This window comes from Dipteris shenzhenensis, chromosome 30 (assembly GCF_047967505.1).
Source record: "Dipteris shenzhenensis isolate YYH24624 ecotype China chromosome 30, Dip_SZ_1.0, whole genome shotgun sequence".
NCBI lineage: Eukaryota > Viridiplantae > Streptophyta > Polypodiopsida > Gleicheniales > Dipteridaceae > Dipteris > Dipteris shenzhenensis.
In genome coordinates this window covers 11,804,598-11,876,686 of record NC_141625.1, presented here as the reverse complement: position 1 = coordinate 11,876,686, position 72,089 = coordinate 11,804,598, and the positions used below count along the sequence as shown (strand labels likewise).

General features: G+C 42.4%; 1 protein-coding gene across 5 annotated transcripts; it reads left to right on the top strand.

Moving 5' to 3' along the window:
* Positions 1–14,879: 14,879 nt before the first annotated feature.
* Positions 14,880–58,370, top strand: LOC147881728 (transcription initiation factor TFIID subunit 4b-like). 5 transcript variants are annotated; one of them, XM_087401697.1, is made up of 12 exons: positions 14,880–15,024; positions 32,496–33,391; positions 33,550–33,779; positions 47,348–47,435; positions 47,585–47,720; positions 47,832–47,887; positions 48,046–48,102; positions 48,194–48,346; positions 56,818–56,871; positions 56,953–57,088; positions 57,362–57,535; positions 57,803–58,370. In XM_087401697.1, the coding sequence occupies exons 2-12, from the start codon at positions 32,576–32,578 to the stop codon at positions 57,955–57,957; spliced, it is 2,055 nt and encodes a 684-aa protein (XP_087257823.1). In that variant the 5' UTR covers positions 14,880–15,024; positions 32,496–32,575; the 3' UTR covers positions 57,958–58,370. The 5 variants fall into 5 exon arrangements, with proteins under 5 accessions (XP_087257823.1, XP_087257824.1, XP_087257825.1 ...); XM_087401698.1 differs by lacking the exon at positions 14,880–15,024 and adding an exon at positions 15,092–15,130; XM_087401699.1 differs by lacking the exon at positions 14,880–15,024 and adding an exon at positions 15,371–15,392.
* The last annotated feature ends 13,719 nt before the right edge of the window (positions 58,371–72,089 follow it).

The window sequence follows — 72,089 nt, the reverse complement described above, 5'->3', positions numbered from 1 at the left end:
ATTTACTATTGTACATGGAACCTGATTCTTTTTTTCAAAGGTATCTTTTAGTTGTGCTTTGGACCTAGGCGTATTTATACCCACTCTATGAAGGGTGGGGTGTAGGGTGGCAATGCCACCCCTACTACTATCGCCAAGGGCTTCCAAGGGGGTAGACGATAGCTATTTAGGCCCCCTTGGTGGGGGTTCACAAGCAACATCCTCGAAGCCAAAAATACATAAAAATTGGTGCATGAATTGTGTGGTAAAAAATTTAAACGGCAAGTGTTGCTCACATAGCATGAGAGTAGTGTAGTGGATATATTGCTTCTATATTATATCTTCTTACTGCTTCTATATTATATCTTCTTACTATCTGTTGATTTTGTCTAAGGTGAAGCCACCAATTCCCATCATGGATTCAGGGGTTTGGCACACTTATGTAAGCTCACTTTATGATGTCCCGATGTAGATGCCCACCTGACATGTCCTCCATGTCCAGGCTCACCACATGTTGCATGTCCATGACAAATAATGTACGGGGCACACTACATCTACTTCATGATACTTCATAACTAGAGAGCTCAAGATCACAAGGGACTATGGATTGAGTATTTTGCACATGGGCAAGAGGTCCTAGCTCTGATTCTAGCAGAGATATCTAACCAAGTTGTATGCCGCAGCTTCCCATATACTTGGAGCACCACCACCATTGTGCCCATACACAATGTAAGGGACCCCATGGACGTTGGGAACCACGACATTCTTATGATTGGCCACACCTTGGCCAAGATATGGGTCGATACTAGAGACTGCAGCGGGCTCTAAGATAGGCAGGTTTCCAATCACAACACTCCACCCTTGACCACATCTTCAATCTGAAGGCCATCATTGAGGAAGTAAGATCAAGGTGCCCAAAAGTCTATGCTTGCTTTATAGACATTCGAAAGGCCTTCGACACTATCCCATGCTCTTGTATGATCAAGATGCTTGAGGAGATGCAGATTCTAGAGATTCTAATGTGAGGAGCAATGAGCCTATGTAAGTGTGTCAAAGGGAGAGTTTGGGCACGGGAGGTCTATTAGACTAGGTTGAGGGCACCATTAGAGTGAAGTAGGGATGCCCTCTTTCACCGACCCTCTTCAGGTTCTACATTGACGAGATCACATCCTTCATTGACCACCTTAGGGGCAAGGGCATTACTAGTTGACTTGATCATATAGATATTGCTAGGATGAGATAGTCCTTATGTCATCTTCAATAGAGTGGTTGCAAAAGCATCTGGAGGCATAAGAGGTGTTTTGCAATGAGAGAGACTTGATAGTCAGCCAAGGTCATGATCATCAACACCTCATGTGTTGTACTACACTAACATAGCTTCAATTACCTAGGTGAACAAGTAGAGATAGAGCAAGACTACACATACTTGGGGCAATTTTCATAAGGCCAATTGAAAGGATAATCCATGCCACTAAAGCATGAGTCTTACGTGGATCATCCTTTCAAGTCCACATAAGACTCATGCTTTGGTGGCATGGATCATCCTTGGTCACCTTGGTCGCGCTGCTTCTTGCAGCAATCTCTTTCATAGTGCCCAAACTTATAACAGTAGTTACATTGGATATTTGACATGTTGGTGGATGCATTCCCTTGTCCTTGGAATCTTCCTCAATTGGATAATTTCCTCTTTGTTGATTCTAACGTTGCTGATGCTGATGCTGACCTTGCTCTGCTGCTAATGATGACCACTTCTCTAGAATGATCTACCTCTACCTCTTCTTCTATCTGAAGTTGTGAAAGCCTGATCATTAGAATGAGCGTTGTGTGCATGAATGGCCTGTGTCCTGAGCTCTTCACCAAGTAAGACTGACTGAAGTTCTTCCAGTGTTGGAATATGCCATTGGATGGCGATACTCTTGACTAGATTCTTGTATCCCTCTCCTAGTCCATTCAAGATGACTTGAACCATTTCTGTGGGATTCATAGTCTCTCTTACTGCTACGAGTTGATTGTTATAGTCTTTGATTCTGAGTATGTAAGCATGACCGATTTTGCTAGTGCTGTTGTTGCGGAAACTCTGGTTAATTTGGTTTCTCGGTGTGAGAATCTTGGAAGTGTTCTTGGACTCGTAGAGAGTTGGCGAACATATCCCATGCTTCAATTGATGTCTTGACGGTGTTGAGCTATCCTAGCATGACATCTTGCACATTCTGCTTGATCAAATGATATGCATACTTATCTTTCTTATCCCATTCTTCCTATGCTCGGGCAATGGCAAGATCTGCTACAAGTGCGAAAACTATTTGTGTAGTTGGAGATCCTGCTACTAGTGCTGTGAGACAATAGGTGGAGTAGAGCTATTACTGGTTGGATCATCCAATGGTCTAGGTGTAGATCCATCGACATACTACCATTTGTCCTAAAGTACAAGAAGGGTCTCCATTTGGTATTTCCACGTGCTATAATTGGAGTTGTCTAACTTAGCAAATGCCTCCAGATTGAGGTTGCTAGTTGTAGAAATGATGCAAGAAATGTACTCAAAGTGTCATGAAAATCACTGTCTGAATCAATTGCTGCAAAACACTAACTGTGGCAAGTGAAATCTGAATTGTCGGTGAAGGTAGAACTACAATATATAATCCGATATGAATTACAAGGCTTGTGGCAAATGATGCTGGGAATAGCCAAGAGGCTTTACAAGGCTGAAATGATGTGGAATGCCGTGAAATAACTAAATAAGCTTTACAATGATGGAGCAATGATGGCATATGTATGTGAAATCACATCATATGCTATCTGCCCACTGATCAATCGGCAATGCCTTTGAACACTCTGAAATCTACTCGTTGAACTGATGAACATCAGGTTTTAAGTAATGTGATGATGTGAAATCATATGTGAGTGTAGGGACTGTTCGACTAGGAACTAGTCGGGAATTTTGGGCATCGCTTAGATTGGCAATTTGGGGAAATTCAAAGGGTCCCCTCTATGGCGATCTAGTCTACTATTGATTTAGATCTATACTAACCGTCAGTCGATCAAAGAACATCAAATAATTTCTTTTCTTTGGTTCTTTTTGTGTGCTTGATCAGATGTGTCAATGTAGAGGCTGATGTGCATGTAGAAAGTGGATTTGCCAATGAGGTTTAAAAGTGAGTGATACTTGCACCGAAATATTGTGTGATGTGATGAGCATGTAGAGAACAAAAAATCAAGCGATATTCCTTTTTGGAGCGCCCTCAAATTTTGCCTAGATCAAGAGATACGACTTGATCTAGGTGGAGGGGCAAAAGGAGTGCAAATGTGCTCAATGATGATGTGGCAGTCAGAGGGTCACATGCAGTGACTATGCCTAGCAGGGACTATGCCTATAAAGCCTTATGCTGAGGTGGTAGGAGTGGTCACATGCAAAATGCCAAGTGTGCCAAGTAGGGGGTCAGAGTGCCACATCGCTTGATGATGTGTCACTACTACTGACTAGGATGTTGATGTGGCAGTGTTGATTGAACCTGCTACTGATGATGTGGCATTGATGACATGGATTACTCACTTGGCAGTGTTGACGTGTTGCCTACATGGCCACTGCTGATCTAGCAAGGCGGGGTGTCAGATGATGTGGACCTCCCACATGTCAGCTGATGACGTGTTTGATGGGTGCCTTGGTTGCTGACGTGGCAGATTGGGTTGCCATGTGGCCAAAAGCTGACCACCGACCAAACCTAGGGTTAAAGCCAACCCTATCTACCCGTGGCTTTTCCATGTGTCAGAGGAGCTTGGCTATGGTTGTAGAGGTAGGCTCTGTGATAGCGACGGAACGATGGTGGAGCGCGAAAGAAGCAATTGGTCGTGGGCAACTATGGCGAGGCTTAGATGAAGGTGAGAATTGCAGAGATGGTCTTGTGGAGTGTAGCAGCCCATGGAAACTCAGCAATCCTGTTCCACTTGGTTGACTTAATAGCTGTAATCCTCTTTGGGATTGAAATTAGTGTCTAGGTACACTGTATCAGTTTAATGCATTTCCTCGCTTGCAAGAAACATATTTCCACGTTCATTTGCAAAATGATTGTGACTAGAATGTCCATCACGATGATTTCCTATGCCTCAAAAATTCCCTTGATTATTTTGACTGCCTTGGTCATACTGCTTCTTGCGGCGATCTCTTTCATAGTGTCCAAACTTGCGACAGTAGTTGCACTGAATGTTTGACTTGTTGGTGGATGCATTCCCTTGTCCTTGAAATCTTCCTCGTTTGGAATGATTTCCTCTTTGTTGATTCTGATGCTGCTGAGAGGATGATGCTGATGCTGATGTTGATGTTGATTTTGCTGATGACTCTATTGCTGATGATGACCACTTCTCTAGTATAATCTACCTCTACCTCTACCTCTGCCTCTGCCTCTCCTTCTATCTGAAGCTATGAATGCCTGATCATTTTTTAAAATGACCTTTACGTGCTTGAATTGCCTGAGTCCTGAGTTCTTCACCAGGTAGAACTGACTGAAGTTCTTCCAGTGTTGAAATTTGCCATTGGATGGAAATACTCTGGACTAGATTCTCATATCCCTCTCCTAGTCCCATTCAAGATTACTTAAACCATTTTTGCGGGGTTCATAGTCTTTCTTGTTGCTACTGCAAGTTGATTGTTGTAGTCTTTTATGCGTAGTACATAAGCATGACTGGTTTCACTGCTATTGCAGAAACTCTAGTTGATTTGGTTTCTCAGTGTGAGAATCCTACATGTGTTCTTGGACTCGTGGAGAGCTGCGAACATATCCCGCTCTTTGAAAGGTTCTTTCCAAGAAGTTGCGGAAGAGGCATGTGCTTAAAGTATATTTTTGTGTTTTGATTTGTTGTTCGTTACTTTGAAGTTCATAATTTGAATTGTATTTTGTTTTGTTTTTGTCAGTGAGAGGAAACTCATACTGAAGAACTCGAAGTATGTTAGTATTAGGTCCACAATCACATCATCCATGAAACGTTTCTCTAAAGTCAAACATGAGAAAGATGTGAAAGAGAAGAATGCATCACCTAAATTAGAGGGCAACAATGTTATCATTATTGATTCAGATTGATTTTAAGTTGATTTTGTGAACACTTTTGCTCCAAAAAAATAGCATATAATTTAAGAGTAAGTCCTTTCCTTCTAATCTCATTCAATGTAATGTGATGGTAGAATAAATTGATTTTATGAGCACTATTGATTGACAAAAAAAACATATATAAATGAGGATTTTATCATTTCCTTAAAAATTCTATGCTATTTCATATAATGGTAGAAAGATGAAATATTACTAGCTTTTTATAGTAGACAAATGCATGCTTTTTGATTTCGATGTTTAGCACAATTTCCTGTAGTGATACTTTCATTTTAGAGGTGCATGTTTTTCGTTATAATGAGTTCATTATCGATTTAGTGCTTTAGCACGATTTCCTACAATGACACTTTCATTTTAGAGTTAAATGTTCTTTGTTATAAAGAGTTCCACCCTTGGTCATAGTCGAGAGTCTTACTTTCTTGCATATTTGTATTTCAGCCAGCAAGCAACTTATATGCAAAGAAGAGAATGATGAAGTGAATTCTTATAAAGGATGTGAAGATGTTAATAAATGCATGCCCTCACCACACAATGCTGCTATTGCTAAAGCAATCATTCCATCAAAAGAAAATTTCGTAGGAGGAGGGAAAGCATTGGTCTCATTAAGCATCACTCATTTGTTTGATTGTGTACCTCAAAGATTTGTGTTTGAGGGTAAATTACTTTGCAAGTATGGTCCTTACAAAGTAATAAACCCAAAATACCCTGTCTTCTTGAAGGGAGATCTTACCAATAGATTCTATTCCCACACAATTACATTATTGATACCATCTTCTTACATTCACCAATTTGCAAATTTTTTGCAAGTTGGTGAGTTCTATAAGATAGAGGATGCAAGTGTTGTGCCAAGAGGCATAATAGAAGGTGGGACCTCCAAGCTTTGCTTGCTTCTTCATGCCACAACATGCATCATTAGAGAGGAGAACCTTTTGATGGAAACCTTCGCTTGTTTCGGATCAATCATTATGTACATATGTTCCTGGCACAGCTGAATGATCAACCTTAACAAATGGAATGTTTCTAATGTCATGGGCACAATTGGAATTGTGATCATCAAAGTTGCATGTGACGAGAATATGGGTGATCAAATCATTGTTGCGGACAGGCCACGAGATGAAGATAAGTTAGGATTCCCTTGGTTCATCTAACTTCTAAATTGCTTTTGCTCTCGAAACGTATAGCTTAAATTGATGTTAAACTTGCATTGCAACTAATCTTTGTGACCGAAAGAAAACCCACTCTCAACTTATCCAAGAGTTCAATGTACATATTGAAGAATGTATCGTCCTTGAAGGCAAATAACACAATTTGTGTTTTCAACTTTACCATATTGGCAGAGGTTCCTGATGGCCCTACAAAAGATGACTTGAAAGCAGCTTTCATGAGTCAAGTTTCATAATTGGAATATGGAACTAAGGTGATTTTTTAAAGATCTTTTATCTTTTTGCTCCATTTACCAATCATTCTTGTACTAATTCCCTTTGCAAGTGTAGGTTGTTGGTGTCTTGCATTGCACAAACGTGAATGCTGATTTGATCGAGCACATTTGTAAAGCGTGCAAAGGTGGGCGTGTCAGTCGGGACCCTATACGACCATGTGCTACACTTGCAAAAGCTCCCAAACCATTGAGTAAGTTCCTTCCCTTACTGGTGACATTGTGCAATGTGGAGGTGGACAAGTACCTATGCACATTAGAGGACCATATGTTGACATGTGCTTCACTTTCCTTCTGCATTCTTGCAAATATATGAGGAAGACTTGATGGTTGCAAGGAGCAAGCTAAAGACTACCAAGCCTAGGAGAAGCTTCACTATTAATAGTTTTGGATTTGTCATTGCATTTGATGCAGATGCATGATGTACTTTTTCTTTTATTCTAAGATATTTTCCACCATGTTCTTTCTAAGATATTTTCAACCATGTTCTCTTTAATAAAATATGCCCTTTCTATTTATTTGTTTAGTACAAGGTCTTGAATTTTGCAACTTAGTAATTTTATTCTTACATTTCACCCATTCAAAATGAATTTTGAGAATGCTCTTGCAGAAAGACAATTAGCTCTAAACTCAAGCTTTGTTGAACAAAACCCAATGAACTTAAACATCTTTCCTTGTCTTCTACATTTCTTCCCTACTCTTACATATTTACACATCCTTCAAATTCTTTGTGACAACATTTTTTTGAATTGGCAAACATCAAATACTCCATGGCATGCATTTTGTTCTATGGAAAATAACAGCATATTGAGTATTGAAAGAATACAAAGTCTAGCTCCAAACTCAGCAACATCTCGTGCCTTGCTTTGACATTCTTCAACGTTTCAACTCAATTTTTGGTGCAAGTTTTATACTTCTCTATTATGATGAAATTAAGCTTTCAAAAAAGAATTTCATTGGAAAGAATGAGAGAAGTCATACATACTTTTTGATTTTAGATGAGTCAACTAGTGTTTATACAATTAATCCATTGATTTATTTAAATGTAAAACAAACCTATAATATTTGGTCGAATGAAAGTAACTTGCTCTTGACAAAAATAGCAAGACAAAACCCCAACTTATCAGCAAAAGACATAGCAACCTTATTCCAACAAACTTCTTCTAAACAACATCACACAACACAAGCAATCATTAACAAAGTATACAGAATCCATAAAACTTTATGCATCCAACATCATTGACTGTAGAATCAACCCCAACATTAATAAAATCAACTATCCACAATAACATTAATTCTCACAAGAGAGTACGACCTCTTTCTTATGAAGAAAAATGCTTCAAAAAAATAATGGACATTCCAAGATTTCCATGCATATGTTGTGGATCATTGAAATTCCAAAGCAAAATGAAGAAACTAAATATTGATGCAATAATTTTCATGCAATCCAATGGAATAAATATTGCAATTGATCAAACATGCAATAGGCCTATGTTTACTTTGCTTCAAAGACGTTAGCAAACAAAAATGAATGCCTTTGCTATCGTAAAAAAACATGCTTATGGTTGACAAAACAAAGTTTATAAGTGCACTCAATGACATGGAAGCTCGCTTAGTGTCAATTAGAATTCCATTCACACAAATTTGAGAGTTGACATGTGAAGGTCAATATGGGTTGCATGGGAGTGTTGTCAAGGCACAACAAGTTCTTCTTGGGTTCTTGAATGACCATGACAAAGTTCTTGTGGCCTTGAAGCGTAAAATCTCATTCAAACATAATTACATGAGTGGAGTCATGCACCCTACATTTACAATGCTTGCACTAAAAGAATTATTATCAAGTCCCTTATATAAGGACAACAATGTTTACGTAAACAAACTTTGGGAGGAGCATATAAAAATAATAGAACAAAATGCAAAGCTCATGAGAATGAAGAATTACACTTGCAACATAGGGTCAATGTTTGCTTGGGTGTAGCCAATCACAGAACTATTTTTGGGGCCATTTTGGGGCCGTGATGTGATGTGCTTCTGGGTGAATATTTGAATTTTACGTGGACCCGCGCTCTCGTTGGAAATTTTTTTAACGTCATGAACATGCACTGGTGTAATAATGAGATGCAATATTATCATGGTCAATAGCATAGAGCTTGACACATGGCACTATATGCATTTACTCATGAGCACAGAGACTCTTGCTCTTGACTACATCACGTAGCCTCTACCTTGCCATGTTTGCTTGCGTAGCTTCGCCATCTGTCACTATGTAACACAATCTTTTATTGCGCTAACCACCGTGCTGGTTTGAGCACAACCATGTTGGCCTGACAATAGCACAAAACTTTTGCCTTGCCACCTGTCATTATGCAATTTCACCATCTATCGCTGCGCAACACAATCTTTTGCTGCACTGACCACCGTGCTAGTTCAAGCAATGATGTTGGCATGGAGAGACCACCACGTTAACATGAAGACCACCGTGGCATGTCAATCTCTAAGGGAACCCCTTAAGGTCCATATCCACAACCACCATGCTAGATGTTGGAGCTATTTTAGTTCTAAACCGAGGAAAATAGTGTTATTTTAGAGATAAATTAGTCATATTACTCCTTGTGCAATAATTTCTCAACCACCGCACATGTTCTTAGAGCTATTTTAGTTCCAAGCTAAGGAAAATATAGACATTTACAATTTAGTATAGTTTCCTTGCAGCCACCGCGCTGGTTATTAGAGTTATCATAGTTCTAAAGCACCGCTTTTGTAATTGAAACCATTTTCACTACAGTAAGAACCATTTTTTCAACAATTTCTTGTGCAATGATCCCTATGGTTGCACTAAAATGTAAACGAGGGTAGAAATATGCCATTTGTTCTTCATTAGAGCCACTTTCACTACCGAAATAACAACCAATAATAGTTGTGCCGATAATGGTACTACATTGAAATTGAAATAAAAGAAATTACATTAAGAAATTATGTTCGATAGTTTTTGCGATAATAGTAATTGAAACAAAATAAATTACATCTGAAGCAAACATTTAACAAAACAGATTACATACAAAGATGCTAGCACTTTGTTTTTGTGACACTTCTTTAAGCACTTGTTAACACCACCACTGTGGCAGGACTAGGTGTCACTTTTTGCCCTTGTTAGCACTTTCTTACACTTTTAACCTGGTGCCTTGTATGCAGGGGACAATATGAGCACTTCATAGATACTCAAAATAGTTTTGATTGAAGTCATTTTAACAACAAGAAAGAATATCTCATCAAAGTCTATACCTTTCTTCTGTGCAAACCTCTTTACAATAAGCCTTGCCTTGTACCTCCTTTTTCCTTCATCTTCTTAGAACCTGCTTCAAACCTGGCAATAGCTTTCTCGAGTGAAGAACCTTCATCCCCTTCTCACTTATGTATCTAGGCCTATGATTCCACAAAGCTATATCTGCTCTTGTAGCAGCTAAAGCAATAGACTAGTAAGCATTACTAGTACATAAATACAATGTACCTATCTTGTCTCCTTTTATTGTTACCATTGATCCTTTAGTGACCTTCCACAAATTTCCTACACATGTGGTTGTGCAACCTTCATCATCCAAGTGTCCTACTGAAATTAAGTTTCTTCTTAAATCAAGAACATGTCTTACCTCCTTTAACAACCATTTGTTTCCATTCGGTAATTTTATCAGCACCTTTCCCTTTCCAACAATCTTACATACTTCATCATCACCTAAATGAACTTCTCCAAAATCACCTTGAACATAGTCTTGAAAATATTTTCTATGAGGTGTAGCATGAAATGAAGCCCTTGAGTCTACTACCCATGCATCAATAATATTATCCAATGAAAGAATTAAGGCATCTTGCAAAACAATACCTACTACATTTGCTTCCTATGTATTCTCTTGCTGTCCATCTCCTTCCTTTTTCTTTCACAACCAATAGTATTTCTTCAGGTGTCCTTTCTTTCCACAATGCCAGCACTCCAAGTTTCCTTTAGAATTGGATTTGATTCTTCTTGACTTATCGTGATTTCTTAGGCTCTTTCCTCTCTGCCTTTGTCTTCCCCTATTCTCAAGAGTCAAAGAATTCCCTAATTTTCACATGTGCTCTTCCATTGCATTTCCTCTCTGCCTTTATCTTTCCCTATTCTCAAGAGTTAAAGAATTCCCTAATTTTTCACATGTGCTCTTCCATTGCATTTCCTCACTAAGGAGAACACCACCAACATCATCAAACTTTAAAGTATTTGACCCAGAAACAAAGTTACTCACAACCATGACCAAGCCATGCCAACTTTTTGGTAATGAGCACAAAATTAGGAGAGCTCAAACCTCATCACCAAAGTTTACTCCTAGAGAGCTTAAGTGGCTTGTATTTGTATTGCATTAATTCAAATGATAAGCTACAAACCCACCTTCTAAAAGTCCTTTGTTGTCATCTAATCAAGGATGTTGAAAGCCACCGACACTACCAAACACATTTGTATTGTTCCTAATGCTTTTCTATAAAGAACCTCCCAGTCTTCAGCTGACATACTCACAAGCTTCTTTGCTATTTCACCTAATGGCAAGAAAAGGTCCTTTTGATACATATAATTCTAATCTACATCTTCCAATACTGGTAGTTCTTTCCATTGAACTTCTGGATTTTGAACTTGTCTTCTTCTATTATTGCTCCCACTCGAACAGGAACCTCCTTCAAACTAAGTCAAATGGGCATTGCTCAAATAAACACTCTGATACTAGTTGCTAGGAGCAATAATGCGAGAAGCAAAATGCTTAAATACACAATACAAAAGCGCACAGAATGGAAGAGAAAGAGAGTCACCGCCAATATACATGGTTCACCCTGTGTGGGCTATGTCCATGGAGAAACAGTAACAGTCTTGCATTTTTCTTATCTAGCTAGTGAGAAGATATAAGATACAAGCCATATATCCACTAGTCTCATGCTATGTGAGCCACACCCTTATTTTAAAAATTTGACAGACAAATTCATGCACCAATTTTCATGTATTTTTGGCTTTGGGGGTGCTACCCTTGACCCCCACCAAGGGGGGCCTAAATACATTTGCTGCCCCCCTACTAGTTGGGCACCCTTGGAACCCCTCAATGATAGTAGTAGGGGGGGCGTTTCCCCCCCTATAACCCCCATTTTCATAAAGTGGTTATAAACACGCCTAGGTCCAAAGCATGACTAAAAGCAACCTCTAAAAACAGGATTAGGCTCCACATACAACACAAACACAAACATAGTGCAAGAATAGGAAACCTTGTGCCATAACATAGAGCCAACTCTTTTTCTGTAGGTGTGCACAAAAGCTCACAATAACACTTGAAAATCAGTTGGGCAAAATTGGCTCAATATCTCTCAACCAACTGCCAGTCCTACAAAAGTGATAACTTTCTCTACAGAAGTCAGATTGATACACTCTAAATATAAAAAATGTAGCCATTAAACTACTCAATACCTTTCTATTGTAGGTTAAAATTTGGTGCATAACTTTAGATACAGTCACTGCAGTCCATGTTAGTCTCTAAAAATGGCATGTAGATACTACCTTGGCTCTCTCGGATCTCTTGCACAATGTACCTCTCAAAAACAAGCCCCCAGATCTCCCCATCAATCACCTTTCCCTCCATTTTTTAGCACCATAGTCCTACAAAATTAGCCCTCATGCAAAAAACAAATACCACCTCTATTTTTAGCTAAAAAGTACCCATGCAAACTCAAGACCTCCGATTTTGCAAAAGTTCTCATAGTAATCCACACCCCTAGTCTCCAGCATATGCATCACATGCACTCTTCTACCAATTTCTCAAGATCCACCATTAGAGGTCTATGGGTATGCAAGTTATTTGCTGATAGTGGTCATGAGCACTTCATCATCACTTCTTGTAATCATGGTCTCTCTGAAAATCGTTACTATTTACAAAGGCAAAAGAAAAAACTCTTATAGGCTCTCTATTACTACTTCCTAGCTTCTATGCCTAGAGCTAATCCATGCCAGCCTAGATGTGTGCTTAGCAATGCTAATCCCACCCACCTATTGGTGCTCCTACATGTGATATATATAGCTTGTACCATATTTACAGTGATTTCCTGGGCTCCAAAAATAAGTCCATCATACTTTGCCCTCCCTCCAGCTGCTAGGACGTTCATGTCCAGCAGCACTTTGCTTCCCTATTGGATACTTTGCCTCAAGCAAATAGACAATCATTGATTTTTCAAATGGCTAAATCTGCATCCTCCCCTATTGGTCAAAGGGCCAATTATGCAACCAATCGTGCACATCCTCATGCAAAAGAAGACCTTGGATCCTTGTATCACAGCTACCTCATCTTGAATAGATTCATACCTCTCTATCTTTAAACCACAGCCAACCTGGATCTACCCTTGGCTTGGAGCATGCAAAATAAGGGTCTAAGATGCTGGCTGAACATCTGGGACCAATGCTTAGATTTGTGGATGAATTCCACCTCAATGAAATGACGATGAATGGGTAGACTATGTTGGAGGCCATCAGTGAGGGGATTGGCCCTCTAACCCAATTCCTGCCTTAGATTGGGGGGTGAATCAATGTGTAGTGGGTAGGGTGGGATTGAAGAGGGTCTCTGCCAAGGTGGTGTATAGGAATCTTGTTGAGAACATCTTGATGGTTAGTCACCTGAATGCCAAATGGAAAGTTTGGAGAACCCCTAAATGGTGGAAAGAAAGGTTCAAGGAAATTTGGGGGGATATAAAGCAAGCTTCCTTTTTTGCAAGATCCTACATAATCGGCTACTTCTAAGCCTAATGCATGGCAAAGTGGAAAAGTGTAAACTCCTTTTGCCCTCTTTGCGGTTGTGCTATGGAGGATGCCTCACATTTGTTTTGGTCATGTCCGTGTTGTAGCCAAGAGAGTGTGGAGTAAGGCGGCTGACCTCATCAGGTTGGTGGGCTTGATGGGGAAGTTCAATTTGTGTGCAAAGTGGTAGTTGGTGCTCTTGGGAGAGACAATGAATCTCCCCTCAACTTTGTTTGTGTGTTGGCCATATATCAGGACCGCAGTCTTTTGGGGCATATGGTGTATTAGGAACAAGTTAGTATTTGGTTCATCTGCAAATGTTGGTCTAAGGGTGGAGGTGATTTGGAATCTTATCAAGGTGGTGCTGGCAGATATAGCGGTGACCTCAGGTGATGAGGTGATTAGTGAATACTTAGTGGATTTGAGTCGGGGCTGAGTGTTAAATTTACGGAGAGAGAGAGAGAGAGAGAGAGAGAGAGAGAGAGAGAGAGAGAGAGAGAGAGAGAGAGAGAGAGAGAGAGAGAGAGAGAGAGAGAGAGAGAGAGAGAGAGAGAGAGAGAGAGAGAGAGAGTTTTCTTCTAAATGGGGATGCTAGAAAATTAGGCACTCATTGGGACAAAAATCTAGGTGATCATGGCATTTAGATTTGTCTTTGAAAAATTTATGTCAAAATTCGAGAGCCTATATCTTTTGATTGACAAATCCCACTCGAGTCATGTAGCATATCAAATCAAATGGCAAGATGATTTAGATGTTTATCATGCTTTTTTCAAGATTTAGTAAAGATACATGAATCAAAATAAGCATTTAAGGAAGTTATGGCTAGTTTTGTTCACCAACTTTAGAGCATGATTGCCCATTTTAGGCTATCATTTCTCAAGGGTGAGGATGGCAGGATAGCCCAATTAGGCTATCCTATTTCAGCAAAAGGGAGGGGGTTTTAGTGAAGGTAGAGAGAGAGAGAGAGAGAGAGAGAGAGAGAGAGAGAGAGAGAGAGTAGGCCCATGAAAATCGGCCAAGTTTTGTACTTTTTACTTTTCCCTCCTTGCCATCATGTTCTTTAAAAAAAAAAAAACCAAGGCTTAAACCTAGTATGGCCTATTTTGCATTTGTCTTCCCACATCCTTTGATACGACATACGCTATCTAAGCATATTGTTTTATGAGGATTTTGGCTTTTTAATCATAGATACTTAGTATATAGTAAATATGGCATTGCCTAATCCCTCCTCCCCACTCTAGCAACCTGCCCCACGCACCCACCCCAACACATGCACGCACGCACAAGTCCTCTCTCCCCTTGGCCCACAAAAGAGCCCACCTCGCTTGGCTGCACCCTTGCATCCTTAGGGCCTGTTCCCACGAGAGGGTTGGTTTTGAAAACCACCCTGTCCTTTTCAAAAACTGGGTTTTTTTCGTGGCCCCTACTCGAGAGCAGGGGCTCGAGTAGCGACCACACATTTAATTTTGGGATCTCACCTGGTTTCAAACCACCGCGCTTCGAGTGAAGAGGCTCTTAGTTGCTTCCTAGGCATCTCACTTGCACTTGCATTCCTCCTCCATGTCACTTTTTAGTTGCATTCCTCCTCTTCCTAGGCATGTCACTTAAGTTTCACTCAAAAAAACTCCCAAACTTGCTTGCAATTTTAGGCAAGTTTTTTCATACATTTATTCCTTCGAGAAGCCTTTTGAACTTCAAGAGCAAGGCAGCTGCAACGTTACCAGGTAAGGTCGTCTTCTCTGAGTAGAATACCATCGTTCATGATTGTTGGTTTGCATAGGCGTGTTTTTCTATCTTCTCAAGAACCCAGGATTTGTCATTGATATTCGAGTAAGTTTAGCAAAGCGTATTCTCCCTGTGATTTTGGGCGATTAAGTATCTTTAGCAAAGAGTATTACCTGTCATTTTTGGCGATATGGGTTCTTTTTTTTCGTAAACCTCCACTCGTTTCCTCACCCTTGCCTCTTCATTCGAAGATTTTGATGTCCGTAGTGAAGCTGTTGGTAATGCTAATATACAGGGCGGAGTTTAGCCGACAAGAAAGTGCTTTAGACATTGGAGATGCGCAGCTGAAGACTCGATGCATTGCACGGTAAGCCCCCTGCTGAGAGCGCAGGTATGAGTTGTTTGTAGATCAAAGGTGTGGTCACCATTGGGGCTGTCCAGTGCACCGGAGAGTCAAAGTCCTGCAAGGCAGGAACGTGCACGTGGGATACAGTATCTTGGGATCATGTGGAGAACTAACAGGGAAAGGATGCCACGCAGTGACTGCGGGACATACTTTCTTTCGTGAGAGCAAATGAGGACATCCTTCTTGTTTACGTGTTGATTGGTACCGTAAAGGGCTTTGTGCCAAGAGGCTATTGAGCTTCTCAGATTCTCGTGGCGTGCAGAAGGTGGTACGAAAGTTTAGTATTTCTCCTTACAAAATACACAAGATGGCGTCAATAGGGGAGGCTTCTTTACATCCAAAGTGGATTCTATACAAGAAACTATTACTGAACATGGAGTCTTCAGTGTCAGAGTAATGCTGTTGATACAATTCTTTTCGCAAATATTTCCCAGCATTACATTGGATGTGGAGAACGTGGAGCTGCTTTTGCTAATTATGTAATGGAATGTGAGCAAGTTTTATCCCCAAAATGATTTAACTAGTCTGAGAAGAGATAGGGACAGTGTTCCAATTTAGGTCCAAAGGTTGGTGTCCTTAGCACTCTCTTATTTTGAACACGGAGTAGTGGCTTCAAGTCAAGCAAGAGTGAAATACAATTTTGATGGTAATCATCTTGCTTCATGCAAAGGCGTAGGCAACCTTTGGACCTAGCTAAAGACAAAGCCAAGACAACAGTTTCAAATCCCATGCACTGACTCATCATGCATACAAAGAAAGTGATATAAAGAGACTGATCAGATGCATGAGAGCTATCCCATAGTGGGAGCTGCTTGATTGGCCGGTTATGATCATGTGTTCTGATGATGTTTACATTGGAAAGACAGTGTACAGAGGTACCATGTGTCATGCCATATCAGCTTGCACACGGTGTTTGTGGATGCAAATGCTAATCTGTTTTTTACACCCTTCCCCAAAGAAAGGCAAATGCCAATCTATAGACAGGCTACATGCCCATGGGCTTTTTGGTTTGGTCATTTGTAATAATGTCTCTCATGTGAGATCCTTTCACCAACCAGTACATTCGAGTTCTTTGCATAATTTTGTATCCCTGCCCATCACTGTTTCTTTCTCGGAGCTCCTTGGAGAGCCTGTACCTTGCAATTTTTAACTGTGGTGAAAGTATTAGAGAGGAGAGAGACACAATGTCCATGAAAAGCGGGGCTGTATGTGTGGCAAATCCTAGAGGGGAAGCTAACTCTAGCTTGTTGCATGGTTTTCTTGGCCTGTTTGCCTACCGTAGGTCAATTTCGGCCCTGCTTCTTTGCACATAAGTTTTATCAAGCATGTTGATAAGAGGGGAACCCCTCCCACAGATATTCTGCAGCTGGCTGAAGAGAAAACTGTAGGTGATCCAAGCAGTGCGACAATTCTGTGGAATACCCTAGGTATAGCAATGCTCAGCTTTGGGCACAGTATTTGAACCAGAAGTTTTTACAGAGATCATGTGAAACAATCAAAGATGTCCTCATATTAAACCCGAGGCATCAAGTAGAAGAAATCAGCACAGCTCCAAATGAGAGGACATTCTGCAGTGAAATTCCAGAAGGTAGGGCTCGAATTTGAAGAAATAGCCAGCAAACCTAAAAGGTGGGTTGAAGGTGGAAAATCAGAGTTTTCTGTGTATGCTCCAGTAGCTGGGGCATCATTGCAGGTTATCAAAATTTTGAAGAATGAAGAGGGAGGAAGCAGAAATTCAATTCATGCTTGCATTCAATCCAAAGGAGTGAGTAGTTTTGTCACAAATCTCATGGCAGCACTTGCAAATCGTGGCCATAACTCAAGCTAGGGCTACAAACAATTGAACAAACTGATATTGCAACATGCAGACATGGATTGGAATAAGAATCTCCTTGGGAGATCCAACAAAACCTATGCAACAATGTTCAAACTCTTACATACAAGTCAACTAAACGTTTTAAAACTGCTGTGACTAAGAATAACAATTTTGCTAACTCTTTGTTTTCAAGCTTTCAAATTTCCAATAATTCCTTGCTGTGTGAAAAACCACACTTTTCGAGAATGCAAATGTGTGCAATGCATGCAGAATTTGAATGCCGATTGGCCCTCCAATGGGGAAGAGCGCCCTCGTGAGAGTACTGTTAGAGAATAGGAGGAAATGAATCACTCAAACCTCCACCCAAGATCTCTCCAACTCTCACAGACTTATAAAAAAAAAAAAGGGAAATCTTTATATTTCCGTGTGGGAAACCTCAAAAGAGGTAAAAACCCACCAATAAGTACAAGGAAAAAGTTTTTACAAGTAAAACCTCAGAGCAAAAGTCATGAGGTAGCCAAGTAAAAAGTTACATATCAAGCTGGAGGAGAATCAAATACAGCATCCTCCAGCTTCAAATTGTTGCTCTGTAAAAACTGATGCAGTGATGAAACCACACCATCAATAAAAACAAGCTGTCTTTTGCCCTTGTGATTCTTCTTGATATAGGCTGGTACCCGAAATTTTTGAATCAGAGGGTCAAAAACCTGTTGTAACATGGGATGAAAAGATTCCAGTAAAAAAGGTACTTCTGCATCCCTGACAGAAGAAAACTCTGGCACAGGCATCAAAGGTAGAGAAGCTAAATCAACATCCGTATCTTCCGATGAAAAAACTGCATCTGATGAAGTAGGTTTCAGCATTTGAGCTTCATTCGGAGGATCAATCTGAGTAAGAGCAGGGACAGTGTCCTGAGAGAGAGCATGCATATTATCCTATAAATTGCCCTCTACAAGGGGTACATCCATATCCTGAGTAGAAGGAAACTGATGGTGCTCAACAAGGGTGCAATCCAGGCACGTGCAAAATGACCAACCTTTCGGCACCGATAACATGCTATGGGAAAAGATGCAAAATGGAGCTTGATGCGCATCGGATGAGCAAATCCCAAGTCAAGATCCAGAGTAGATGGTAGGGGCTGCGTCATATCCCACAGAATGCAAAGACGAACATCACGGGAGGCTTGCAAGAACTCCTGTCTCGGAACATGAAGAGGCCTTCCCAAAAAAGCTGCAAGAGTTGGAAGATGCTGAAGAAGAGGCACAGGCACCGCTTTGAGAGTAATCCAAACCGGACAATGAGTCAGAAGTGTTGCAGAAGGATCGAAAAGTGGATCCTAGGGCACAACATATGCGAAGAAACCAGCTCCAGGAACACCAGCATCATTGACAAGGCGCTCTACCACCTCAGTTGAAGAGCAGTGGGCATAGTAAAATCCAACTCTTACACACACTCAACTCATATAGATGAACACAGATGCAATAAACACTCACTCAGAAATAACTTGGACGGAGAGAGAGAGAGAGTATATTCATCCATTGGATGGTGGGCAGAAAAAAACAGCTCACAGGGAGTAATACAAAATACAGCAAAGTGCTGGAGAATATTGAAGGACTCTCTCTCTCACAAACTGCTCCAGAACTGAGTGCACAGCACAGCCTTGGAAGGAGGCTTTCAGTCTTGCACTGGATGCTGGAAACAATGAAGGAGTGGGCCTTTTATAGGCACTGTCCAGGCCCCTTGGGTTGAACGACCAGCAGGGTTGGTACCCTGTCTGGTGGCCGACCAGATGGCCCTAGAAAACCGACCAAGGTTGGCCGGTGGCCTTGGTTGGGCCGTCTTGGCTCCAGAACTGAGTGCACAGCACAGCGTTGGAAGGAGGCTTTCAGTCTTGCACTGGATGCTGGAAACAATGAAGGAGTGGGCCTTTTATAGGCACTGCCCAGGCCCCTTGGGTTGAACGACCAACAGGGTCGGTACCCTGTCTGGTGGCCGACTAGATGGCCCTAGAAAACCGACCAGGGTTGGCCCTGGTCGGTGGCCTTGGTTGGGCCGTCTTGGCCTGCCACAGGCTCCTATTTAAGGGTGCCCTGTGCAGCCAGTCTGTGCAGCTGCAGGCGCCTCCAAGTGAGGCCTAAGGCCCCTGTTTCCCTGCTGTTGCAGGCAGCAACCAGCCCGTGTGCTGGTTGCCTATGATGCTAGCCTGAGTCTCTCTCTTTCCCAGCCCTCCTACCTCTCACTGCCCCTTGTCCCCTCAAATCGGGGGCTCACAGGTGGGCACAGTGAGTTTCTAACAAGTACTTGTTTCTTTTTCGACCTACATGCCAGGTGGGAGAGAGATGACGGATGAATGCAATGTGGTAGAGAGAATGCAACGTGAGATTCACAATGAAAGGGTGATACCCTTTCATTAATGTCCCTTGAGATCACTCAAGTTCCATCTTCCCATTTACACCTACCCTTAGCCTATGACCCATGCATCTACCATTCAATGCACCTTAGCCTATGACCCATGCATCTACCATTCAATGCACCTTAATGCACCCTTCCCTTCCTATTGCCCCTAGGACCTAGACACGTGTGTACACATTTTTATTAATAGAATAAGTATCACATGTCCAAATTCGATGCCGTCTGAAGCAGTGGCTCCAGCTCGACTAGTCCTATCTATTCAAATGATCCACCGCCATAACAAATCGGACGGTGTCCATCATAAATACAAATACATGTTACACCATTGGCGTATAACATAATAATAATGTTTTAATGTCTACTAATCACAGATTAGTGATTTCTCTTGTCATGACACTCGCTCCTGCTTGAATGGACAGAAGTCCTCTTCTAGATCCTCTTTTGTCTCTTTCTCTTGCGTACGCTTCTCTTTTACTTCTGCATTTGCATCTCCTCTTCATAATCTGCAAATAATTTTCTCCTGGTAGTACACGATCTCTTCTGAATCCGAACTTAAATCTCATCTTCAAGTTCTGGTTCCTCTTGATGCTGAATATTCAAAATGCAGAAGTACCACTGCAGTGCCTCTTCATTATCTCTTCATGCTCAGAATCCTCTTATGAATACTTAGCTGCTGAAATCTCTTTACAGTAACCTGCTCAATAAGCTTAAACACATTCTCAATAAATTGGTCAGTATTAAAACGATTCTCTCACCCAAATGTTTTCATTGAACTAGGTAGACGTTGGCTATGGATGATTTTGCGATGGAGAGCTACTTAGTCTATAGAAACTATAGACCTTCAATCTCTTTTTCCAACTCTTCTATTTCAGCCCTATTTATCTTATTAGACGCTCTACACGGAGGAGAAAAATATTCATTCTCTGTCCATACTCTACAATGAATATGCCTAACCTCTATTCAGTTCACACATCCATATCACCAGTGTTGGCTGAATGGATAGCATTTACTCTTGGTTCTATGTTCATCGTAGAGTCTTGGGATGAGGAGGTAGAAGCCTCACCCTCCTGCTTGGATGCTTTGCCTTTCCCTTTTACAGAACTGGTTTTGACAATTTTGGCTAATAGAGTAGGACATTTATGCCATGGATGCCCTGGCTTATGTTTCTTACATCCGAAACATTTTCCCTCCTTAATTAGCTTTTTCTTCTCATCGTCAGTCATGGAAGGAAATGGTGTCCATCCAGGACGTGATTGGTTGTTAACATTTTGTACAATAGCTTTCTCATTTCCTTTGTTGAAGGGTTTACGTGGATTCAATTTCCTCTCGGCTATTTCAGCCAGCTTAGCGTGGTCGGGTTAAACATTTCAACCTTGTACCTTACTTTTGGGCTGAGTTTGGGCTTAAGGCTGCTAAATACTTCTTTCTCCTATCTTCCTCACTCTTTTCGGGTAACTCTAGAGAGAGTTTCCAAAATCTGGCTGTAAAATCTGCATTACTCTCATTATCGAACTGCCTAAACCTCTCCCAACGAAAGGTTAGGTTCTCTTCATGCCTCAGTGGCATGAAAGTGGCTTTCAGTTGCTCCACAAACTTAGCCCATTCATGAATAGGCTCTTTTCCTCTTTGTGACAAGGACCACCACATTAGAGCATCCTTCTGCAGATGCAATGTGGCAAGAGCAAGCTTCTCTTGCTCGGTCTTGTCTTGATGGGCAAAGTATAGCTCAAAATGACAAATCCAATTGAGGATTTTGTCAGCCTCCCTTGCCCCATCATATTTGGAGAACTCAATTCTCTCTCGTGGTTGGAATTTGGACCTCTTAGAAGGGGTACTCAACTCTTCATCCCCGAAGTTTAAAGTCCTCTTAGTCTCTAATCTTGTCATAATGGACTGCTCAATCATATTGCTAAGCTAGAAAATCAGCTTATCAACAGGAGTCTCCTCTCTTCCTCTTGCACTTGGATTATAATCCATGTGTATTGGGTTTTGAGTTGAAGGCGTGAACTCATTACCTTGTTCTTGGCCGGTCTCATTTCTTCTTTCATTACGAAAGGAGAACTCCCTATCAAGAGGTTCTTGAAGAAGAGACTGCTGTAAATCTATTTGTGGGTTATCATACTTAAGATGTGTATAACTCTCACCTAATCCATTCTCTTCAAGAGGGGGTGAAGGTGTTCTTTCTCTCTCTCCTTGGGGTAATGGAGGAAAAGGAATAAGTTCATTGTTATATGTCCCTTCCCCTTCAATTCTTTCCTTTTAGTAATATAAGAGACAAAATGTCTTGCTGTAATTTAAAAAAAAAAGAGGTTTATTTTACAGCAAAAGTCAAGTGTTGTAGAGTTGGTGGTACTTATCCGGCTCCTGCTTCGTTAATGACCTCCTTTCCCTTCTCTTTCAAGCTTTTCTTCTTGTATTTCTGTTGTAAACTGGTACGCTCCGTTTGGGCTACTTGTTTTGAGCGGATTGGAGCTCTAGATACCGTTATAGGGGGTACTTGATGGGTGGATCACCCCCTTAAAATCTTATTCCGATCCGACTTCCCGTTGGGGAGAACGGGGGATCCCTTTTCCTCACGGTTCAAGGATTTTAAGGGTACATTCACATGGGTGGGGGGGGGCAATTCACCTCGTGAGGACACCCCGTTCACCGTTCAAGACCAGAAATTTTCAGAAAAATCCCTTGTCTCAGAACCTCGGAGATCGGTTGGTTGTGATCCTCTTCTGCAACTTCTCTTTCGACTTCCGTCGTCGGCAACTGTCGCCCTCTTCTCATCCCGCTCGTGGATCGTCACCGCTCTGATACCAAATGTGAAAAATCACACTTCTCGAGAATGCAAATGTGTGCAGTGCATGCAGAATTTGAATGCCGATTGGCCCTCCAATGGGGAAGAGCGCCCTCGGGAGAGTACTTGTTTCTTTTTCGACCTACATGCCAGGTGGGAGAGAGATGATGGATGAATGCAATGTGGTAGAGAGAATGCAACGTGAGATTCACAATGAAAGGGTGATACCCTTTCATTAATGTCCCTTGAGATCACTCAAGTTCCATCTTCCCATTTACACCTATCCTTAGCCTATGACCCATGCATCTACCATTCAATGCACCTCTTCCTATTGCCCCTAGGACCTAGACACGTGTGTGCACATTTTTATTAATAGAATAAGTATCACATGTCCAAATTCGATGCCGTTTGAAGCAGTGGCTCCAACTCGACTAGTCCTATCTACTCAAATGATCCACCGCCATAACAAATCGGTCGATGTCCATCATAAATACAAATACATGTTACACCATTGGCGTATAACATAATGATAATGTTTAAATGTCTACTAATCACAGATCAGTGATTTCTCTTGTCATGACATGCTGTGCCTCCAGATCTTCAATATAGAGCTGCAATGTATTTTGGGAGGTAATTCAGTTGGTTATAGAGGGTAGGAGATTGTTCGGCCTTTTTGTGACGTTTTGGTGGTGCTGCATTATATCAACAAGAGGGCCTCATCCTCTACCATTTTTATTCTGCATGGCGTGCAACTTCTTTCTTCAGGGCTGATGTTGCTTTAAGCATATCATTTGTCTCTTTTGTGTGAAAATTCAAGTAAGGGATACAAACAATTGAACAACTGATATTGTAAGAAGCAGACAGGATTGGAAGATGAACCTCCCTGGGAGATCCAAGCAAACTTATTGAACAAACTGATACATACATACAAGTCAACTAAACTTTCTAAAACGGCCGTGTGATTTTTGAGACCGAGAATAACAATTTTGCTAACTATTTGCTTTCAAGCTTAAAATTTTCCAATGATTCCTTTCTGTGCTTCCAAATCTGTAATATATAGCACTCTGTGTTTAGGGAGGTAATTCAATTGGTTATAGAGGGTAGGAGGTTGTAGACTTATTTCTAATGTTTGGCGGTTGCTGCAGTACATCAACAAGTGGGCCTCGTCCTCTATCATTGACCTTGTGCATGGCCTGCAGCTTCTAAGCATATCCATAGATTTTGCCGCCTTTGTACAACTAATGACTCTTTTATCACTCATTGTAGTAATTTGATCACTTTACTTTTACACACGAGGTATAGTCCAAGGAAAATAATGAAAAAAGTACGCACAATCTTAAATATGAAGTCTTTTATCTATGGTGTATGGGCCTTAGGTATGTTTAGAATCATTGAACATAAGCTGAAAACAAAAAGCGGGGAGCTGAATAGCCTATTTTTCTTTTAGTTTCAAAAGAGAGTTTGATTGAGTATGCTTGTGCTTTCTAAGTTAGGATTGTAATTTTGCCTCTTTGTAGGAAGCGATACATCAGTGTAAAGGGTCCATTTAGCCTTTTATTTTATGTTTTAAAAGAGGGAGAGAGAGAGAGAGAGAGAGAGAGAGAGAGAGATTTTATTCCTGTTTTTTTGGAAGATTTTGTTTCTTGACTTGCTTGTTTATTTTTGCTTAGTCATCTTCTTCCTTTCTTCTTCCTTTCTTGTTTTCTTTCTCTTTTGTTTATTTGACGTATTTTAGTAAGCACTGTAGGATCGAATGAAAGAGAGAGAGAGTGCAGGTAGCAAAGAGTCGCACGATAGTTCAGCTGTCACGTCAAACTTTAGATAATGAAAAATACAATTACAAGGTACTTGTACCTAGACCTAGGACTAAGTGTCCTAGGTGTCACATAGGACTAAGTGTCCTATGTGGCCTAAAAGGCACTAACACTACAAGTGCCTACATTTATGCCTACAAGGCACATACCATGGCCTATAGGGCATCACTAGAACTACCAGAAGATGGCCTACAAACCCCCCTCCATGGGATGGGCTGAAGTACTCTGGAAACGTCTCAGAATACTTGGTATTTTTTGGTCATGGTGGCACATGTTCATCCAAAAGGATATAGCCACCTATGAATGTACAAGGGATGTCAGATCATTTAACAAAGGGAACCAAGTGTAAAGCCTGTCGGAAGACTTCGAACTTGGGATGAGGAAGTGCCTTTGTAAACATATATGCTATGTTGTCCTTTGTGGGAAGATAGGACAACTCTATGTCTCCTGCTGACAACCGCTCCCGAACATAATGATAGTGAACTTCAATATGCTTGGTACGCGCATGAAACACTGGGTTACGCGCAATGGCCAAAGCACTCTGGTTGTCAGTGTAGACAATAGTGGAGGATGTCTGGCAAATTCCAAGATCTGTAAGTAACTGTCGAAGCCAAACACACTCTACTGTAGCGGTGAAAGCTGCCCTATACTCAGCCTCACAGCTAGATGTGGCAACTGTTGGTTGCTTCTTGCTGAGCCAAGAGATACATGAATTGCCAAGCAAAAACAATTGCAAGTATGTGACACTCTGGTGTCGGAACATCCTGCCCGGTCACTATCCGTGTAAGCATGCATGGTAAGTGAACCCTGATCACCATAGAAGAGGGCTAAATCCTGAGTGCCTCTGAGATATCTGAAGACTCTCTTCACTGCCTGCCAATGCTGTGAACTAGGCATGTGCATGAATCTGCTGAGCTGAGATATTGCATACTGCAAGTCAGGTCTGGTGTGACATGAATAAATAAGGCATCCAACAGCCTGCTGATAAACAATGATATCGCATGGTGGGCTCCCATCATGAGCTGAGAATTTGAAGCCAAGGTCCACTGGAGTAGAGATTGGCTTGCAATCCTCAAACTGAAAACGATCAAGGAGCTGTCATGTCAAAAATCTGCTGCAAATCAGCCTTGAAAGCTGCAATTTGCTGAGTATCTGGGCCCGTGATGAGCATATCATCCACATATAAAATCAGCACTAAAAAATCAGATCCACTCCCACGGACATAAAGAGTGGGTTCTGTGGGCTATTCTGAAAACCAAGGGATAGTAAGTGTGCATGAATTTTGGCATACCATGCCCTGGGTGCTTGCTTCAAACCATAAAGGGCTTTTCTAAGCTGGCATACCTTATTTTCAGAATTAACAACCTCAAAGCCAGGAGGTTGTGTGACATGGACTTCTTCCTGCATATCCCCATGAAGAAAAGCAGTCTTGATGTCAAGTTGGTGCACTTGCCAATGATGATGGGCTGCAATGGCAATGACACATCTAATGGTAGTGATCCTGGATGTGGGAGCAAATGTTTCCTCAAAGTTAATGCCTTGTTGTTGGGCATACCCTTTTGCAACAAGACGGGCTTTGTATCGATCTATGCTGCCATCAGATTTCCTTTTTAATTTGTAGACCCACCACGTTCCAATGGCATGCTTGCCGGGAGGGAGATCTACTAATTCCCATGTGTCATTTTTGGCAATAGATTGTAACTCAGCTCTCATTGCATCCATCCACTCTTTGCTGTCAAAGGCATCTTTATGGCACAAAGGCTCTTCATTGCAAGCTGTAGCAAGGAGTGCAAACTCAAGAAAGTGACTATGCTGTCTATTCCCTGATCTTGTCCGGGCAGCAAAAGGCTGATCTTGTTTGCTGTCCCTCAATGTATCAAGAAGCCATCTGGGAACTTGCCTTTGCTGTCTATTGACAGCTCTTTCTTCAATGACTGCATCATGAGTAGTGGGATCATTTTGTGCCGGAAGAGAAACCTGCAAATCAGCATGAGGTTGTGGCTGATTATTGCTTAGTGGAGGGCCTGTAGGAGGCTCATGTTGCTGGTCAAAGTCCTCTTCTGATGATGGCAGAGGTAACCAAGATTCAAAGGCATAAAAAATGTCAACATCTGGCTTTGCTTTGCAGTCCACAAGAGGAGAAGCTGAATGTTCAGCAAAGATTACATCTCTATTGACAATATTCTTCCTAGTATTTGGTTGATATAACCGATACCCTCTGCTTTCCTCGCTGTAACCAATAAATATGCATTTGATTGCCTTGCCATCAAGCTTATGTCTCAGCTGAGATGGTACATGAACATATGCAAGAGACCCAAAAACTCTCATGTGTGAAAGTGAAGGCTTCCTGCCTTTCCATGCTTCATAAGGTGTAATAGTCTTCAATGCCCGTGTAGGTGATCTATTCAGCACATAGTTGGCACACAATACTGCATCAAGCCAAAATTGATTGGGCAAAGACTTGGCCTTAAGCATGCATCTGGCCATCTCCATTGTGGACCTGTTTTTCCTTTCAGAAACAGGATTTTGCTAAGGAGTGTAAGGAGTAGTGTATGAGTGAATATGTATGAGTGAATAATGGCCCGTGAAGACAGAAATGCATCAAACTCCGTTGACATATACTCTCCCCCCCTATCTGTGTTGAGGGTGACAAGCTTGCATCCTGATTCATTCTCAACCATATTCAGCCATCTCTGAAAGCATAAGAAAACTTCAGATTTGGCCTTTAAAGGATATACCTAGCAATATCTTGTGAAATCATCAATGAGAGTCATGAAATACTTATACCCCCCAATGGCATTTGTCCTCATTGGGCCACAGACATCACTGTGTACTAGCTGCAATTTCCTTTGTGAGAGTTTTGGATAATTCTTTTGAAAAGGAAATCGATGCATCTTACCCAAAAGACAACCCTCACACACATGTTTGGAAACTGTGTGAGTCTGAGGTACATCATTTGCCATATGCTGTGAATGTAGCTTTGCAAGAGCTCTATAATTGAGATGGCCCATTCTCTCATGCCAAAGATGAGTTTCAGCAAGCTGTGAATCTGAAATAGCCAATGCTTCAATAGAAAGTGCAGCTGAATGATGATCAAGGTGATAAAGCCCTTTTTGCAAAGTTGGCATTGTCATAACGAAGATCATAAACTAGACATGTGTAGCCTCTGAAACCTGAAGTAGCAATTGCTGAAATTGAAATCAAGTTGACTTCAATGCGAGGCACAAAAAGAACATTTGTCAGAGTGACAGGATGGCTTGAAATGGATGTGAGCTGCACATCTCCAACTCCTTTTACAGCATATGAAGCATTATTAGCACATGTAACAGTCCCCCCTCGAGGTGCATCAGCTAAAGAATGAAACAACTGTCTGCAAGATGTGACATGCTTGGAAGCACCACTATCAAAGTACCAGGACTGAGCGTCATTAGCAGTAAAGAATGCATCAGCTTTGGAGGGATCAAATGAGCAATGGACAGCCCATGCCCAATCATCCTGAAGAGCATGTGCATGTGAAGCATCTTCTGGCTCATGGGATTCAATAGCATGTGAGGCATTAACTGTCAATCCTGCTTTCTTTTTCTCCGAAGCAATGCGCTTCTTGCATTTTGAAATGTCATGTCCAGGCTTGCGACAATAGTTGCATCTTTTCTTCTTTGATTTATCTGCTGTATTTTTAGATGCATGGGAGGAATTGCAGCTGCTATGCACAGATTTTGGCTTGCCCATAGGCTTGGAAGCCTTGCCTCTTCTTGTCTGTTGTGAAGCAAATGCATGATCAGGAATAATGGCTTGTCTATTAGCTCTACTTTGCTCTTCCTGCAAAAGCAAAGTAACTAGCTGATCAAAAGAATAGTGGTCTGGATTACCCATGGCCACTAATCGAAGGGTTGTAGCAAACCCTTGATATGTATCTGGCAGTCCATTCAATGTGGTACTGACAAGCTGTGAATTTGGCACCACCTCATCAATGTTGGCAAGCTGTTCCATGAGGTCCTTGATCTTTGTTAGGTATGCATCCATAGAGTCACCTTCATTCATACTGACTTCCTGTAATTGCCTTCTCAAATATGCAACACGAACTTCATTGCGAATCTGATAGAGAGAAGCCAATTTATCCCAAGCATCCTTTGCTGTCTTGCAAGACCGGATGTGTGTAATAATGATTCTCTTGCATGATAAAGTAATGCATGAATGTGCATTTGCATCTCTTGCATCCCATCTTGACTGTTCTTGAGTTGGAAGAGCAGCAATAGGAGTGCTAGAGGAAGAGGCATCAGGAGGAGTACCCCTTGCAGAAGGACCAGCAGTAGAGGCAACCATTGTAGCATTGGCTGGCCTCAGATTAGCCCCAGAAACAATATTCCACAAATGCTTTGCAACAAGAATATGTTTCATGAGATAAGACCACATCAGATAGTTGGTGCCATCCAACTTATCATCTTCACAAAGAACTACAAAAAAATCTTGATTGTTCCCAGCCATAGCAAATGTGATACCCTGAAAAAGACCTGAAAACCCAAAAGCCTCAATGCTATCAGTGCAAAAAGCTGGCTGTCCAAAAATGACAGCAAATATCTGCAAATTTCTGACCCAAATCAAAGGGCAAATGCAGATCTGACCCAAATGTGACTGTGACAGGCAATGTTCACTGCAAAAAGTAGCAAATATGGCAAAAGCCCCAAATTTATTGAGGGCAAATAGGCCAAAAAGAGGGCAAATGCAGAAAAGCCCCAGATTTTGCTGAAATTTTTGCAAATGTGACCCAATGTATGCAAATCTGACTCAATGTCTTGCAAAAGTGACTCAATGTCCTGTAAAATGACTTAGTGTCCTACAAATGTGACTCAATATACTGCAATAAAAAAGAAATTGCAGACCAAATCTCGAATCTCTAGTGTTCTTGCAAGAAGTTGCAACTAGAGGAGATGAAAGGTATTGAAAGCCCCAAATTTGCCAATGTCCGGCAAGAGACTTCACACGTGCCAAACCTGTACGGAACTCTTGGGACAAGTACGAGTTGTACGGAACATGTACGGTGTAGTTGTACGGAGCAAGTCCAGTGACGGTGTACGTACAATCGTACGGATCTGGTACAATGTACGGATGCAAGTACAATGCACGGATGCAGGTACGGATGTACGGATGCAGAGTACAGTGTACGGTTGTACGTACGGTTGTACGGCGGCGCATGTACGGAATGGAGTACGGCGAAGTACAAAACGCAGGTACGTAGATGTATGGTAGTTCACGTACGCAGCTGAGTGTATGTCTGTACGTCGGTGCAGGTACGGATGCAGTACGGCGAAGTACGGAACACAACGTATGGCTGTGCGGACAGTGCAGCACAGTACGATGCAGTACGGACGTAGGTACGTAACAGGTACTTTGTATGGGGATCCAATGTACGGTGGCGCAGATATGTATGGAGGTACGGCTGTACGACTGGTACAAATTCGATGAGCAGGAGACGAGTCTACCTCAGCTCTAATACCACTGTAGGATCGAATGAAAGAGAGAGAGAGTGCAGGTAGCAAAGAGCCGCACGATAGTTCAGCCGTCACGTCAAACTTTAGATAATGAAAAATACAAGGTATTTGTACCTAGACCTAGGACTAAGTGTCCTAGGTGTGACATAGGACTAAGTGTCCTATGTGGCCTAAAAGGCACTAACACTACAAGTGCCTACATTTATGCCTACAAGGCACATACCATGGCCTATAGGGCATCACTAGAACCACCAGAAGATGGCCTACAAGCACTGGGTTTGCCCAAGAGACTTGGTGGGTCTTTAGAAACTCAGTATAGCTGCTTATGCTTGGGCATTGATGACGACGTAAGTGTTGCTTTGCTTGCTAAGTATGTCTGCCTTTTGTTTAACTCTTTTCTCTTTTATTTTCTGTGTAGATTTAGAACAACCAAAAATCTAAATTTGTATGATTGGACATATTCTAGTCTTACAAAGGTATATCATTTGTCTCTTCTGTGCTCAGATTCTGTTTCCTGAAATTTCTGGTTTCCATAGGTGAGTAAGCCGCCTTGTAAAAAGCCATTTTCCCCTTCAAATTTTGTCCACCTGTTTTAAATGACTTATTTTAGGACCTTTATTTTCATTACATTCTTTGGGTTGTCCTTTATTTTGGACTTCTTTCCACCATGCTGTTTCCTGGGTTTTCTTTTGGAGCTTTTTGGGTAGGTTATTGGAATCAATTCTTCTCGGTTTGCTGAATCGAAAGAAATCGGTGTGTGCTTCAAGGGGGATGAAGTCTAACCTTGTCCCATAGCTCCTTAACAACAGATTCGTTTTTTGATATTCAATCATTTCCTTTGCCAGTTGTAGTCCTACTTGACAACCACATGAAAATGCTTGACGACTGTACAAAACAACTCGCTGTACTTTGCAGAGATTAGAATTTTCTCATTTAATTTAATTTGTAAGATTGGATCTTTTTTGATCTTTTGAAGATATTTTATTTGTGTCTTTTTGCTTTATTCTACGTAATGCCCTATTTCTTAAAAACTCCTCTCCATACATTAATTTACAGGTGTCTGTGACCTGTAGTCCTAAATATATTTACGAGGAGATGATTCTAGCTGCCTTCCATCAAGAGATTTGTCTGCCTCCTTTTGGCTTTCTGTGATCATTATCTTGACCTTGTTCAGATATTTGCCTCCTTTTTGAGAACTTGTAGAATTCACAGAGTGATTCTTACATTTTTGGAAATTATTCTAAACTCTTCACTTTTGCAAGTAAGCTACAGCGTTTGCATACATGGGTAAGGACTAAAACATATCTATTTCTGTACTCAAGAAAAGGTGGAACAAACTTTAAATCAGCTGTGGTAGGTTTCAGATTTCACAACTTGATGTGTTTGTAGACTCTTCATTTTTGCAAGTAAGCTACAGCATTTGCATACATCAGTAAGGCCTAAAACATATCTATCTCTGTACTGAAGAAAAAGTGGTACAAACTTTAAATCAGCTGTGGTAGATTTCAGATTTCACATCTTGATGTGTTTGTAGGAAGATGTTATAGAAGCTTCCAGCGTGGGTTAATCACTGCTACCATCCATCTTTACCTTACTTGGAGATGAGTGAGAGTTTCTGGAATGATGTCTAAGACCTATCCTGGGGTCACAGTCACGGTACAAAGTTGGTCTCGATGACTTGATGTGGATACGACCCTATCACTTGAATAAATATGTAATAAAAGGCTCTACAAGCCATAGAGTGGCCTTATAGACAGAGTCCTCAGTCCAGCGTGAAGAATATTTGGGGTGCGTAAAGAACCGCTCTCGAGGTGGAGTCGAGTTTGCTAGTTAGGTGTGATTGTTAGATGACTTATGGGAATGCCTAATACATGGACACCTTCCATGTGAAAGATTGCATTGCTTTTAGCAATTTTTGAATGTGATTCCTTCACAGTGTGTCTCTCTCTCTTCGATTTTGTTTTGCTCCTTACTCCATCTTGAAAGGCCCCTCGAGGCTTATCATTGGTATTAGAGCTTCTACAGGCCTCTTGTAGGCTCGAGCCTAATGCCATACGTTAGCAGTCACCTACAATATAGCCCTCCTGCTAGTCTTGTGCTGCCGTGCTAGTGCTGAGGCTCTCAACAGCGAATTCTCGCAAGCTCACTGGTTCAGTTGGGGTTGTGCCTACAAAGAAGACTGCAACATGATTACTTCTTGTTGTCTGGGAAGTTTCAGCCAACAACTATGGTTTTTCCTTGATCATATCAACGGCAGACTAAAAAGTGTTGACTGTTTCCACAGCTTGGTATTTGGTAACTCAACTGAAAGTCTACGGCAGCCCATTCATTGCAATAATTGCTGCCAAGTTATTTCCTTTGTCAGTAATGGTTGTCTAGATTACCTTTGCTGTCATTGTGAACTACTTTGTTGCAATATAGATTTTAAATCTTGGTATTGTGCTCCTCAGCTGTCCTCACACGAGTCTGTGGCCTGGGATCAGATGCTCAGATGTAGTTCTGATTTGGATATTACATATTAATGCCTGATTCATGTAGTTATTGGCATCAATGAAATGGAAAGTCCTGTTTCATCATTAGCCTGGATTGCAGTGCTAATGAATGTTGGGAGTCCTTGTTTGGAATTGTCCATTCGGTTTTGATTAGCTTACCTTATAATATGCTATTGGCAATAGCTGTCTATTTGTTTACCAACATGCTTCAAAGTTGACTTCATCACTTTCTGATGCCAGACTATTGTAACTGCAGAAATGAATGGCAGCCATATGAATATACCTGTTCTTTAGCATGGACTGAAAAACTTGGGAAAGCCTTTTCAGGAAGCATTGATGTTGCAGGCACAGCAGTCCTCTTTGCATCAAAAGCAGACACAAATGCCTGCCAAGTCACTTGCAAGTGCCCAGCCAGACACATCCACTGTTAAGGCAAATACTAACCAGACAGAAGCACAGCTTTGCAATGAACAAGACATCTTTGGTTCAGAGACAGCTCCATCTGTGGTGCTTCCATGTCCTACAAACTGGCACCAGATACCTTTAGAACAAGCTCAACCTGAAGAGCTACATAGTTCTCCAGACATTTATCGATCACCTGTTCCTTTTAATAAATGCATCGATCAGCATAGGCAGCAGGAAGAAGGAAGCAGCGAGCCTTGGGCAGATGAGAAGAGAATTACTAAAGCAGAGAATGGATTAATACACCACACCCCAAACCAGCTGGGATCACATGGTGATCCTCCGAATCCACCACAAAATAATTCTTATGTTGCACAAACACTGCAAACATACCCATCACAAATCAAATGTTCTGTCAATCAGGAGTCTTATGAGCATCAAATTGGTCAAGTACGCCAGTCAACTGTATCACAATTCTCAAAGGTAATGGGTAGTTTAATGGGGCCAAACAAGATGGATGGTGTTGTTCTGCCTTCAAATGCTGCTGGCCACTCCTCATCCAGCTCCAAAGCTTTTCCTGCTCAAGGTTCACAACCTCTGCAGTCAAAAATACCCTCGTCTTATGCATCTATGCAGATAAAAAATGGGGTCAATACTAGTTTGCCTCCAACAACTTCCTATCAAGCCACAGGACCCACATTGCAGACGAACTTGGAGGCCCACAGACATGGTACACATGTCCTGACACAGGTTTGTGACTGTAGTTTATGTACCTGTTGTTGTGGTCTGTGTAGCAAAAGTCCTTTGTTGAGCATGTGCAGGCTGTTTCAGTACCATTTGACTTAGTGTGCTCGGTCGAATTCTCATGTTATGGCTGTTCTTTGCTCTTTTTTAATGTGGTTGAGCAGGTTGCAATGCCAACACAAGTAGCAGTAACAAGCCCTCTGACTAAAGGTACTATGCATCATGGTGAGGCTTCAAGTCTTCAAATAAGACCTACCTCGACATCCAATGCATTTGCCACTCCAAATTTGTCAAGACAGGTCCAAGCTCAGATGCCCAAAAATGCACCTGAAGTTCCAGGAGTGGCAGCACAGAAAAAATTTGGCGAGTCCATTCTTTCATCACAGCCCCCAAGGTATTCCTTTCCACGTATTGTGAATCACAGACTCTGATTTAGAGCATGACTTGCAGCTTTGTGCTGAACAGAAGTACTTCAAGGTAAATTTGTCAACTAATAGCTGCAATGCTGCATTTAAACACTTCATGTGCTCATTGGGTTGTCTCTGGTTGGGAGAGCTATTCAGTTCTTGATTTTTATTACTGAACAAGTGTTCATGAGTACTAGGGGAGCATATTGGAGTGACCTGGAGATGAGAGAGCTTTTGGAAGAGTTGTTTTCATCTTGTAGTACTCCCAGTTAGCATTTATGGAATCTGCAGTGGGGATTTGAAAATGAGATTTGATTTCATTCACATTCCAAAGCACAGCACCTTATTTGTAAGAGGTCCTTCCTTTCCGGCAGTGCTTCATTAATCTTCTAGTACTGCCATTTGCGGTGATAGAATGTCTTCTCAGATTTTCATATAAGGGGCATTCCTTTCAAAAGAGCTGTTTACTTGAAAACAACTATAGCAATATATGGTACTCTTGGTTATTAGAATTACATGCGAATTGCTCCTTAAATTACAAGCAAACCCATAGACAAAAGTAAAGTTTCTTCCTATTGCTGGGAGTATTCCCAATGCTTTAAAACATTTCTGATTAATCTTATGTCGATTGTGGACTAGCTATTCTTATTATCTGGCTTAAAGAAATGCTGGTAGGATAAAAGACTGCTTTGACACACCTTTTATTTTGGGGTTGTCTTTGGGTGGCAACTTTGTGCCTTAGGGTCAATCCTCAGTCACTGCAGCCAGGCCGTTGTGCTTCCTCATGATGCTCATAGCAGCCGTTTGCTCACCCTAAACGTCCATCCGTTACATCTACAATAGTTTGCTCTCCAAAGCATGTTTCAGACTACCCCCCCTTTCTCTTTGCTCTTTTTTAATGTGGTTGAGCAGGTTGCAATGCCAACACAAGTAGCAGTAACAAGTGTAGGAATATAAAAGGAAGAACTAGAAACTAGAAAACTAGAAGTAAAATAAGAACAAGATTGAAAGACAGACAAAGAGTTACCTTGTAGATGAGTGTAGACAAGACACAAGCTAGATAGATTGCAATGATGTGACCCATGAATATATGGGCCAAAGTACAAGACAGAAAGCAAGAGTGCTTATGGGATAATTGTAGAGGTGCCGCATGGCACATACTCAAGACACAAAGACTAGACTAGACTTGTGACAAATGTAGACTAGGGAAATAGTACACTTAGTGTGCACTTATCTCCAACACCCTCCTTAAGTGGACACTAGGAGTAAGACAGAAAGACAAGACTAGAAGACAGACATGAAGACTGATAGACTGAGAGACAAGATAGAAGACATGACAGACAAAGATCCTGAGACACCCCTCCTCAAGTGATATCCTTATATGGGTCCACAAGGGTAGGGACAAGATGGATCTAAAACAAAACACAGTCAGATTGATAGACAAATAGACAGACAGACAAGACTAGATAGACAGAAGACTGACTGTAGAAAAACAGAAAGACCAAGACACTAGAACCCCTTGACCTACATTATCGGTGGTCAAAGTGGTAGACAAGAAATAGAAGTAATCAGAAAGCCCACTTCTCATCATATGAGGAAGGAACAGCAGGATCTGTTGATGGAGATGTTGCAGCAACATGGGCTGCGGTAGATGCAGGGGCTGATGTAGAGGGTTTGGAGTAGCAGTCCTTCTCCCGGTGATTGTCATGGCCACAAATGGTGCATGGACGAGCCTTGAAACAGTCCTTCTCCATATGATTAGTTTTGCCACAATGGGTGCAAGGCTTTCTTACCTTAGAACTTCCTTTCTTTGCTAAAAATGCAGTGTCAGTTACCTTTCGTTGTTGAGTTCTTTCTTCCTCTTGGAGAGCATTGATGATAACTTCAAGAGAAGGATTATTGTGATACTTGAAGGTAGTGACAAGAGTAGCATAGGTGTCAGGTAAGCTTTTGAGAAGCACAGCAATAGCAATATCTTCGGAGATGGGGGACTTCACTGATGCAAGCTGAACCATAAGACTGCGAAGATAATTGACATGAGAGGCTATAGTAGCTCCCTCTTGCATATTTAGATCAAAGAATGAAGTCATAAGTGCAATCTTAGAGTTTTTAGATCGGGGTCCAAAGAGGGTATCCAAAGTGATCCATGCTTGAGAAGCAGACTGTATGTCGGAGATGTGATGAATGTAATCATCTCCAAGACCGAGCAAGATGATAGGATAGGCTTTGTCGTTCTTGGCAGTGGGAACATTAGTGACAACTTGCTCAATGTCGGAATCTTCGGGAGCAGCACGGTGAACAATGTCCCAAAGACTTTCTTTCATAAGATGGCACTTGATTTTGATTTGCCAAGTATGAAAGTTGGACCCATTGAATTTGTCGATAGACATGAGAGAATGAGAGGAAGATGCCATGTGGGAAGGTCTTACCTTTTGCTAAGATGCAAGGGCAGTGTCTATTCCCTTACAATATTGCAGAAATAAATGAAAGGAGAGATCCAAGAAGCCGGTTCTCTCACCACTTTGTCAAGGCCATAGCATGTGACAGCCCATCGAAGCAGGAGGAACCAGCAAAAAGGGACTGTTCAGCAAATTGAAAGAGACAAAGCACAGTACCTTAATCGCAGGCAGAGGCAGAGGCGCAAAAAGGGGCGCAGTCCAGGAGGTCGAACAGATGGCGCAGATCTTCGTGAAGATGGCACAGATCACGAACAGCAGCTGGAGAGGTGCGGCCTGTGCAAGTACAAACGTGCAGGTACGGATTTCGTACAGTCGTACGGACTGTACGGACAGTCTTCGTTCGTTGATGCAGGTGCAGGAGCGGGAGCTACAGCAGGGACAAGAGCAGATCTGGTGCGCAGATCTGGCAGCGCAATGGCGTGCAGATTTGGCGCGCAGATCTGGCAAAGAGAAGCGGTGGCGTGATGTGGTGGCGCAGATTTGGCAGAGAGATGGCGGGGCAGAAAGAGGTGGGCAGATCTGCAGCGGCAACCTGAATAGGAACAGCAGCTGCGTGGAGAAGACGGGCAGAAGATGAAGATGGCGACCAGCTGAGCGGGGCAGAAATCTGAGAAGAGGCAGCTATGGCTACAGCAGACTGAGGGGAGAGAAGAGGCGGCTATGGCTCTGATACCATGTAGGAATATAAAAGGAAGAACTATAAACTAGAAAACTAGAAGTAAAATAAGAACAAGATTGAAAGACAGACAAAGAGTTACCTTGTAGATGAGTGTAGACAAGACACAAGCTAGATAGATTGCAATGATGTGACCCATGAATATATGGGCCAAAGTACAAGACATAAAGCAAGAGTGCTTATGGGATAATTGTAGAGGTGCCACATGGCACACACTCAAGACACAAAGACTAGACTAGACTTGGACAAATGTAGACTAGGGAAATCGTACACTTAGTGTGCACTTATCTCCAACAACAAGCCCTCTGACTAAAGGTACTATGCCTCATCGTGAGGCGCAAGTCTTCAAATAAGACCTACCTCAACATCCAATGCATTGGCCACTTCAAATTTATCAAGACAGGGTCCAAGCTCAGATGCCCAAAAATGTACCTGAAGTTCCAGGAGTGGCACCAAGGTAGATCCTTTCCGAGTATTGTGAATCACAGACTCTGATTTAGAGCATGACTTGCAGCTTTGTGTCGAAAGAAGTACTTGAAGCCATGGAAGCTTGTTGCTTGAAAGGGGGGCTGAAACTGCAAAGAGAGCCAAGGGTTGAAAGAGAGGGCTGAAACTTGAAAGTGGGGCCTGAAAGAAGAGGGAACAGAAGGCTGAAAGAGAGGGCTGAAAGAGGGGGCTGAAGGAGGGCTGAAGGAGGGCTGGAGGGGAGTAGATGATGATGGAGGGCTGAAGCAGGCTGCAGGAGAGAAAGGAGAGGAAAGGAGTGAATGGGGCTGAAGGAGGGCTGGAAAACCTTGAGGATGGAGAGAGTATGTACTATGAGGCTGAAGGAGTGGAAGTTGCCTCCGCCTTACAAGTAAAGAAGTGGGTTCGTAAACGTCAAGTAAAGACTACACTTCTGTTGGTTATGGCAGTTGAGGAGACATCGACAAAGGATCCTCGTGAGTACCTCAACCAACCCTTTTTCCAGCCTTACTTGGATATTTTTCCATAGGAATTGCCAAAGGAGTTACCACCTCGACAACTAGTGGATCATCCAATTGAACTTATTCCGATGGAGAAATGGCACACTATTGCTTTGCTTTAAAAGGCTATGGCTAAAAAGCCCGGCAATAATCCGCCGTCGAAACCTCCTTATCGGGTTTCTTACACTCAAAATGAAGAAATCCAAAGACAGGTGACTGAACTACTCGACAAAGGTCACATTTGGCCTAGTCGCAGCCCTTTCGGATCTTTTGTACTACTTGTGGGAAAAAAGAATAAGTCAGTGCGCCTCTGCATCAACTATCGAGCCTCAACAAGCTCACTATAAAAAACAAGTATCCATTGCCTTGCATTGATGACCTTTTTGATCAACTTTTGCACGCAACACAATTTTCAAAGATTGATCTTCGTTCAGGTTATCATCAAATCTGCATATGAGAAGGCGATGAGTATAAGACCGCTTTCAAACAAAGTATGGGCACTACGAATGTTTGGTCATGCCTGTTGGGTTAAACAATGCCCCGGTCACATTCATGACACTAATGAACGACATCTTTAGGCCTTTCCTCGATAAGTGCGTCATCGTTTACCTCGATGACATCCTCATTTTCAGTAGATCCTTACATGAGCACAAACAACATCTTCACCAAGTTTTTCAACGTTGAGAAGAGTGAGTTCTTCAAAACCCAACTTGAATATTTGGGACATGTAACTTGAATATTTGGGACATGTTATTTGAGCCCAAGGCATCTCTGTGGATCTCAAGAAGGTCGAGGTAATTTGAAACTGGCCTACTCCTAAGAACGTTCATGATGTCCGCTCTTTTTATGGATTGGCAAACTTCTATCATACAAAGGTCTATGAGTTTTTCGAGATTGCAACTTTGATGTGTGAACTATTGAAACGCACGGTAGTTTTCCAATGGCTTCTCGAAAACAACTCAAGCAAGTACTCACTACCATACCTGTTATGGCTATTGCTGACCCAAACCTTCCGTTTGAGGTCATGATCGACGCTTCCGACATCGCTACAGGAGCAATCTTGATGCACGAAGGCAGAGTTATTGCTCTAAACAGCCATAAACATTCCGATATCCAAACCAGATACCCGGTTTATGATAAGGAGTTTCTTTCCATTTTACATGCTTACTGCTCTTGGAAACATTATCTCATGGGAGCCAACTCAGTGGTAAAGATAGACTATCACTCCTTCCGTTTGAGGTCATGACCGACGCTTCCGACATCTCTACAGGAGCAGTCTTGATGCAAGAAGGCAGAGTTATTGCTTTAAACAGCCATAAACATTCCGATATCCAAACCAGATACTCGGTTTATGATAAGGAGTTTCTTGCCATTGTACATGCTTACTGCTCTTGGAAACATTATCTCATGGGAGCCGACTCGGTGGTAAAGACAGACCATCACTCTCTAAAATATATCTTTACTCAGCTAGTAATGAACGCTCGTCAAGCATGCTGGGTTGAGTTTCTGGCCAACTTTCACATGACCATTGAGTACATTCAAGGACTACGCAATGTAGTTGCAGATGCTCTCAGCAGATTAACTCTAGCATCAGCTATGGTAATCTCTGCATTATCTATGGATGTTCCGAATTCGTTCAAAGGGAAGTATCTCAATGATAAAGACTTCGGCACAGCAGTACAAGTTCTTTCGACAAATCAAGCTTCTACTTCCGAACAGAAGATCTTCTCATCCTATTCTTATACGGACGACCTTCTGTATTATCAAGATCGCGTCTGTGTACCACATGACAAGGATGTTCGACGTCTTTTGTTAAAAGAGCATCATGTAGTTCCTTATGCTGCACATCCAAGCATCAATAAGACTTACATGTTACTCAGTGCAACGTACTACTGGCCTCATATGAACAGCGACGTCATCAAAATGGCTACATCTTGCTTATCTTGTCAACAAATGAAAGCAAGCCGACGACTTCCAGCAGGACTTCTTCAGCCTCTTCTAGTTCCAACTGAAAGGTGGGAAAGTATTTCCATGGATTTTATTACAACACTATTACGATCATCCAGAGGTAACACTCAGATTATGGTAATTGTCGATCGATGGTCCAAAATGGCACACTTTGCTGCTTGCAAAAGCAGTGCACCGGCTCTGGACATCGCCAAACTCTTACAGCAGTACCTTGACATATTACAGCAATATTTTCAGAATTTACCATAATATTTTCTATACCAGCTCATTATCTCCACCAGGGTCTTATTTTGAGTGGGAGGGGATGTCACGATTTGTGACGTATTCCTTTCTCTATACCTTAGACTTATGGATGGTTTGATGAATGGACACTTGTGGAAGGGTATGCCCTTTTGACAGGACACTTCCTATGAGGCACAACCCTTCACAAGAGACACATTCTATTGAAGAGACTACCATTGTAATGTACCCTCTCATCAAGGGTCACACCCTTCACAAGGGTTACACACCTCTTCATGCACATACACTTTGGAGTACACACCTTTTCATGTGTGACTCTTCACTCTCTATATAAGAGAGTCCCAATTGTATGGATGACACACTACAGACACTCAAGCAATACAAATATTCCTTGTTCTCTGCGATTTCAGTCTCCTTTCTGTTCCTTAGCACATTTCTAAATATAGTAAATCTAGGATTTCTTACACTCACCCTACCTTTAATTACCTCCTCCATGAGACCTCTCACTTACACTTATTCAATCTAGCTTTTGTCCTTTTCTTGAGAGGAAGATGGACTATTGGTTCAGCTCCCATATTGGTAAGATACGTGTTTAAGGGAGTTGAGAGGAGTGGCAAATCTTGAGAGAGAGTTGGATCTTGAAAATAGATGATTATGTCTCAATTCTTAGGGAGTCGTGACCCATATTAAACCTTACTTAGCATCTCCTCCTTGGGGCTCAACCTATTAGTATTCCACCTTATAGGATGAGCCAACTCGAGGAGGACGAGTTAGCTTCATAGCTACAAGACTATCTGAATATGAATTATATTCGCCAAGTAAATTACCCTGGGGTGCACCTATTCTTTTAAGAAAGAAAAAAGATGGTTCGTGGAGGATGTGTGTAGATTACAAACGATTGAATAAAGCAACAATTAAGAATATATAGCCTCTTTCTCATTCAGATGAGTTGACCGGTTGGCCGGAGCGAAGTACTTCAGTAAGATTGATTTTCGTACCGCTTATCATCAAATCCGTATCTATGCTAAACACATAGAAGAACTGCTTTCCGTACTAGGTATGGCCACTACGACTTTCTCGTATTGCCTTTTGGATTGACCAATGCTTCCGCTACCTTCCAGCAAATGATGAACAATTTGTTTTGAGATTATTTGAAAAAATTCGTTGTTGTGTTCTTAAATGACATCTTGTTATATAGCTGATCGCTAGAGGATCTCGTTGGACACCTTAGTTCCTTTAAGACAGCATAAGCTGTATTCCAAGATAAATAAATGTGACTTCTTTATGAAGGAGATCATTTACTTGGGGCACAAGATTTCTTCCGAAGGTATTAGTATTGATCTATATCGTCTCCAGAAGGTTTTGGAATGGCCCATCCCTCAGATAATGAAACAACTTTGTTCTTTCCTAGGATTTACGGTTTTTCTACGGAAGTCAGTGCGTGATTATTCTAACATCATGGCACCTTTGACCAACATGTTGAAAGGTCATGGACGTAGGTCTACCTAGCCGATCTCTTGGAATGATGCACTGAACAAGGCTTTTGAGACCTTGAAGCAAACTATTAAGGAAGCCCCGGTTCTTGCATTGCCCGATCCTACCCGGCCTTATGTTTTAGAGGCCGATGCGAGTGACTTTGCTATTGGGGCAGCTTTATTCTAAGAGGGCAGACCTGTAGCTTTTGAAAGTAAAAAGCTAGATGACACCCAATATCGTTGGCCCACACTAGAAAAAGAATTGTATCCAGTAGTGTATGCTCTAAAGGTTTGGCGACACTTCTTGTATGGTTTTAAGTTTCTTGTATTGACAGATCATCAATCAATAAAGTATGTGTGTGACGGGTCAGAATTGAGAGGAAGAAAGGATAGATGGGTAGAGTTAATGCAAGATTTTGATTCTGAAGTATGTTATGAGAAGGGTTCCTTGAATAGTGTGGCGGATGCCTTAAGTCGAGTGAAGTTTGTAAATGCTATGTCATTTACAGAAATATCCTCAGACCTATTTTAATCCTTGAGAGGGCTTTGCACAATTGATAGTCATTTCAGTTCTTATTGGCAGATGGTCTAGGATGGGAGCTCCATGGTTAACTAGGACTCAGGGATTGTGCCACCTACGGTACATGCGGCGGGAGGTTAGTGGATGATTAGGAAGGGCTTGTTGTTCTGGAATGGAAAGATATGTGTGCCAAATGTTTCGGATCTTTGATCTAAGATCCTCTTGGAGTGTCATGATGCTCCTAGTGCTAGACATCCAGGTATATATCGGACTTTGTCTCTTGTGAAACATACTTTTTATTGGCCTAAGATGCATGCTAAGGCATAACACCTTAGAAGGGTAGGTTTATTACAGCCATTGCAAATCCCTGGTAATAAATGGGAAAGTATTTCCATGGACTTTATTACTGGTTTGCCTAGAACGCGCAAGGGCCACGACTCCATTTGGGTCATAGTTGACTGTCTGACAAAGATGGCTAGATTCTTACCTACTAGATCGACCATATCAGCTATTCAGTTGGCTCACGAGTTTGTTGACCAATTGGTTAAGCTATATGGTTTGCCTTCAGACATAGTTAGTGACTGGGACTCTAAGTTTACAAGTAAGTTTTGGACATTGGTTTTTGAGAAGTTAGAAACTACTCTAAGTATGAGTTCCTCTGATCATGCACAATCCGATGGCAACACAAAGAAGGTTAACCAATTGGTTGAAGATATGCTTTGTCCATATGTTTCTAAGAGACAATCTTCATGGGAAGATTATCTCCCCATGATATAATTTGCTTACAATAGTGCAAAGCATTGAAGTACAAGTTACAGTCCTCTTATGCTCATGTACTGGTTTCAACCAAAGTCACTAGTTATGGGTTCAAGGGAATAAACAATGATGCTATAAGCACATTCTTGCAAGACATGCAAGAAATGTTGTAGTTTGCCAAGGAGTCTATTATAAGTGCCCAAGATCGGGATAGATTTTATGCTAATAGACATCGTTCACCAAGAGAGTACTCTGAAGGGACGATGGTATATTTACGGATACAGTTGCTAGCATCACAACATGACACATCTGGGTCACCTGCTGCAGTTGTGGGTAGCTTGTTGGCTGAGGAGATTAGACGGAAGTCTATGGATGGCAACAAGCAGGATGCAGCGTTAAATGTGGAAAGGGGCAGATCACAGTTCAGGGGGAAGTCCCAAGAAAGAGGGAAGTCTCGTAGCAAATCCAGAGCACGGAACATTGAGTGTTACCATTGTGGCAAGAAGGGCCATATGAAAAAGGATTGCTACAAGGTGAAAAGAGAGCAAAAGGAGAAGAAAAAGAATGCAAATTGGGGTGCAAATCAAAAGGAAGAGAGTCTATAGGAGGACAAAGGAAAAGTGAAGATCGAGGAGATCAATGCAGTCACACATGATAGTGACAATGACGTTCTCTTCATGTCTAGTTTATCTGCAGAGTTGCTTACCACTTCAGATGATGCATATTTCTAGGATTGGATTTTGGATTCTGGTGCTTCATTCCATGTTACTCTTCATAGGGAATGGTTCTCCACTTATGACAGTGGAAAGACAAGTTGTGCGCATCTTGAAAATGACTATGCATGTGACATAGTGGGAGTAGGTGACATAAAGTTTTCTTTTGCAAATGGGTCTGCATTTGTTTTGAAACATGTGAGACATGTGCCTAAGCTGACCAAGAGTCTTATTTCAGTGGGTCAGCTAGATGATGCTGGTTTTCACACCACTTTTGGCTTTCAGAGTTGAAAAATTCAGAAGGGCTCTATGCTTTTGGCCAGGGGTGTCAAGTGTGGAACTTTGTATCCCTTACATGTATCAGGGGTATTTGATCATGTTGTTGCAATAACCGAGCAGCCAAGCACTTCTTTGTGGCATTGCAGGTTGGGGCACATGAGCCAGAATGGAATGAAACTCTTATGCCGTTTGGGTTATGTACCGCATTTGAGTTTCTCTGATTTTGAATTTTGTGAGCACTGTCTCTATGGGAAGTAGACTAAATCAGCCCATAAAAGAAGGGGAAAGAAAGAGTTTGAAATGCTTGATTTGGTGCATTCAGACGTATGTGGTCCCATGCCTACACGGTCATTAGGCGGGGCTGAATACTATGTGACATTCATTGATGATGCAACTAGGAAAGTGTGGGCTTATGCTACAGCTCGGAAGAGTGATGTGTTCCAGGTATTTCAGAAATGGCTGGCCTTGGTTGAGAATCAGTCAGGTAGAACACTTAAATGCCTACGGACTGACAATGGTGGAGAGTATATCTCTCATGACTTTCAGCATTTCTGTAATACACGTGGGATTAAGAGGGAGCTCACATCCCCTCGTACTCCAGAGCAAAATCCAGTTGCAGAAAAGATGAACCGTACCATTCAAGAAAGGTTGCAATGCATGCTTTCCAATGCAAGTCTTTCTGGTGGTTTTTGAGCTGAGGCAATGAAGACTGCAGTGCATGTGATCAATAGATCACCTAGTAAGAGTTTGGATGGTGGTATTCCTGAAGAGGCATGGAGTGGCAAGAAGCCCTCTTACTGTCATTTGCGTATATTTGGGTGTGAGGCATATGCACATGTGCCAAAAGAGCTTCGAAAGAAGCTAGATCCTAAGTCTAAGAAATGCATCTTTTTGGGTTATGGTGAAAGTGGAGAGATGGGCTATCGTCTCTGGGATCCAGAAGCAAAGAAGATCATACGCAGCCATGATGTGGTCTTCAATGAGAAGAAGATGCATAAGGCACCCATGAGGGATGTGGAAATGAGGAGAATCACTTTCCAGGATGTGAATCTACTTGCATATGTTGATAGACAGCAAGCTGTCCATGCACCAAATGTGCAAGAAATGGTACCACCAAGTACTCCCATAGGTATACAATCAAGGGTAGATGATGGATCATCTATTGGTGGAAATGATGAGCCAAATGTGGCTGATATGCAGGTGGGACAGCAAGCTGAAATGCCCTTGAGAAGATCATCTAGATTGTCTAGACCGCCTGATAGGTTTGTTCCAGGGGTAGACTATGTGATGCTTAATGGTTGCGGGGAGCCTTCTTGCTACAGAGAGGCTATGATGCTCGAGGATCAACGCAAGTGGAAGTATGCTATGCAATCAGAGATGAGTTCACTTATGAAGAATAAGACTTGGGACTTGGTTTCTTTGCCACATGGAAAGAAAGCATTGCCATGTAAATGGGTCTACAAAATGAAGGTCACAGGTAATGATGTGCCTAGGTACAAGGCCCGTTTGGTTGCTAAAGGGTTCAAGCAAGAGAAGGGTGTGGACTTTGATGAGATATTCTCTCTGGTTGTGAAGATGACCACACTTAGATGCATGCTTGGACTAGTGGTAGTAGAGGATATGGAGCTTATGCAGATGGATGTCAAAACAGCTTTCTTGCATGGGGATTTGCATGAGGAAATTTACATGGTGCAGTCGGAAGGCTTTGAAGAAAAGGGCAAAGAGCATTTAGTTTGCAAGCTGAAGAAGAGTCTCTATGGTCTTAAGCAAGCGCCTAGAGAATGGTATCAGAAGTTTGATGCTTTCATTTGGTCCCAGGGTTTTAGAAGGAGTGAAATTGATCACTGTCTCTACACTAAAAGGGCTAAGGATAATAGCCTGATAATCTTGGCACTATATGTGGATGATATGCTATTGGCTAGCAAGAATACTTATGAGCTAGATGCATTAAAGGCCAAGTTGCATGAGGCCTTTGATATGAAGGATTTGGGACTTGCAGGTCATATTCTTGGTATGCGCATCATGCGTGATCGGAGTAGGAAACTCCTTTGGCTTTCACAAAAAGAGTATGTTACAAAAGTATTACAGCATTTCAATATGGAGGGGGGGAAGGCAGTGAGTACTCCATTGCCTCCATATGTAAAACTGAGTCATACAGATAGTCCCAAATTAGATGAGGAAAGGGCCATGATGGCCAAGGTTCCTTATGCATCAGCAGTTGGGAGTCTTATGTATGCTATGATAGCTATCAGACCAGACATTGCATTTGTAGTGGGAGTTGTTAGCCGGTATATGGCTAATCCAGGAAAGAGGCATTGGGAGGCAGTTAAGTACATCATGAGGTACATAAAGGGTACCAAGGAGATGTGCATCTGCTTTGGTAGAGGAGACATGCGTGTACTTGGGTACACAGATTCAGACTATGCAGGGCATGTGGATAGTAGGAGATCCACTTCTAGTTATGTGTTCACCTTTGCAGGTGGTGCAGTGTCGTGGATGTCTCGCGTACAGAAGTGCGTTGCTTTGTCTACCACAGAGGTTGAGTATGTTGCAGCCACAGAGGGTTGCAAGGAGGCTATATGGCTTGATCGGCTAGTGGGAGATTTGGGGATTCATACAGGTGTACCGACATTGCATAGTGATTCCATGAGTGCTATTCAGCTAGCACGGAATCCGGTCTTTCATGCAAAGACCAAACACATTGAGGTCAGGTACCATTTCATCAGGGAGGTACTTGAGGACAAGCGCATAGAGCTTGTCAAGGTTCATACAGATGATAACCCTGTAGATATGCTGACGAAGAGTCTACCTAGTCAGCGGTTTGAGTATTGTCGCGTATTGATGGGCATTGGATAGTATGCTCACTGGTTGTTCTCCCTTAGAGGCACATTGTCCTTTAAGTGGGAGGTTGTGGGGGTTAAAGGTCACTGTCCCTTTACCCCGGTTATGTACAATACTCAAACACATATATAAATAAATGAAAAAGAAGATTAGGATGGTTCTGCACCCACCAAAACTTGTGTGGCTCTCTGTTTCTCTTTCTCCCTCTTCCGTTCTTGCTTCCGTTGAGAGCACTCTCACCCGTGATTTGCAGGAAAAGTTTGGCGTTAATGGTTTAGTCGTTTTCAGGCCGAGTCTCATCTCGATTCTCTATGCAGTGTAGGTGGACGTCCCTCATATGCTTAAAGAGACTGACATGAAAAGCATTACGTACACTTAAATGCAGAAGTATGTGCAGGGTGAAAGAGACCTCATTGATTTTGTCTGAAATCGTAGTTATAAAATGTAAATGCTAATATCGTAGTTATAAAATGGGCTGCAGCTAAAAATAGATCAAGAAGGATACTTTTGTTTAATATACCAAACTTATCAATCACGTTGCTACAAACATGGTTGTCTTCAGTGTAGTAAATCATGAAGTCTAAACTACACATATCTTTAGGAAAGCCTGTGAACTTGGACAAAGCATGAATGGTATTTTTTATAGTTGTAAAATGACTGCAGCAAAAAGCAGAAGCTGAATGGAGATCCTTTGGATCAAAGTATTGATCAAATCAATGATGTCACTGTTGTTAGTGGTGTAAATCTGAAGGTAAATTCTTTTGTTGTATGGATATTTGGTAATACGTGCTGGATTGTTATTTAGCCTTGACATATGTGCTTGATCTATGCTTGAAGCATTGATGTTTAATGCTTTTTGTTACCATTCCTGTTAAAGTTCCCTGTATATATATGTTGCAGGAAGAAGAGGAAAAATTGTTGGCAGAACCTGCTGAGAAGAGTCATACCTCTGAAGCACTGAAAAGGTTTGTACAGGAGGAAGAGCGCAAATTGTTCCTTGAAGAAAAACCACTTCGCCAGAAAATAATTGGAATAGGTGGGACATGAGAATTTTCAATGTTTTCGCTTTGTCATTCAGTTCATTGAAAGCAACCATGTACATCTCATTGAGGTTTCGAAATGGGTTTTTGCCTGTGGCCAATTGCAGCAAAGAAGTATGGTATACAAAGTGTGAGTGAAGATGTGGAGCGTTGCTTATCCTTGGTGAGTTTCTAGGCTGGAATTGACACAATTTTCATTTGTTTCTATGTCTTGTTCATATCTTGGTGGTGACCTTTGACCGGAATCTCTAAAACATTCTCTCTTTCCTTTCGTAACCTTGCCACTGGAAAATTTAATGAAGTATGAATTTGGACTTTCAGTCGCTAGAAGAATGGTATCGGAGCATATTGTGTAAACTTATCAGGTTCTCTAAGCAGGTGAGGCTTGAATTCTTACACGATTCTTCTTAACCAAGAGTAAAGATACTGCTTCTTGTGTTCCTCTGAAGCTTGTCGGTGCTCGTGGCAGCGATGTGATCTTGAGAAAGAAAAACAAAAGATTTTATCGACTTCAGATGTTCGTCGCCAAATTATGATAGCTAAGAAGAAGGTAAAAGAAGCCAAGCAAGTCAAAGAAGCACTTGGAGGAAACCATGCGGATAACCCTTCCCAACAGAGTGAGGTTAGTAAATAAATATGGCTATAGCAGTTTAAAATGTAGACTTTTGTCTGTTTCTTCTGGGTATTGACAGTTCAAAATGTAGCTTCGATAGTAGTGTAGCTGATTGTTATTTTGTTTTAATGGTGGTTGCCTTCATGCGCACATGAGGTGTACATAGGCAGCTAGTTAGTCTGTGTACTATCTTTTTATGTATTTGGAAATTGGCCAATGGGTATGCACCATCTAGTATAGAGATTTATAAGATTTATAATATTGTATAATATGGAGTTGCTAGATATTTACGTATCTCTAGAAGCTTGCAGAAAAACGTATAATATTGTAGAAGATATTGAAAGAAGGTGAGGTAGTACTTCAAATCTATAATTATCTTGTGGATCTAGAACATTCTGATTCCTGAGAATGTAGAAGACTGTACTGGAACTTTCTAGGATAGAAGATTCGAGATAGATTGTTCTAGATGTGAGAGCTTCCCTATACTATCATATATACATAAGGTATTGGTAGGGTATTGTTGTGAGAGGCCCTCCAATGCCCCATCAAAAAGACGCCAATACCCCATCAAAAAGACGCCAATGCACACCTACCTGTTCATGAAAATGGATCAAATGGGATGGTGGTCCAAACCTATGCCCCTCTTGAAAGAAGCAATAGTAGCATCCTCAGATCTCATATTAAGCAGGGAAAATGCATAGGAAGTACTCCTCTATGTGCACCGTTGCCAGTGTGCAAACCCACTGCTCTCTAGGTGTGCCTGCTGCACTCACTGCTTGAATCCTCATTGGTGAGACGAGTGTTGGGTGTTGGAAGCAATGGATCCTGAAAAAAGGGAAGCACAATGGAGTAAAACGAGATGCTGTAATAGATTGCTGCAAAGTTGAAGTGTGGAGGCTCAAGGGAGAGCCAACATAACAAAACCCTAGGGCTAACTGCCCTAACTGGACTAAGTGTCCTAACTGACCTAGATGGTACATCAACTAACTGTACCAATAGTCCTAACTGACTATAACTAGGCCTACAAGGGGTTCATACCAAGGTATAAGTGGCATCTATGGATAGCCCATGAGATAGCCTACAAACCCCCCTCCATGGTATGGGCTGAAGTATCTTGGACATGGCTCAGGATACCTAAATATTTAGTGTCATGGTTGCGCATGTTCGTCCCGTAGGATATAGCAACCTATGACTGTACAGAGTACGACAGATGAAGCTACAAAAGGTACTAAGTTTAAAGCTTGTTGAAAAGCCTCAGACTTAGGTCGAGGTAGAGCCTTCGTAAAAAGATCTGCCAAGTTGTCTTCAGTGGGAACATAAGACAACTCAATATCACCTGTTGATAATCGCTCTGTGACATAGTGATAGTGAACCTCAATGTGCTTTGTGCGAGCATGGAAAATTGGATTCCGTGCGACAGCCAAAGCACTATGACTATCAATGATGATGACGGTAGGAGTAGTTTGACATACACTAAGATCCGGAAGTAGCTTCCAAAGCTAAACACACTCCACTGTAGCTGTAAAAGCCGCTCTGTACTCAGCTTCATAGCTAGAAGTAGCAACTATACTCTGCTTCTTGCTGAACGAAGAAACACATGAGGTACCAAGCATAAAACAGTTGCCACTATGTGACACACGAGTGTCAGAACAACCAGCCCAAGCACTATTAGTGAACCCATGCATGACAAGTGAAGTATCGGTCCCATAAAGAAGGCCTAAATGCTGTGTGCCTTTAAGATATGTGAAAACACGCTTCACGGCATGCCAATGGTGCATAGATGGGCTGTGCATATATCTGCTCAACTGTGAGACAGCATACTGTCGATGCTGAGCATTGCATGCTGCACATGCACTTCTCACCTTTAAAGTATTCACAAGATAGGCAAGGTGAAAGCGATGATCACAAGGGAGGGCATGGTATCTTGTGGCCCTATCAAAACGATCTTGGCAGATTGGACAACATGGCCCATCCACGATGAATTGTAATTGTGCAGGTATCATGGATAGTTTGCACACAGCGAGGCCAATGAAATCAGGACTGATTGTCGAGACTATGCCCCCTTCTTTGATATGTTGCAATGCGGCTTGTGCATCATGCGCCTGTTGTGAGAATAATTGGCTACTATTAGGCACATCTTGATGTATGCATTGTCGATATCAAGCCGCTGGCCAGTTTGAGATAACAATGCATGCAATATTTCAGTATCGCTTTTCACCCACTCAAGTTCTTTCAGCACCCATCGATGCTCCATAGTTGTATCTCATACAGTTAAGGTAGAAAACATGACATCTCGCTCGACATGTGCTCCCTCTCCAACTTCCTCTTTCATATTCATATAGATGTCTTCAGTTGTCACAGAGGCTACACGTCCAATAACATCACATACAAACTTATCAATTGATGTTGGGTTGGAATTCTCCAAAAAAACCCAAAAGTAAATACTGGACACATTTAAATATTATATTCACCTGACATTGGATTGTCGATGCTTTGTGGTGGTTTGGCTACCACGGTTTTGGTGCTTGTCAGACGTGGTTCCTCATGTACTCAATTCACTGAGGCAATGATTCAGGACATGAGACCAGGGCAAAAAATAAGGAGGGAATAAGATTATGGTAGTATAGGTCAATGGGCGAATCTTACACAAAATAGAGTTATAAATATTAGCCCTGCTACCACTTTTAGGGCGAATTTATCAAATTTGAGGCTCAAAAAATTAGCCCACCTTTATGTTTGGGCTAATTTATCAAATTTAAAGCTCTAAATATTAGCCCAACCAAATTGGGAAAGCCTATAAATTAGCCCTTCGGCTAAAATTCGCCCCTAATTTTTTCCCTACATGAGACATGCATACATTCAAACATTTGCTTCTCATACAACTGTAGAAGATTGTTTCCTAGAAATATCAAACCATTAACCCTAAACAACCAATGATGTTATCCAACATCCATTTCAAAATAGTGCAAAATATGATCTAGGAATATTTAAAAAGTATAGGACTTGTAAATTGAAATATGATGACGTGACAAAATTACAATTTTATAGATTTTTTGGATATATAGAGTGGCACTTATGCCATTCTCTCCAATATAAATTTCATATTGATAATTTTAATTTCAATTTGTGGATACTGGCTTGCAATCCTCAAACTGAAAACGCTGCAAAAGATGTCCAATGTACTTGGATTGTGACATCAAAATGCCCCCCTCACTGCTAGCAAATTGAATGCCCAGATAGTAGTGCAAAAGACCAATATCAGGCATAGCAAATGTCTGCTGCAAATCAATTTTAAAATCTGCAATATGCTGAGCATGTGTCCCAGTTACAAGCATATCATTCACATAAAGGACTAAAATCAGCAAATCTGTCCCACGCTTGCGAATGTAAAGGGTAGCCTCTGTAGGGCTATTCTGAAAGCCAAGTGTGAGAAAATGAGAATGAATTCTCAAATACCAAGCCCAAGGTGCCTGCTTCAATCCATAGAGGGCCTTTTTCAAGCGGCATACCTTGCTTTTAGAACCTTCAACCTCAAAGCCAGGAGGTTGGGAAACATAGACGTCTTCCTGGAAATGCCCATGAAGGTAGGCTGTCTTAATATCAAGCTAATGTATCTGCCAATGAAAGTGGGCAGCAAAGGCAATAACAATGCGAATGGTAGTGATCCTGGAAGTGGGAGCAAAAGTCTCCTCAAAGTCAATGCCATGCTGTTGAGCATAGCCCTTAGCAACAAGACGGGCTTTGTAACGGTCCATTGAACCATCAGCTTTCCGTTTGATCTTGCAAACCCACTTAGTTCCAATGACATTCTTGCCATAAGGCAGATCACACAACTCCCAAGTGTCATTCTGATGGATAGAATCCAATTCAGCTTGCATGGCCTTCATCTAACAAAACTAGCATGCTCTTTTCGGACAGCTGCTCTCGTACGGACTGGCAGAGGAGTGTCTTGTTTGCTGTTTTTTAATGTGTCAAGTAGCCAACGGGGTACCCTTTTAGGCTCCTGAATTTCTGCTCTTTCTTGGTCAAGAGCCCTGTGCAAATGATCCTGATCAATGATAGGCATATCAGGCTGAATTTATGCATGCACATGTGGCTGTAAATGACCAACAGATGGAGGGACAACCTCAGATGGAACATCATCCCCAGCATCGGATGGAAACAAAGGCATCAAGCTGTCAAATATGTTTGGGGCATCAACAATGGGATGTTTTTGACAGTCCAGCAAAGGCATAGTGGAGGATTCATCAAACACAACATCCCGACTGACAAAACACTTGCCCGTGCGAGGCTGATATAGCTTATAGCCCCTGCTCTCTAAACTATACCCAAGAAAAATGCATTTAACAGCTTTATCATCCAACTTAGTGCGTCTCTGTGAAGGCACATGAGCATAAGCTAAGCATCCAAAAGTCCTCATGTGGGAAATGCGAGGCTTACGACCCGTCCAAGCCTCATAAGGTGTGATAGTCTGCAATGCCTTTGTAGGATATCTATTCAAGATGTAATTTGCACACATGACCGCATCCAACCACAACTTATTAGGCAAATGCTTGCCTTTCAACATGCATGTAGCCATTTCCATCACTGATCTATTCTTCCGCTCAGCCACGGGATTCTGTTGAGGAGTATAAGGCACAGTGCATCGATGATTAATGCTACGGGAAGCCAAAAAAACAGCAAACTCCTTTGACATGTATCCACCCCCCCTGTCTGTATTAATGTGAGCAATGTGCAGCCCACTCTCATTCTCAGCCAAGGCAATAAAGTGCTTGAAGCATGAAGAAACATCAAACTTGGATTTCAATGCGAAAATCCAAGTGTACCTGGTGAAATCATCAATAAAAGTAACAAAATAGTAGAATCTCCCAAGAGCTGCAACCCTCATGGGTCCACAAACATCACTATGAACCAGATAAAGCTTAAGTGAAGCACCAACTCTCCCATCCTTGGGAAAGGCAGCACGGTGCATCTTACCAAGTAAGCATGGTTCACAAACATGTTTGGTAGGCATATGCATTTTGGAAAGATCCACAACCATCTCTTCCTTATATAACTCTTCAAAATTTTGGTGTCCAGACCTCTCATGCCACAAATGAGTATTTGCCATGGTAGAATCAATAGCAAAGGCATGTGCATCGGCAAGTGCAGCATAATCATCTGAACATCTGTCATAAGCATCAAGTCTGTAAAGACCGCTAGACAATGTGCCAGTCAAAACCAGGGTAGAGGCATGTGTAACATCATACACTGGATACCTCACACCATCAAAAATAACCTGAAAGCCACATGTAGCAATGGATGAAATAGAAATGAGGTTCTTACGAATGCCTAGAACATAAAGCACATGCTCTAGAGTGACAATACCACTAGAGACAGAAGTAAGAGCAACTTGCCCAATATCTTTTACTGTATATGATGCATTACTGGCACATGCGGCACTGCCCCCCTTAGATGTAAGCTCCAATGAGCTGAATAACTTCCTACAGGAAGTGATGTGCTTGCTAGCACCAGTTTCAAAGAACCATGCATCATGAACATCTGAAACTGCCATACAAGCATCATGAACATCAAGATTATACTGACATGTAACCAAGAAAGCCCAATGGTGGTCTTGTGCGAAATTAGCAGACTCATGTCGATCTTCTGCACTAGAAGAACCAGATATTGAAAGACCAGAGTCTTTCTTTTTCTTTTCAGATGCTATGCGCTTCCTGTATTCAGAAATATCATGCCCAGGTTTTCTGCAATAGTTACATCTCTTCTTCTTTTTGTTATCCCCTGAAGAAGAGGCACCATGTGAATGATCAGCATGGGAATGAGAGGGCTTTCCAACAGAAACCTTGCCTTTACCTTTGTGTTTATGATGGGTAACAAATGCTTGATCACTAGCCATAGTAGCATTGCGATTCACACGACTTTACTCCTCCTGAAGAAAAGAGCAACAAGCTGGTCAAATGAGAAATGATTGGCATCACCCCCTGCAACCAACCTCAATGTAGTAGCAAAGCCTTGATATGAATCAGGCAACCTATCAAGGGTATTAGAAACCAGTTGAGAATCAGGCATAATCTCATCAATGTTAGCCAACTGCTCTTTTAGATCCTTCACATTAGTGAGATAGGCATCCATGTTACCACCCTCATCAAGCTTTAAATCTTTCAAGTGCTTGCGGAGATAGGCAACCCTCGCTTCATTCCATATCTGATACAAAGATGCAAGCTGATCCCATGCTTACTTAGCTGTCTTGCAAGACCGAATATGAGAGATAGTAACCCGCTTCATTGAAAGAGCAATCAAGGCATGTGCTTTGGCATCACGACCATCCCACTGAATTTGCTCCTGTGAAGGAGGCAAAGCACCTTGAGCGGTGCAGGAGTCTTGGCTGTAGCAGTAGAACCATCACCTGAAGAAACAGAGGCTGCATGTGTAGCACCAATAACAGTGCGTGTAGGCCTGGCCTCAGAACCTGAAACAATATGCCATAGATTCTTGGCAACCAAACATGTCCCATCATGTATGACCACATGGGGTAATTGGTGCCATCAAGCTTGTCATCAGCCCCAATCAGCCCAAACAAATAATCTTTGCTACCAGACATGGTGGTGAAATACAAGTTCGTACAGTTAGGTTTTTGTTGTAGAAATTGCTCAGATTTGCTCCAAAATGCGTCTCCCTTGCAGTTGCTGCTCCAAAATGTGATCTTCTTGTGGCAGAATGAGATCTTTCGTGACAGAATTGCTTGGAAAGGTCTCAAACACTCGTGGGAGTGAAAACCAGCAGGACCAGCAAGAATGAGGGCTCCAGAGGTTGCCAAACAGCTTGGGAAAGCTGTTAATGGTTGAGGGAATGGATTCCCAACTTGCTCTGATACCACCGTTGGGTGTTGGAAGCAATGAAAGCTCAAAAATGGAAGCACAATGGAGAAAAACGAGATGCTGTAATAGATTGCTGCAAAACTGAAATGTGGAGGCTCAAGGGAGAGCCAACATAACAAAACTCTAGGGCTAACTGCCCTAACTGGACTAAGTGTCCTAATTGACCTAGATGGTACATAAACTAACTATACCAATAGTCCTAACTGACTATAACTAGGCCTACAAGGCTCATACCAAGGTATAAGTGGCATCTATGGATAGCCCATGAGATAGCCTACAACGAGGCCTACATCTATTCTATGACAATCCTCAATGCATGGGTAACCATCTTTCCTCCAGATACTAGGACCTAATGATCAATCCCTCTTCTGATACTCTTAGGAAATGGTCACGGTAGAACTGGATCTTGGTGGGGAGCTCTTGGTCCCCCCCCAAGTACGTGATGTAAAGCTGGAGTAGGTGATACAGTGGATCTCATCTCGTGGGATTTGGAGGGATGGGGCATCCAGACTATACTGAAAGGGAGAGAGGCCGATTCATTTGGAATGCCCTGAGTACGAAACCATTTGGAGATGCGTGCATACCAGGTTGTGCTTATCCCACTCTCAACCTTCGAGTCAACCCTAGGACACACTTGAGTAGAGGAGGGAGGGAGGGCAGCATGGGTCAGCGGGAAGAGATAATGCAGAGCGGTGGAGCCTGCGACCCAGAGGATGACTAGGGCATGCACGGTAGAGGTCCAACCCATTGCTGTTCTACTCAGAGGAGACCAATCGACCCGAGGTGTTACCCTTGATATGGCTCATCAGATACAAAGATCCGGAGACCACGCCCCTTGCCATAGCGAGAGACAGCTCGACAACTACAGATACGCGACATCTTTGCGTCTCATTGGAGGGCTACCACGACCCCTGGATATGTCATTGGAGCTTTCGCACTACTTGAGTCTCTTGAGAGTTTTTGAGAGATTTTGAGACTTTTGAGATTATTAGCTTGGTTAGCACTCAGCAAGGGCATTAGTGAGGCCTTAGCTTCAGCCCATATCGGCTTGTATGAGCTACTTTGCTGATTGTACTTTGTCTCATAGGCCGGCGAGGCCTCCTGAAGACGTTAATACAAATTTCTTTCTTTCTTTCTAAGCTCATAAGCCCATTATATAAGTTCTTATTCTTTTCTTAACGGTGACTACTTCAAACAAACTTATCTTTATTGTTCCAAAAGCAACATCCCCAAAGCAATTTGAAAATCTATAAGGAGTAAGCTGAAAGGTAATCCAGTTAAAGGTAAGTATCTCACTGTGAACATGGCACATGGAATTGCTTTAAAGGTCGTCAATCAATCCAAGGCACCTAAAGTAACTTAGGAGGGTAAAAAACGATGTTTGAAGAGCGACTTACTGAAAATCTAATTACAATAATATTTGGGGGAAAAAGTATTTCTAACAAGTCGTCCTCCTGTTAATAACCAGGTTAGTGTGGATGATTATTGTATATTGAAGCATTAGATTGTGTTTGCTACTAAGGTTGTAAGGTCTGAATAATGTAGGGTTGCCAAAAGTTCTGAACAAGGATTTGTTCTAAAGGCAGTTTCTTTATGTGACAGAAAAATGACAAAGTTCATGAGGACAAGGCAGAGTCACGGCCTAAAGGACAAAAGGTAGCATGTCTTCATGGATGGCACAAATCTTGCAAGATCTTGCAGATGAGGTTTGAACTGTGATTCATGGGTGGGTGTCAGGTGCGCAAGGATGATGAGAAGGTCAGGGCGAATGCTACAAATATAGCTGCAAGACGAGCTGTTGGAGCTGATGACATGCTTCTTAAGTGGCAACTAATGGCAGAGCAAGCACGTTTGAAACGTTCAGGTGAACCAGGTAACAATTGTGCACCAGATATTGAGTTGGCCATTTACATTTGCACTAAAGTTTGAGTTGACCAGTTTTATTTGTGCACACACATGCTTGTACGTTTAGCTTTGTGTGCATATACGTGTGGATGTGTCCCTGCTATTCCTGACGATATATGGATGGTGTGTGAGCTGCGGATGACCCTTAACGATAAAGTCAGACTGTCAATTGTGTTGTTACGTGATGGGTTTGGGCATGTTCCTGGATCGGCATATAATCATCAGAATTCGTTTCTTGTAGGAGGATCAGATGGGGTAGCTGCGGACCAGGTGGCAAAATCTTCTGGTGTTACCAGCGACAGGGAGGTGAAAAGGACAGTTAGGTATGAAAATGCAGCACCTGGGCTTGTAACCACACAAAGGAAGTTGGAAACAGGGGTGCCAACAGTAACAGCTGACAGTGGCAGACCACCTGGTTCGTCTTTGTTTATCATTGGTGTTTATTTTGACTTGTTTTTTTGAAGTGTATGTAGTGGTTTTAAATGAGCTGAAGCCTCATATGTAAAAATTGAAGGGAGTTTCATGAATGGCTGTTCTCAGATCTAGCGAAAAGATTTTAAGTTGGTGAGGAAGTGGGTGGAGTGAGATTGATGATTTTCTCCTATCTGAGGAAATTTCTACCTGGTAACTATAAGCGCCTGTGATTTGAAGGCTTGAAGTAATTTGGACTGTCTTTTTTCAGGAATGATGCCCAAATCCTTACGAAAGCAATTAAGGATGGCTCGTCTCATTACTGTAAAGGATATGATATCTGTATTGGAAATGGAACCGCGGATGGCCAAATCCACATTGCTCTATCGGTTGTGCAATGGGAAGCTTGCAACAACTTCTAGTTGATTCAACAATAGTGGATGCTGAAGTGCAATCTTAATCAGTTTTCAACCTCAGATTTCGGTGTAAATATAGGGCAGACTTCTAATTCCATTTTCAAGGATTCTTTGCTCTCACAGAAAGAGAATGAGTGTACAGGAAGGGATGGATGAAGCGGCTACTGCATACACAGGAAATTAGAGTTGTAAAATTGCACCTCAATGTGCAATAATTTTGTAAATTGTACAATTTTCTGAATATTCTTATCATGGCATTGTGGATGAAGCTTGTTTTGGGGAGGGGATCCTCCTAATGGTCTACGATTCCTCTTGCTTGGTCAGCAATAGCAATCTTGCTGTGCTAAAAATGATGCCAAGTGATCAATACAGTGACTACTTTGTGTTTGTGTGGGTGTGTGTGTGCATGTGCGTACATGTGCAAGCTGGTACCTGACTCAGATCGCAGGACATTGCAGCTCACTTTTACATGCATGATCCAAGAGGATGCATGGGATGTATGCAAAATTGATTTTCTGATAGGAGACTCTGCCTAGCTTATAAACATGGAAGGAAATGACACGCCTTTAAAGGAGATGATCATATGTACACCAATCGATAGCTCCTTACAACACATACAGAATTGTTTTCAAGGAGTCCTTGTCAAGGTTGCAGGAGTATGTTTCACAGGAGAAGTGGGTGACAGAAAAGAGCAAGACTCGTTCCCTTGCAACTATCACTATGATGATTATTTTGTAGAAAGGCTGGGACACTCGATGAAGATGAAATGTCATGAAGCAGGGATGTTGACTTGATAAGATGCAAGACGAGGGGTGGTATCACAAAAAGACAGGAGTTTGGAACAGCCCGCAAGCTGGCAATGGACTGCAAAGGCTTTTGGTGTAGCGTGAAAGAGGACGTACTTGTGGTAACGCTACACCATGTCACAAAGCAGGCACACGTTCACTTGACATGATGCAAGAGGAGGTAGTATTTGAAAAAACAGGCATTTGCGACAGCCTAGACAAATTAACTAATAATGCATTTAGATGGTAGGTTTTGCAATGGCCAAACTCTTTAAACCATTACAAAACATAAAATAAACTCAACTTATAACTCCATGAAAATGGAAAGCATGCCTTGGGACAAAAATTTCAGGCATGATTGTAGTAAGATTGATAATTTTGTACATCGACTGTCTTGTAGAGGAGAGGCGATTGAAGGACAAGGTCCTTACTACTGCTTTGTCAACTTGAAAAGGCGTCCATAGAGGACAGGATACCAAGCAATATTTGGAAGATGTAGCTCACCTAAACAGGCGAGTACCATGTCAGTTGCAAACACATGAAGGGCTTTGATCGGTCTGTATGAGAAACATTGGGGTCAAGCAGGGTGGTTCGCTCTTCAAGGCCTTGAGTCAATGGTTGTGAAATTGCAAGAGTTGAAAAGGGTGGGCCATTAGATTGGTTTTGTGGACATAGTGTACTGATTGCGAATGTAACCCTTGCAATATGCTTGCCAAAACTCAAAAGACGGTAGTAGATACATTTTTTGTCACTCACAAGGAGATTGGCATTTAATATCTTGGGGTCAGTGTGGCCTTCGATGAAAATGGTTAGAGCTACAAGACAAGATAGTAGCAGGGTGGACGTACTACTATGCTTGTGAGAATGTGGGTAGGGATAATGCAATGGCATTCGAGAGTGTCTTTTTTATGCATTAGGAGAGAAAAGGGGTGAAACCTATCATGTTCTTCTATGCTCCTAACAAAAATTTAGCAAGGAACAATAGATTTGTGACCTGCTACTATGTTTGAAAGATGAAGCACAAATTGCAACCTAGTTAGTAGTCATGTCTTGCATGGGGTCATGTCTTGGCAAACCAAAAGGCTCCTGTCTTTTGGTGGTCGCTTTAGGGTTCGATCCCTTGTGCTCCTAGGTGGCATGCAAAGCATAGATGATATTTTGCCAAATAGCAACTAGAGTGGTTGTTGATTGAGCCCGATGTCCCCCATCAATTGGCTACAATGTGCAACCTAGATGTTCCACGTCGTGCCGTTGGCAACTGTCTCCCACACACCATCCTTCGGAGTCAAGAGAGGCTAGTGGGGTTGCCTCATGTAGCTTGATCCGATATATTCTTTGCTTGTGTATCCTGTGAGTTGTGGAGACCTCATCAATGTGTAAGGCATGATCCCCCTTTGTTAGCCATGCCGCCATGCCTCAAGTGGAGTCTCGGTGGAGAGCATCTAGGCTACGATCCGGAGGGATCCTAGCTAGATCCTTTGGGTGCTCGAGCAGCTCCAAAGGCAGTGTGAGATTGTGTCCAACACATTGTCTAAGCAGTAATGACAGTGCCCATCCACCCGCATCTGCTCGAGCCAAGGACCTATGGGTAAGCCCCCCTAGGTTGTTAACCAAAAGAAGTACGAGATCTTTCGTGGGTTTAGATTGGACCAGAGTCTCATCTAGAAATGTGAGCGGACCTCTTGAGATACATACTGTATTGCCCAGTGTCTCTCCCTCGAAGGGGTCCAAGATGATGTCTCCATTTGTAGTCACCATCCTATACGGGTCGTGTAGGAGGAAAGGGAACCTCCTCCACTCGCTTTGTATGGCCTAATCTGGACAGCCAGAACCACTCTCTTGGACCTCCTGAAGACGAGAGTCGCCAGCGGGGGCCTCTTGTTCTAGGATGCTGGGAGGATCTATAAACCAAGCCTTGTCTAATCGGTTGATCACCTTGGTCGATTGCTAGTGGAGTGAATCTAGGCATCCGTCCATCTCTAGGTCCTCCTCTATCACGGGCTCGAGGAGTCCCCCCATCCCCACCCTGAAGAAGCTGATTCGATCGTGCCTCATCAGGACCCTAAGGGGGACCCTTGTCCTGGAGAACTAGCCTAGGTCTACAATGATGCACTTCATCTCTCTGGTATGGCTACGTCTCTGAAGTCAAATGTGGGAGAAAGCCATGTCTCACCTCTCGGTCCGTTGCTCTAGGCCTCAAAAGAACTAGCCGGCTCACTGTCCCACTGAACCCATCCTACAGGTGTCTGCTGCCTGAGCATATAGATGTTTTGATCTGGAACCTATGGGTTCCAACTGAGTGGTTGGCGCTCAAACTCCTTTGCGGCGGGAAGGGGTCCGTATGAGTCCTCTAGCAAGTCTCTACCGTACCCTAAAAAGGCTCCTCATAAGTGGGGATCCCTTCCTTGTGAGGGGGCCCCTCCAAAAAAGTCAACGGTGAGACTGCTGCCACTGACCACGTGTGCATGGGTTGTTCTTGAGAAGCCCCCTCTATAGGAGGAGCTTCCAGGGCTTTGCATCTTGGGGTAAGGCCACGAGCTACTAACTTGCCCAAAAGAGACTTGCATTGCATCTTCAGGTCGATGATGCTAGGCCTCCTCAAGCTTGAGGCACGATCACAGTCTGCCAAGCAATTCGAGCGTGGTGTTCCTCGTGCTGTAACCGGCCCACACGAAATTTGCACACCAGGCGCCTGAGCTCATCCATGCATCCCCTATGAAAACATCAAGTGGAGGTGATGTACTAGGTCATGGCTACCTTGAGCTCTAGTGTAAGAGCTTTCACTGGACACTCTCCAGAATCGGGGTGATCTGCCCCTCTGCTAAGATGTTGATCCCTACCTGACACCTAAATACCTCGGGATCTCTTGGCAAGCTTGCCTTAGAGGCGTGACTATAAAATCCTAGAAACTCCGAAAGAAAGTTGGAGTCAGGCCATCCTCCCCAAGACACTTTTGGGGAGGGAGGGCCTTGAGGGGCTCCCACAGCTCCTCATTCGCTAATGGTGCATCTAACTTCCTGCTTAGACTTGGTAGGACCATTGCCAGAATTTGATCCCAAACTGCCTCTCAAGCTAAGGGGACCGTGGGAGTCTTCTCCCCAGACTTGGAGAGCTATCGTTAAAAGTCCTGGTCATCTTCAAGAAATCTGAGGGGTCGATGTGCATCCGTCTCTGTTCATCCCACAAGTACTGAAGCTAGGTCCCTGCTCATCTAGGCCCTATGGTTTGGAAGAAACTACTTGGTCATCTTGTCTCCCTACTGTGCCCATCTGGCAGGAGGGCTCTCTCTCGCTCCTAGAGGGGGTGTCTCCTAAGAACTTGGGATTGCAACTCAATATTGCTCATCTATATTGCCTCTGCCGCCACCACCGACGACGCCCATCCCTCACTAGGCTCCTTAGCCTGTGATGCGGTTGCCAAATCTCTGCAACTACCTGCTGCACCTCCTTACCTTAGAGAAGACTGTCAGGTATGCGAACCCCCCTTTGGAGGAGTCCTCTATGGAACTGATTTAGGTGAAGGGGTGTGGTCTGACGTTGTGGTACCTACTAGAATCCTGTGGAGTCCCCTCTATGCATTGCCCAGTCTCTAACATATAACCTGCTATAATCCTTTTGGTCGTGAGTCTGTATGAGTCCGTCAAAGGGTGGCAAGTCCATAGAGCTAGGATTGTGCCTTCAATCCAAATAGGCCTAAGATGGTTGTAAAAGAATGAGTAAAGAGATTGGTATAAAGGTAATAGGGTTCGCCCTCCCTTCAGAAGGTGACATGTATAAAAGGCCAACTGATTGACTTTGGTCTTCATTGTTGGATGCACAAGTTTGGAATACAAGCTCCCTCTTTTCTTCCAAGAGTGTTTTTGGGCGTTCCCTTGTTTCCTTTGTAATGTCTTTGTGTTTGCGACTCCATCCCCATTCATTCTCCTCTTCTCCTCCCCTTCTCCTTCTCTTCTCCCATCTCCCCTTTCCCTCTTTCTCTCATGGAAACACATTGCAACAATGCGGGAGCCGCTTGAGTGACACTGGTGACAGATGGCTCGTGTTTTGCATTGCACTCACAAGGAGTAGCTTGGAGTGGAGGCTCCATTGGCATTCCTTCAAGATCCCCATGACACATGAGTCACCATCGAAACCACACACCTTTGGCGCCACTGCCAGGGAGTTCGAGGCATGCTTTTGCATTGCACTTGCTTTCTCGCGTCATCTACCCATTGCTGTTTGTTTAAAGTTTAACTTGGAGCTTTGTTAGTGAAGTTGTAGGAGAGGAATGAGTGGAGAAGTGTGAGTTTAGGAAGAGAAAAGAAGAAACTGTCATTTTCTTTTTGGAAAGCATTTTGGATCATTTGAAGCTTGCTTTTTAGTGTTTTGAGTTGGTAGGAAAATAGTTTGGAAGATTGCTAAGGAGTGTATGGTGTCAAAACTCACAAAAAACAACCAAGACTGAGGAATCATGCTGAAAATTGAAGTGGTTCTGAGTGTTGACAGTCACCTCTTCAAGGAATCTCATTTTGCATTCAAATGTTGTTTTTCTTTCTTGTTTTTATCATGGTAGACTATGCAGTTTAACATCTCCCTATCATGAAGAAACCTGAGTAGAAACTTCAAAATCATCAAAAATCATGAAAACCCAATCGGCAAAATTGCGAGTTTCTATCCCCACGACCCGTCGCGTCGTAGCTCGGAATTCTGTCGACTCGCCGCCTTAGGCCTCTATCTCGCCGATCAAATAGGAGTTGACCATATCCCATAACGCTATCCCACCAGCCTACTATCCCGTCGGTCATTGCTTTAACTCTATCCCATCGGGTCGTTGCTTTAACTCTATCCCGTCGATCCTTGCCTTAACTCTATCGCGTCGGTCGTTGCCTTAGCTCTATCCTACCGGTCAGTCTTTTAGATCTATCCCTCCGATTTGTGCTTTAACTCTATCACACTGGTCGTTGCCTTAGCTCTATCTCACTGGTCGTTGCTTTAGCTCTATCCCATCGGTGTTGCTTTAGCTCTATCCCCCCATCTAGAGGGATAGCTCTGGGAACACAAAAATAAAAAAATGCACCTGAAAATTGGGACCTTGAGCATCAAGAAATGATGAAAATTGCATGCAAATGGGATTGAAATAGACCCATTTTGTAAAAAAATCACTGGGGTGCTGCCCTTGCACCCCGTCGAGACGCTGCCCCTTGACCCCGCGTCGAGGCGGACTCAATTGCGCCAATGAGCACATGATCTTGAGATCAAGAAGAGTCCTACAAGCTCACCTTGAGCCTGAAGACAGTGCCTCAAATACCATCTTGTCGACCTTTATACCTAGCTTGGCATCCTCAGGGTCAATAAGCTCAAAAGTCAGTTCTCAGTCCTTGCAAAGGACCACTGCCAGGTGAATTATCCAACTTGAAAGAGTCCATGAGTCAGAGGACCGAGACATGGGTGAGCCTCAGTGGCTTTGAACTCCATCCCTAATGATCTCCATTCTCCTACCCCATCTACAGCAAAATTAAGGGAAAGCTTTTCCAATATCATGGGAAGGTTTGGATTGGTAGACCTAGCAGAATTTCTAAACCCTTTTGTTGGGCAGACTAGGGCAATGGAAGAGCCTCAAATGCTAACCCAACCACCGATGTTAGAAGTAATACTCAAGGAACCAAGTCCCATGATACTTATTGGTAATCAACCCCCATCGTACCAATTCATTGATGATAGAAAATCCTATGGGGATGAATTTGGACTCATATTCTCACAAGGGTCCCAAATGCTAGAACAAAAGAGGCAGAGGGGTAACCTCGAAGGCCCACAATTAACACCCTCCACCTTGAAAGCCCCTATGATTCCTCCTTGGCAACAAAACATGGGAGATATTCCCTACCCAACAACTGCCCCTTACAAGCCTATGCATGCATGAATATACCACTCCCTAGAGGACCTCCAGTCCAACCTGTTAGGCCCACAACCCAACCCAAGTCACAATGCACTGATGCCTAGTGGGTCAAGATCTCCAAATCCCAACTTTGTGCCATCAAATCCATAAAACCCTCCATTAGGACCACCAATGTATGGGATAGGGCCCACTGTTCCACAACCTTCTCTTGCACCACAAACAGTCCTTATGAATGATGCTATGAGAATCCTAGTACAAGCGTTAGGAGTCCTTACGAATGATGCTATGAGAATCCTAGTGCAAGCGCTAGGAAGGGGGATCGTCGCTCCACCACCAATGTTTCTAGGAAGGATACCAACCCCTCAAGGACCAAGCCTGTCACAATCTCCAAAATAATCACCAAGTTTGTAGGAGAAGGAGACCCAGTCTCCCATGTTGAGAGATGTAAACAAATCTGTGAGACCTTTGGTGATATTGGAGATTTAGACAAGGTCAATGCTTTTGGCTTAAGCCTTGATGGCAAGGCTAGAAAATGGTTTAGAGCCTTAAACCCTGAGGAGAAAATAAATTGGGACACATTGTAGAAATCTTTCATTGTGGGTTTTGCCCGAAGTGGTCCCAAGTGGAGCCCAATTAACCAGCTTTATGAGTTGAGGCAAAAGGAGACTGAGTCCTTAAGAGACTATATTGCTAGGATTAAACATCTAAACTTGCGATGTGAACCCCACGAGAGGATGATCGGTGCACAGCTTCTGCCACGCTTCCTCATAGGGCTAGGGGATGCTAAGCTGTGCCGTTTGCTATGAATCTCACATCATTTGAGCTATGTAGCAAGATGGAGATATGCCTAGGGAATAACATGAGTGAGAAGTCCCAAAATAATAAATCCTTAGGTTCCTTTGATATGTCCCAAGCGACAAAGGATTCAACCTCAGAAGCAACTAAGGATGCAAGCATGACACTCAAGGTACTTGTCTTTCTTCAGGTAGGTTAGTTGGGGGGGGTTGTTGAGGTTGATGTTTTGGCCATTTGGTGTGGTATTGCTTTGTCGATGGTGTTGTAGGACTTTTTCCCATCTTAATGGACTATCTTCACCCTGGCATTTAACACACGAATTAGGTCCTAGTTAGACAGTGTCAATATAGTGCCATGTGGAGTGCTTGTTTCTTTTATGAGTGGCTGATGCATTTTATTCTTTTTGTTGTTTGGACCAAAGCAAAACATCTTGGAGATTTTATTCGTGGTGCTCGAAACATGTTGGTGCACCATGCATGACTAGTGAGGCGGTCATTCATCCTATATGCTTCATTTGCTAGGAAAATCATAGGGTAGCTAAGACTCACAATCATCTCCTCTAAGCCCTAAGTTGAAATTGGTTGAAGTTACCTCTATGTGCAAAGACCCGTAAGTGCTTATATGAGGGTGGCTTGCCAGACCACACCTCCTCTGGCACTTTCAACTCCAAAGCCTTATTTGGTGACCTGTTAATAATGTGAACTGCTGTTTGCACGGCTTCTGCCCAAAAGCCATGGGGTAATGCAGCATAAGACAACATACATCGAACCTTCTCCTGAATAGTTCGATTCATCCGCTCACTTGCACCATTTTGAGATGCATTATGAGGGGCTGTGAGTTCCTGTTTGATGCCCTTAACTTGGCAAAACTGCACAAAAGCATGTGACACATACTCACCCCCATTATCGGATCTGAGGCATTTCAGCCTACGACCTGTCCGATTCTCAACCTGAGCGACAAACCTCTTGAAAGCATCTAGGGCATCTCCCTTATGCTTCAAGAAATAGACCCACACCTTACGTGTGGCATCATCAATGAAAGTAATAAAATATTTGGCACCCCCTAGTGATAACTGTGGCATCTCACACAAATCAGTGTGCACTAGATCAAGTGGTGCTCTATTCTGGGGAGATCTCCTCTTATGAGGAGTCACAGAATGCTTGCCAAAAATACAATGATCACAAGTAGGCAAATCTGAAAAAGAGAGAGACGGCAGATAACCCAAACATGACAGTTCTTGCATTCCTTTAACAGACATGTGTCCCAACAAGCTATGCCACAATGAAACCTTTGGCAGCTCGGTTATGGCAACAACATGATTACCCACACTGGAAACATAAAGAGGGTACAAGGTGTCACTCTTAAAACCCTCAGCCACTACTGTCTGGCCATCAGTAATCACCCATTTGGAATCCCCAAATGTGGTGTGGTAACCATTGTCATCTAATAAGCCAGTGCTAATCAGATTTTTCTTGATTTGCGGCACATGGCGAACACCATCAAGCATAAATGACTGTCCATCAGGAAATACTATCTGTATACTGCCAATCCCTGCAATCTGACATGCATAGTTGTTCCCAAGATGAACAACTCCATGAGTACCTGTGTAGGAAGTAAACCACTCCCTATGAGGTGTAACATGAAAAGAGGCACCTGAATCCAAGAGCCAGGTGTGCATGTCATGGCCATCAATAACCAAAGCATGTGCTATTACAGTAGAAGAGCATAAAACATCATGTATGTCACTGTCACTGTCCTCCGCTGCAACATTCACTGCATCCAAGTCATCTGCCTTGGCCTTGCCTTTGCCTTTGCTTGCATTTCCTGCATCCTTTGTTTCAGCCTTCTTGGCTTTCTGATCCTGTATGAACTTGAAGCACTTCGACTTCACATGTCCCTTCTTGCCACAATAAAAGCATTCAATGTCCTTTTTGCCACGGGACTGACTACGGGATTTGGACTTACTAGCAGATCTCCCCTTCTGCTGAGTCTATGAAGAGGGGAGAGGAGAAGAGTGGAGATGAGGAGAGAGGGCATAGCTAGAGAGCACACCACAAATGACTAACTATACACTAAATTTAGTTGAAAAAATAGAATATATATAAACCCATTTAGGGTTAGGGTTAGGGGATCTAACCCTTTCCTTTATAGCACTCTATAAGGTTAGTGCTATGCACATATGATCACATGATGGTGCCATGCACACGTGATCACATGATGTTGAGCGTGAACTCTCAACACCTTCCCTCAAGATCAACATCATGAAGTAGGCCTTCCCTCAAGATGATGATTTTGGGGAATCAAAGAAGAACTGAGCATTACATTCCATCACATGAAAAATGCATATTCCTGTGTTAATCTCCTAGTCTCATGATCTCCAGCATAGTCACTGTCATAGTATCCATGCAGCCGTGGATGCACTTCATTTGCAGATGCCCGCTATATTATGAGCTCAGAGGTAGATTCCACTGTCTCTTCACGGATGGCTTTGAACCTCTCTCACGAGTGATGGACTACGAGGATCAGCATTGCCTAGCTCTTTATGTCAGGGAGGCCACTATGCTTCAACGAGACTACCTCAGAGACCATCAGCACAGACCGGAGCGTGATAGAGCCCAGCCTGATAGAGCTCAGGCACACGCTATACCAGAGGACAGAGACCAGGAGGAGCATGAGGAGGTCAGAGCCCACACAGGACACATGCCTCCACCCTGTGGATGTACATATGAGATGGTTTGTAGACGCCGCAGGATCTTGTTACATAGGGGACATACTCGCCGCTTCATCTCTTTGCAAGGCTGCCAAATATTGACAAATGGCACCTCTTACCTAAAGATATGAGGTCTCTTGATCTTGGCAATGGAGTGACATTTGTCTTTCTGACTACCTTAGCTTCAGCCCATTTGGTAAAGTAAGTGGCCACAATTATGTAGCGTGCCTGTGTTCCCTTTGCTATACTGGATGTATGGGACCCACAAAATCAATCCTCCCGGATTCTTTCTTCACAGCTACATCGAGTTGCCTCAGATCCAGATGCCTCGTCTATAGAGCAGCCGCACAGTCCATGGAGACGCATGACATGTTCAGCATGCAACCATACAAACAATTCTCCACACAATCATCTTTTGATCAACCAGTCTTTGATCCAAGTGGACTTCACTTTTTGCATATTTCATTCCTCTCCCTTTCAACCTATCTTCTGGGTTTTATTCGCAAAGGTGAAGGATGACCCACAACTTAAGAGGGGCAAATGCACATCTTGTACAGGATCACATAAGTTGCAAGTCTCATTGTACATGCTTCTGCTACGTACTCATTGTGCCCACATACACACATACTACTATGATGTTTTTCAGTTTTCTTTTTAGTTATGGATTCTATCATATGCACCAAATGAAATTCCTAAACAGATCTTATACATGCACCCTCTACTTATCCACAATTTTAGAGGGGGTGTTGAGGATGGTGTAAATTGAACCATCTACATAGGGCATAGGGTCAAAGCCTCTAACCCTACCCCTAAGGGGTTCACACATGTATATCTTCATTTTCATATTCAATAAAACTAAGTGTACAAGTAGCTATATTGTGTGCACTCCTCTCTCTCCCTCTCTCACTTCCACTATTAGGCTGGACACAACAGCATGTCACAAACTTCTATACATTTGAGTCAACACTAGTTTCATAATGGAGTAGAGGAGAAGGAGCTAGCGGCTATGATGGCAGAGTGGATTAGTGCGAATAGGAGACAAGGAACCCTAGAGCGAGAGACAAAAGAGATAAAGGTAGATCAGAGTATGCACGATGGGAGGTCTGGTCAATCTTGGCTCTACTAACAGGAGACTATTAGAGTTCAAGTATCACTCTTGAGATGGCCAAGCAAATCAGAGATCATGTAGACCGTGGCCACACCCATAGTAAGAGATGACTGAACAAAGGTTGATAAAAAGATCATGTATACCATGCCCCCCACTGTAGCGAGAGATGATCCAATAGATGCAGACACAAGATACCCTTATATCCTATTAAAGGACTGCCAACTTCACTAGGATCATAATTTGTCACATCTCTTATTTTCTCTTAGGATTTTTAGTTTTGAGTCTCTTATTTAGAACTCAACAAGGGCCCTAGCATGTCCTTATATCAGCCTAAAGTGGCTTTTAAATAAAGTACTATTTTTTTAGTGTACTTTTTCCCATAGTCCCTGAAGCCTCTAGAAGATTGCATTAATCTCTCTCTCTCTCTCTCTCTCTCTCTCTCTCTCTCTCTCTCTCTCTCTCTCTCTCTCTCTCTCTCTCTTTCTCTCTCCCTCTCTCTCTCTCTCTCTCTCTCTTCGCTCCCCTATTTGTTGTAACTTCCCTCCTTGCATTACTGCTTCTCTTGGGCTTCCGTTCATTAGCAAACACATTTATCCATCCCTTATTGTTGTTTCATTGTTATGCAAGCATGATGAGAAATATACCCACATGACCATGTAATGATGTGGCCAATTGTATATTCTACAATACCAAATATTGTGGATGTATTTAAAAAAGAGCTAGTTGTTGGGGAACCCTCAAGTGCAGATGAGGCCTAAACTCACAAAATGCAAGTGGTCCTAGCTGAGGTGGGTGGGAAATAGACGGGGCTGGCTACACCCTTCTCAGAGGTGGAACTATGGGAAGCATTGAATTCTATAGAGAGAGACGAATCCCTGAGGCCAGATGGGATGATTGTGGAATTTTTTGTGGTATTTTAGAATCTTATCAAACATGACTTCAATGTGATGGCCAAACATGGATGCCGAGAGGGCAACTCTTTTAAGATGTTAATGCTAGGCTAATTGTTTCAAAATATTAAAGCACAATGAAAGTGGGGAATTGGTAATTGATCACTATGTTGAATACCTATTGAATACTTTGTATAAATTGTTAGAAAAATCTTTGGGCCAAAATATTAAGGAAATCTATATGTCTATGGATGATAGGGAGCAAAAGGGGTAATCAAGGGTATGGGAAAGAAACACGGCTCTAAATGGGTACACACAGCGCAATAGTCTAAGCACATAGCAAAAAGAGGATGAGAGAGATCACACAAACAATTGGCTAGTATACAAAATGTACACCTCAACATAACCAAAAAGATGAAGATGATACAATATATACAAAACCCTAAGTGGGTTGCCCTAAGTCCATAAGGATTATTCACACAAGGTCTTAGGATCCCTCTAGAGAACTCTATAGTCCTAACCATCTGCCCATCTATATACCATATGAACATATATCCAACCATATATACATGGGTGAGACTAGCCCAATGACCCATATTGCAACAATCCCCTATCAAGTGATGGTCTTTATATTACCTAGGAAATAGGTAGGATTTGAACTTCTCAAACTTCTCACAAGACAAGGCTTTTGTGAATAAATTTGTTGCCTGGTGCTCAAAGAACAATGACCGAGTTGAAAAGTTCTTCCTTCCACCTAATATCTTATGAAAGGGTGGTGGATGTCAATGTGCTTTAAACTCTCATGATCTGTTGGATTCTTTGCAATATGCAATTGCACTCTACTTATCACAAAATATCATGGCAGCACCATCTTGGACTACACCAAGATCGTCCAAGAGCCTTCAAAGCCAAATTGCTTCACATGCACACTGTGCAACCATGGATGATTTTTTCATGTTAGTTTTGTTAAGAAGTTAAACTTGTATATTAGCATCAGAAGTTTATATGCCCTAATAAAATTTTTTTTTTGAAACATTCGCCAATATTTGAAACTTTTATGCAAAGAATTTTAGAAGTTGGGCAGCACAGGTCGATGGCTGTGTGCACGTCGCTACACCACCAACTCCTCAACAAGAGGCAATGCAATTGCAGTCTACTTATCACAAAATATCATGGCAGCACCATCTTGGACTACACCAAGATCCTCCAAGAGCCTTCAAAGCCATATTGCTTCACATGCACACCGTGCAACTAACATATACTCAGCCTTTGCTGTAATTGACCATTTGTTGCTTTGACATCCGTCCTCTCACAGTCTCTGAACAAGCTTGTTCTCTCACTAGATCAACCTGCATAGGTCGATGGCTAAGTGCACGTCGCTACACCACCAGCTTCTCATCAACAAGGGGGTTCCCTTCTCAGATGCGCCTTGCAAAGCGGCTTGTTCATTGAGTGTTCATCCAAAATTTGAGATCCTTGCTTGTGCATAAGCTTTTGGAGCTAGTCCTACTGCCACTCAAATTCTTCCTCATGACCATGGACTCAACATGTTAATTTGAGGGGTTGGCACCTAGTGTCTTTGCAGAAAATAGCATTAATATTTGGTCTTTCGCCTTCTTTCTCTATGTAGTCTCTCTACTCATAGCACTAGAGGTCGTGGAGAGCAACGATAAAAAATTGAATCGATTGATTCATCCTTTGGCAGTCTATGAGCATTGTTTTGCTAAGTTGTTTTCTATATGGCAGCCTCCACAATTACACCATTTTCTAGCACCCTTTCTCTCTATCTCTAGACCTGGTCAAATGATTTGTAAATGCTTGTAATTCTTTTTGATAGTTGGCTACTGAGTCGATGACATAAGTGCCTCGCAGTCACACTGACAACGTTTACTATAACTCACTTCCAATGGTTTTAACACTGCTTTACTTGCCTGAAATATTGCACAAACTACTCTGTTATCAAATTCGAAATGATTTACC

Coding starts and splice junctions, on each gene's coding strand:
- LOC147881728 (XM_087401697.1), top strand. CDS start 32,576: ATGTTGCAGGCACAGCAGTCCTCTTTGCATCAAAAGCAGACACAAATG. Junction 56,872..56,952: donor CACGGCCTAAAGGACAAAAG/GTAGCATGTCTT, acceptor GGTGGGTGTCAG/GTGCGCAAGGATGATGAGAA. Junction 57,536..57,802: donor TGACAGTGGCAGACCACCTG/GTTCGTCTTTGT, acceptor GTCTTTTTTCAG/GAATGATGCCCAAATCCTTA.